Source organism: Lepidochelys olivacea (assembly GCF_965140295.1).
Source record: "Lepidochelys olivacea isolate rLepOli2 genome assembly, chromosome: 2".
Lineage (NCBI taxonomy): Eukaryota > Metazoa > Chordata > Testudines > Cheloniidae > Lepidochelys > Lepidochelys olivacea.
This window is the reverse complement of record NC_140412.1, coordinates 114855795-114927883: the sequence shown is the minus strand read 5'-3', so window position 1 is coordinate 114927883 and position 72089 is coordinate 114855795. Positions and strand designations below refer to the sequence as shown.

At 42.3% G+C, this 72089-nt stretch overlaps 1 protein-coding gene across 1 annotated transcript; it reads left to right on the top strand.

Annotated features, from left to right (window-relative positions):
- Positions 1-29162: 29162 nt before the first annotated feature.
- On the top strand, positions 29163-56729 carry TMEM170B (transmembrane protein 170B). Its single transcript, XM_084618247.1, has 3 exons — positions 29163-29813; positions 45214-45384; positions 52876-56729. Exons 1-3 carry the CDS (start codon positions 29717-29719, stop codon positions 53004-53006), a joined length of 399 nt encoding a protein of 132 aa, XP_084474373.1. The 5' UTR covers positions 29163-29716; the 3' UTR covers positions 53007-56729.
- Positions 56730-72089: the final 15360 nt, after the last annotated feature.

Genomic DNA, 72089 nt, shown 5'->3' with positions numbered 1-72089 from the left:
GTAACAGGTGGCAAGTGCCAATAACCCTGATTTAAAAATGTAATGTTGACTTTAAACATGATTTAATTTACTAGCTTTTATTTATCAAAAGATTAGACAGATATATTCCCTCCTGAATCAACCATAATTTAATTGAAACCTGAGGGGAGACTCAAAACCAAAAAGTTGACACTCTTAATTTCCCACCTGCTTCTGAGTCTCCAGGTATATTTTTCTATCTGATCTTTTACTATGTACTTAGATTAGATTCCTCAGCAGTGGGTCTTCCTTTGGACTGGGTTTTTACTCACACTGAGCAAAGCCTGGCTCTGAGAGCAGCCCCATTGGAGTCAATGAAATAATAGACATCAACAGGACTCCCTGCAGAGTAAGGCATTACTCCATGTGAACAAGGATCGCAGAATCAAGCCCTTCATGTGTGGAACAAGGCCAAGCATATTGCTAATGTTTAACAAACAATAGTGATCTGTCAGTCAAAATTAGGGGGGAAATAATATGAGCAAGGAGTGTTACAGGGCTCAACTCGTGTGAGTAGTTCTTATTCACATGAGTAGTCCCACTAATGCCAGTTCAAATTCTCTTTGACTTCACTGGGACTAAACCAGTAAGTAAACATTGTGTAATCACTTGCATCGGAGCCTGTAGGGTATGGCCTTTAGGGTCAAGGAGAAGCTCATGCTCAAATGCCTAGTACCATCAGACCTATCCAAAAATAAGACTCTCATTGAGCAGTTCAGATCTAAAATACTGATTAATGAGTTAAATTAAGTATATATCTAAAATTTATTTGTCCAACTTTTTTGCTGGTAGAAGTAGGCAATACGTCACTGAAGTCAGTGGATTTGCACCCTTTGACACCAGCAGAAAAATTGATCACGCCTAGTTCAAATACTGGGACTGATTTGCCTCTCATTTGCCCTATAGTTATGCAAGTATAATTCCATTGACTTCAGTGGAGTTGTTCCTGGTTTACTTTATGTGAGGAGACTTGCTCGCATTGTGTACATTTAACTTGAGTAGCTCACAAAAGTTAGTCAATGGGCCTCATTCTCCACTTGCACCCATGTAAACGGAGGGGACTTCAAAGGAGTTACACTGGTGTCAAACTGATGTGAGTGGTGAACTGGGCCCAGCTTTTTTGGCCTGATCCTATCCTCCCTTACACATTGAAATCAATAGAGTTACCCTTGTATCAAAGCAGATAATGATGAGAGTAGAATCAGGCCCTTCAGCTGCTTTCTGAACAGAACAAAAACAGGGGAGGAAGATGGTTGGGGAAGGGGGAGGTGTAAGCAGCACTCTATGGTTAGAGTAGAAAGTGCAGCAGCAGCTGCAGTACATCATAGTGATTGGCTGCTGACAGAGCAAAGAACTGACACTTTCTTAAGATCAAAGACTCAATCACAAGAGAATTTACTCAGGGCCAAGGGGCCACTATCACAGCCTGCTCCAGTTGTGCAGCTTAGAGAAAGTTTTTAAACAGGGGACAGGAGTTCTATAGGGGGCTGGAGGGAGGGCCGGGTCCAGAAGCGAGTTTGGATATTTGAGCATGGACTCCTCTGACCCCAACCAAAGATTTTCATCTCCTGAGACAAAAACTTGAATACTCGGTCTATGTGCTGAGTATTGCCTCATTCTGAGAGGTCACAACCAGTTCTCATCCAACCTCTTTGTTGCAGTTTCTCCCGCTAACAATCCCTGTCCCCACACATCAGCAGCTGCTGTGTTACTGCACATCAGCTCCATGGCTACAAGAATTTGACAGACTCCACTTGTACTGTAAACCCAGTACACTGACAGCCGGTAGTGTGATAGGCAGGCCTTCACCATTACCAGCGGGTTATAGCATCTCTTAGCAACACACCTAGAGCTTGGAATATGGAAGTCCTTAAGATGGTTTCAAATCCTGATTTCTGGGTATTATTGGATTGTGAATCTCAGAGGCATTATGTTGTTTGCTTCCCAAAATGCATTCCAGATGACAGTTCTGGCCTCATATACCATGCTTTTTAATATTGAGGCCCGAGAGTCAAGATCACCTTGAGAGATCCAATTTCTTCATTTCCTCCCCTTCCAAAGAGGCCCCTACCACTCTTCCCCCTTCTCTCTTCATTTTTCTGAAGGGTCCAGTTCTGTGAGGTGCTGAGTGCCCTCAACTTCCATGGGAATTGAGAGCACTCAGCACTGTATAGGAGGTGCATAGCAACTTTCAACATCGGGCCCCCACTCCCCCCAAAAAAGACCTACACTATTATCACCACTCCCAGCCTCATCACATGGGCTGGAAAGTGGGTGTTATATTTGAACATCTCTAGGACCTGTTCACCAGACAGCCATTCAGATAAATAGTGGGAGTTTGGATGTTGGAGTAACGTCAGTGGGCTCTTCATGAGCAGAGCTTTAAACTAGGTCTGATGGGGGCAAGAGACAAAAGCCACAGGTAAGTCCAGAATATGGAGACCTGGGTGAAGGGTCAGAATCTGGGGGGAACATGAGCAATCATAGCAGAGACAAAGGAGAGATGAGGGCATACAGAAGGGAAATATAATGAACATCGCAGATGTCTGTATACTATTTCAAGATGTATGGGGAATAAGCAGAAGAACGAGAAACACTAATGAATAATCACAATTACAAAACGATTGGCATCACAGAGACTTGGAGGGATAAGTCACATGACTGGAATATTGGTTCAGCTTGTTCAGAAGGACTGGCAGGGAAAAAAGGAGGGTGGTGTTGCCTTGTAGATCAATGATATATACACGTGCACTGAAGTCGAGATAGAAGTGGGAGGCAGACCTGTTGAAAGTCTTTGGGTAAGGAGAAAAGGGGTAAAAAGAAGAGTGATGTCATGGTAGGTGTTTATTATAGATGATTTCACCAGGCAAAAGAGGTGGATGAGGCTTTTTTAAAAACAATTAACAAAATCATCTAAAGCACAGGATTTGGTGGTGATGGGGGACTTCAACTACCCACACATCTGTTGGGAAAATAATACAGCAGAGCACAGATTATTCAACAAGTTCTTGGAATGCATTGAAGACAACTTTTTATTATAGAAGGTGGAGAAAGCAACTAGGGGAGAGTCTGTTTTAGATTTGATTCAGACAAACAGGGAGGAACTCATTGCAAATTTGAAGGTGGAAGGCAGCTTGGGTGAAAGTGACCACAGAAAACACATCAATGGCTGAAGTATTAAATGCCCTTTTTGTTTCAGTTTTCATCAAAAAGGTAAGCAACGATCAGACAACTATCATAGTGAACATCAGTGTAAATGATGGCTGAATCGATCCAAGGCTAAAATAGGGAAAGAACAAGTAAAGAGTTACATTAACAAGGTAGATTTCGTCAAATACATCCTAGAATACTTAAGAAACTGGCTGAAGAGATCTCTGAGCCATTAGCCATTATCTTTGAGAACTTATGGAGGATGAGAGAGGTCCCAGAGGACTGGAAAAGGGCAAATATAGCACCTAGCTATAAAAAGTAATTGTAATAACTGGTGTGGTATCACACTTTTATCTGTCTCAAACAAAGTATTGTGTAAGATCATAGTCCAGCATATATCAAGAGGCAGTTAGCATTCTCAGAAAGAGCAAGCTGGTTTTCGGAAAGGGTGCGGATACATAGATCAGTTCTTCACTCTACGAAACATAATAGAACAATGTTTAGAATGACAATAGCAACTCTACATAAACTTCATAGACTTTGAGAAGGCTTTTGATAGCATTCACAGGACCAGTCTATGGCACATTCTGCAGGCATATGGAATCCCCCTCTGTATAATCAACATCATCAAAAGCTTCTATTCCAACTTTACATGCAGTGTTGATCACAGTGAGCTCAGTTTTGAAGTTGGAACAAGAGTACATCGGGGTGTGTCACGTCTGCAATCCTCTTCAACATTGCCACTGACTGTGTAATGCAGCGTACAACAGAAGACATGCCGAGAGGCATTAAATGAACACCTTTCTCACCCCTTGAAGACCTGGACTTCACAGATGATCTCACTCTCCTATCACATACCCAACACCATATATAAGAAAAAACAACTCGACTCAACACATTCACCCAGCAAATTGGACTGAAAATCAACCGCAGTAAGACCTTTAATATTGCCTCACCATCACCTGTACGAATAGAAGATCATGTTCTCACCAATGTAGAAATATTCACATGCTTGGGCAGCACCATCAGCCAGGACGGTGGAACAAGCCAGGACATCTAGAAGAGAATCAGTGAAGCCAGGAACACCTTCAGGAGCGTAAATGCAGTCTGGAAATCATCAAAATACAACACCAAAACCAAACTCAAGATTTATCAGAGCTGCATCCTTTCAACACTACTTTACAGTGCAGAATGCTGGAGAAAGTATGACATGTCCAAACTGTCTTCATTCCATACAACCTGCCTCAGAAAAATCCTCCGTATCTTTTGGCCCAGGACAATCTCAAACCAAGATCTACTGACAGAGGACAGCCAAGAAAATATGAGCACCGTCATTACCAGGATGCGCTGGAGATGGACTGGCCATGTGCTTCAGATGAAAACTGATTCCATCACCAGGGTAGCACTAAGATGGACACCTGAAGGCAAGCAAAAATGAGGCCACCCAAAAACGACGCGGTGAAGAGCTGTGGAAGTGGAGCTGAAAAACCTGGGGCACAGCTGGGGAACCATTGAAAGACTTGCCAGAAACAGACAGGAGTGGAGAAGTTTCGTCATTGCCCTAAATGCCAGAGGCATAATGGGAACATGATGATGATGATGATGATCGACAACCCTGGGAATTATAGACCAATCAGCTTAACCTCAGTACCCACACCAAGCAAATAATGGAGCAAATAATCAATATGTAAGCACCTAGAAGAAAATAAGGTGGAAAATAACAGTCAACATGGATTTGTAAAGAACAAATCATTTCAAACCAACCTAATATCCTTCTTTGACAGGATAACAAGCCTTATGGATAGGAGGAAACATAGATGTGATATATCTCAACTTTAGTAAGGCTTTTGGTACTGTCTCACATGACCTTCTCATAAGCATAGTAGGGAAGTATAGCCTAGATAAACCTGCTATAAGGGGTGGGTGGCTGCACAACTCGTATGAAAGCCATATTTAATAGTTATCAATGGTTCAGTCAAGCTGGAAGGGCATATCAAGTGTGGTCTTGCAGGGATCTGTCCTGGATCCAGTTCTATTCAATATCTTCATAAATGACTTGGATAATGGGACAGAGAGTATACTTGTAAAGTTTGCGGATGATACCAAGCTGGAGAGGATGCAAGAGCTATGGAGGACAGGATTACTGTTCAAAATGATCTTGACAAACTGGAGAAATGGTCTGAAATGAAGAAAATGAAATTCAATAAGGACAAGTGCAAAGTACCACTTAGGAAGGAATAATCATTTGCATGAATACAAAATAGGAAATGACTGCCTACAAACTAAATACAAGTCAACAATGTAATGCTGTTGCAAAAAAAAAGCAAACATAATTCTGGGATGTATTAGCAGGAGTATTGTAAACAAGACACAAGAAGTAATTTTTCCATGCTACTCAGCACTGGCCTGAACTAGAGTATTGTGCCCAAGTCTGGGCACCACACTTCAAGAAAGATGTGAACAAATTGGAGGAAGTCCAAAGGAGAGCAACAAAAGTTATTAAAGGTCTAGAAAACAAGATCCACAAGGAAAGATTAAAAACAAAAAATTAGGTTTGTTTAGCCTGGAGGAGAAACAATTTGGGGGGGGAGGACACATGAAAGTAGTTTTAAAATATGTAAAAGGTTGTTATAAAGAGGAGGGTGATAAATTGTTCTCCTTCTCTACTAAGGACAGGACAAGAAGTAATGGGTTTAAACTGCAGCAAAGGAGATTTAGATTAGACCTTAGGAAAAATTGCCTAACTGTAAGGGCAGTTAGCTACTGGAACAAATTACCTATGGAAGTTGTGGAATCTCCACCACTGGAGGTTTTTAAGAACAGGTTCGACAAACCTGTTGTCAGGGGTGACCTAGAAAATACTTAGTCCAGCCTCAGTGCAGGGATTGGACTAGATAACCTATGGAGGTCTCTTCCAGTCCTACATTTCTATGATTCTAGGATTCATAATGACTGTACTGGTTAAATGGTTGCCTCAGAACATGTCAACTTTCCAACTGCTCTAAAGTATAAATCTCTGGAATAAAATCATCCCCATCGGTAGTTTTGTTTATCGATTAGATAAATGTATAAAGTGTTTTATAGCGTTTGTGATGAAAGGCACTGTATAAGTGGAGGTAGTATAAATGTAGGCACTGTATAAATGAATTAGTAGTAATAGTATTATTTATTTTAATTAGAGTAACACCCTCCATTTGGGCTCTGTGAGGCACAGTGCAGGACAGAAAGCAATCTGACCTCTAATGAATTTACATGCCAGAAATTGGTGTTCTTAGAAAGCAGCAGTCAGCAATGCCTGAAATATCCAGGGGATCAGATGTTACTGGTCTGTGAAGTCAACTGGACCCACCCAGCGAGATTGCTGGCACTATCCCATGAAAAAAGCCCACCACTCTCCCAGCAAGCACATTGTAATTACGTCCACATCAGTACATTGCTAATCATTTTAAAGGCACTGTTTCTTCAACAGCATTTTCTGCTGATTGCTCCTCTATAAATGTGTGGAGAGAAAGTTGCTCAAATATATTTATATCCATGGGCTGTTACTAGCTCACGAAAGCTTATGCTCAAATAAATTTGTTGGTCTCTAAGGTGCCACAAGTCCTCCTTTTCTTTATTCACAGAGGTTCCTGTAAAAGTTCCCTTGATATCTTCAGTCACCAAATTAAAATGCAAAATAAAATGGTTCCTTAGCCAAACTCCAAGCTGGTGTAAGTGGGTGCACCAAAACATATGCTGGTGTGCCTTCAAAATGGAGATTTCCCAATGTATTGGTTGTATGTGTACGGGTCAGGAGAGGAGCCACAAGGAGTCAGTCAGATGAAAAATGGGTTGGAACAGACAAACCGCTGCACTCTGTGGCACCGTCTGAGAAATGGACATCATGGGGCAAATTGGGAGTGCAAGTTGAAGATGCCATCAGGTCACTATATAGCTTTGCAGGGGACAAGTGGAGAATGGGTTGCTGTTAGGCCAATATATTTTTGTCCTGTTGATAATCAGAGAACAGCTAAAATGTAGAGTACAGATACTGTGTTGTCAACAATTTCAATGTTAATTCTCAAAAAGAAAAGGAGGACTTGTGGCACCTTAGAGACTAACAAATTTATTTGAGCATAAGCTTTCATGAGCTACAGCTCAATTCTGTCATAGAACTGTTTACCCAATCTTGCTATGGTTTTGACACCTCCCCCCACCCCGGCAGAGTACGTTTATGTGAGGTTATTGTGAAGCGTGCCAATCATCTTTTTTATATGTTCCTAAATTTGCTAAAGTGAAACTAATGCAAATATACCACCTGGATGTAAGGTAGGCTCCAAGAGTAGCTATACTTGTGTGATAAATGGAGCGTTTTCATTTTTCTTCAAGCAGTTTTCACCCCACACAGAGAATCCACCTGAAGCCTATGTACCATTTATGTGCCATTTCAGCCCTATCCTGAAGCTTACCTAGGACTTAGGTGATGCAGAACCCTGAGGTGGGCTCTCTGCATCAGGTGAATTTCACTCTTCGGGTTTATATTCAGTATTTTATTTAGAAATACAAACAAGGTGATAAACTGACTTTGAACATGACCAGACAAACATCAGTGGGGTCAGTTTTGTATTTTTTGTCTGGCTACGTTCAAAGCAACCAACTCTATTTAAAATACTTTCTTCCATCTATTTAAAAAAGGTGCCCAAAGTAGCCAGATCATTGCCACTTGCGAGCATTCTGTAGAAAGAAAATGGGATCACTAAAACCTCTCTGCCTGATGTTCAGACAGAATCTCCGTGTGCCTGTGTTCTCTTTTGTTGCCTGCACCCATCTGCTGCCCTAGGAAAAACTGATGTAGAAATAAAAATAGACACTTGCAGATTAATGGCCAGATTCTGACACACTTATTCACATTGAGCAGTTCTTTACTTCACAAGCTGTGTCACTGAAACTAATGGGACTTTTTACAAAGTGAGGTATAAAAGGTGGCAAAATCTGGCCCTATATCTTAAACAATATCTCATGTTTCATTTTGCCACACAGGGCATTTAAGCTGCTACTCACCAGAGATCAAACTAAAAACATACCGAGATGCTGATAACTATAACAAACTTGATGCTCACACTGAACAAAGCTTAGGGTGACATCCTGGTAAACTCCATTAAATCAAGCGTTGAAGTAATTTACTGCTTGACTAAAAAGAGCGTAGAGTTCCTAATCATGGAGAGAGATCCTCAGCTGGTGTACATTATCCTCACACCACATGAAGCTCCACTCTACCCATTTACACCAGCTGAGGATCTGTCCCTATATCGCTTTTAAGATCTACCTAATAGTTTGTTCTTACCAGGTTTGGGGACGGTTAACAATACTTTCTCAAGTCATGCACTAATGTCTGGGACAGTAATAGTCAGGGCTGTATATTAAAAAGAAGAATGAAGAGGTCAGAGTTAAAACATTTCTAAATGAAATTCCAATTCAGCATTATAATAATCCTCATCCTCATAAAATACTGCATATGAAAATTGAAAAGCCTCGTAACTTGTAAGACTGGCCTAGATCCAGAAGTCAGGAGATTCTTTCATTAAATGCTACTTAATGTTCACACGGTGTTTGCTACACCGGACATCTGTACAGCAGTGTTAGGTCAACCAAGCTCATGCTGTTATTCTAAGTGAAGGGTGAAAAAATTAAGCTTGACCTGGATTATAAAACATTGACTTTAAAGGTCTGCTGCTTCCTGTAAAGAGAGTGTTTTTGTAATTTTACGAAATCTAATCTCCTGAAGGTGCCCTGCTGGGTTCTGCAGCTGACATCATGTTTGTCTGAGCTTTAACAGATTCAACAGAGCTAGCATGAATTAAAGCAATTTACAACCAACTGTCTTTTTTGGTGTACAGCTGTGGAAAGGACACACAGAGGTGAAGTTCACAGCTCTGTGGTGATTTTGGTTGTGCAAACTTTGTTAGAAATAAAATAAAAGTACAAACGTTTCTTAAACTGAAAAGATAGGTGCTAAACAGAGTGCATTTGCAACAATTATTTTGTTACCTGTGAAATCATACAACTATGTGCCCTAAGAATGGTCCTTTCAGAATAGGGTTGAGATTCATCAGAAGGCAGCGTGGGGAAGCTTGCTTATGGTACGGTATCTGTGCTGATGAACAGATACCTAAACCCCACTCCTCAACTGTCAGTGTGTTGCCTTCACACTTTTAGATTATAAAAAAAAACTCAAACCACACCCTCACAAATTTCCACATGGAGGAGGAATGTGACGGGATATACCAGACCCTCTGAGGCACCCTGCTAGAGGCCTCGTGGCTCTGCCACACCCTGCCCCAAAAAAGGACAGTGGAGAGGGTCCTCCAAGCTGCCTAGATTGACTGTGTGGGACACAGCCAATCAGGGCCAAGTAGCCTAGTATAAGAAAAGCTGCAGGGCCATAAGGAGGTCAGTTCCTTGCTAGAGCTGAAGGAGTGTGGCTGGCTGATGAGGTAGTGTTTCCAGAAGCTAGGGAGAGCAAGAAGGAGCCCTGAGCTGGAGCTGGTTACAGGGACTCCATCAGGGCAAGGCCCTGATGTAAGGGTGAAGATAGCACAGGGCCATGGGGAAGTGGTCCAGGGAATTACAGCAGAAGAGATACCACCAAGTATCGCATCCAGCTCTTTGTTAGTCTCTAACGTGACACAAGTACCTTATCCACTAGCCACCGGGGGAAGTGGCCTGGACAGAGAGCCGCCCCCCCCCCGGGTGGAGAACTGAACTACAGTGGCCCAACTGGAGAGCTGTAGCCAGGAAGCCCCAAGAGAGTGAAGACATTGTCCCTCCTCTGGAGACAATCAGAGAGAGATAGTGTGTGCAGGCGCACATTCGGCCAAGGGGGCCCTCACAAGAGGTGAGTGCACCCTGTTACAGGATATTACCATGATTGCACATGCAAATCAAGCAATTGCACAAGCAAATCAGGTAACTGCACTTACAAATGGATAGGTGCCTAAATTTCCATTTGCACAAATTATCATCTCCTTTGGATACAGAAGGGAAGTTGCACTTGCAAAGGTAGTCATGAACGCTTTTGCTCGTAGACCTAAGGCTTACACTTTTTTTTTTTTAGTATTTATTAAAAAGGAAAAGAATATAAACTATATCTCCATGTTTATCAAGAAATTGTTCCCTCTTAGAAAATTATCTCTTTTCTTATTATCGATACACTGGGATTGGCCCCCACTCCTCCAGTTGGTGAAATTCATGCCTCTTCACAGTGCTGGCACAAGCCTACGCCATACACCCCTAAAATCCCTATTCAGCCCTCAAATCAAGGACTAAATGGGAATTAAGTGGTGCATGGATCTTATGCTAGCACTATGCTCAAGGGTGAATTTCACGCAGTATGAATACATTCAAACTGCAGAATCAGTGCAGGCATATTAATGTGAAAACCATACTCGCGTAAGAGTGAACAGAACTGAAAAGTATGGATAAACATATAGTCAGATCAGAAGTGTCATTAGAAATCTATAGGAACAGCATAATGTAGCCATTAACTTTTGTTGTAACTATCACATAAGAATATTCACATTTCATTAAACTTTCTTTTTTTAAAATATATCTCTTGAAATACTCACAATGTGTTTTTGGGAAAACTTTTGTTCCTGAAGATCTAGGCCCAGATTCACTGAAGCTGTCACAGACAATTGTTTACAAAAGCTCAGTACAGTCCAGGGAAATGGAAATATTCATCCAGGGACAAGGCAGGTAATGTCACTTTGCAGTTATCAAGTTACCAGTGCTAGCTCTTGCTACCACCCCATACATTCCTTTGCAAATTTGAAAGTCCCCTTCCTGTTTGCTCAGTGATGCATGCAGTGGTCTCAGCACATCTTTCCAGATGGCCATGCCTGCTCCATGCACCAGGCGATCCCCCACTTGGAGCAATTCCAAGCTGCTGGACATCAGCATTTGGGGTGAGGAGGCTGTCCAGTCCCAGTTCTGCTCTAGCCATAGGAATTATGATACCTACGGACAGATTTCATAATGCATGATAGAAGAAGGCAATGACTGGGACACACTGCAGTGTAGGATAAAAGTGAAGGAGCTGCAGAATGCCTACCACAAGGTGCAGGAGGCAAACTGCCACTCCAGTGCTGCGTCCACGAGCTGCCGGCTCTACAAAGAGCTGGATGAGATACTTGGTGGCGACCCCACCTCCACTGTGGATACTTCGTTGGCTTGCGTGCCAGTCGAGAGTGGACTGAGCCAGGAGGAGGAAATCTTGGACGAGGATCTGGAGGGGGACCCAGAGGTAGAGGATGACTTGGAGGTCAGAGATGCATGCAGCCAGAAGCTCTTTTCTACCCCAGAGGAGCCTAGCCAGTCACAGCAGTCAGATCTTGGCGAAACACAAACAGGAGAGGAGACCCCTGGTAAGTGGATCTGATTTTGGGAATTGCTGAAGCGAGTTGTTGGGGCCAGGAGGATTGCAGAAAGCAGGCTTGTCTCCCACTGTATGCCTAGTCTGAGCGGCAGAACAGGCTGTTGATAGACTCCCTCAGTTCATGGGAATCTCCCTCAGAGATCTCCAGGCAACTCTTGTGGAGATACTGGGCAATCCACTTCTGCAGGTTCTTCAGCAGAGCTGCTTTGTTTCTTGCCATATTAATGGTAACTTTCCCACGCCACTGTGCTGTCACGGAGTGTGTATGTGGGGGGACCATTACTGCACACAAGTGAGCCACATAGGGGCCAGGGTGGAAGCTGCAGGCTTGGAGAAGACCCTCCCTTGATTCCCTGTTCTCCCTCAGCAGCGAGATATCTTCCATAGTGAACACTGCCTGTGGAAAATGTGGGGACAGGAATGATTATCAGGTACCCCCTACAGTGCTGGCTCTCCCCAAGATCCATGTGTCCAGTGTACAGCAGGGTCCAGGAAGAGTGATTTACCCTGCCCCTGTGGCTACTCACCATTTTGGGGGTCTTGTGGCTCATGTGTGCTAGCCTGGGGTCAGCCAGTTAGTGACAGGTGTGCGAGTACTGGCTGTGTTTTAAAGCTCTGAATCAGTGTTGTAAACAATACTGCTTCTGTAAAATGTTGCATTTAAACTTCACAGAGATGACCATGGGAGCCCAGCCTCCCTCTTTGTTATCGGTGGCAGAATGGCTGCGCAGAATTAGAAAGCGGCCAAGAAGAACTAAGGAGGACTTTCTCCGTGAGGTTATGATGTACTCCGCCACCGAGAAACAGGAATTGAAGGAGTGGCAGGACAGCAAGAAGAGGGACTGAAAGGAGAATGCGGCACACCAGAAAGAAGCCCCGGAGCAGCTTTTAAACATTATGGAGCACCAAGTGGACACGGTCCAGGTGATACTAGCTCTTCATACCGAGCAGCTCCAAGCCCACCCTCCCCTGCAGCCACTGTCACAAAACACTTTCCCATGCGCCCCCTCCCCCACCCCCAACACAATGTTATCAACCTCCTGGCTCCAGTCTCTACCCACAACATTCCAGTCCTCCGTCTTCACAGTCCAGCACTGTGGACTCCCACTACCGACTGCACTTAACACCCATCCCTCTGCAATTTGGCCCTGCTGAAGTATAGCACCCTCTGCACTATACTCCAAAGGAGAAGGTTGGGTATGATCCCTGGACATACACAAAGCTGTAGCTGTCCCGGGACCCCTCCTCCTCTGGAGACCTTCTCTTCCCCCATCCCCCTCCCCCTCCTTGCTGATGCATTTTTTCATTTGACTCTCTCCTCCGATTGTTGTCTTTTAATAAAAGGATTGTGTTTGTTTGAAAGCAATCTTTATTCTATTAAGGCCCCTTCTTGCATCATGTGCACCATTCACCTCCTAGCATCACAAGCACTGCAGTCCCAGGTATAGCAACAAATATTAGTGGCTTTCAGCTTCACATTGCTGCCTCAAGGCATCCCTGATCCTTATGGCCCACGCTGTGCCCCTCTAATAGCCCTGGTCTCTGGCTGTTCAAACTCAGCCTCCAGTCGCTGAGCCTCTGAGGTCCAGCCCTGAGTGAAGCTTTCACCCTTCCCTTCATAAATATGGAGCATACAGAATGCGGCTATAAGCATAGGAATATTGTCATCGGCCTTGTCCAGCTTCCCATACAGGCATCGCCAGCGGGCTTTTAAACAGCCGAATGCATACGCAACAGTCATTCTGCACTTGCTCAGCCTCTTGTTAAAACGTTCCTTGCTGCTGTCAAGTTGCCCCGTGTATGGCTTCATAAGCCACGGCATTAAGGGGTAGGCAGGGTTTCCCAGGATCACAATGGGCATTTCAACTTCCCCTATAGTGATCTTCTGGTCTGGGAAGAAAGTCCCTGCTCTTGCAGCTTCTTGAACAGGCTGGTGTTCTGAAAGATGCATGTGTCATGCACATTTCCGGACCAGCCTGCATCAATGTCTGTGAAACGCCCATGGTGATCCACAAGCACCTGGAAAGCCATTGAGAAATACCCCTGGCGATTAATGTACTCTGTGGCTAGATGGTCTGGTGCCAGAATTGGAATGTGCGTGCCATCTATCGCCCCTCCACAGTTAGGGAAGCCCATCTGTGCAAAGCCATCCGCAATGTCATGCACGTTGCCCAGTGTCACGGTCTTTCGCAGCAGGATGCGATTAATGGCCCTGCACACTTCCATCAACATGACTCCAACGGTCGACTTTCCCACTCTGAACTGGTTAGTGACTGATCGGTAGCAGTCTGGAGTAGCCAGCTTCCACAGTGCAATCGCCACGCGCTTCACCAGCAACAGGGCAGCTCTCATCCTCATGTCCTTGCGCTGCAGGGCTGGGGCGAGCTCATCACACAGTCCCATGAATGTGGCTTTCCTCATGTGAAAGTTCTGCAGCCACTGCTCGTCATCCCAGACGTGTATCATGATGTGATCCCACCACTCAGTGCTTGTTTCCCAAGCCCAAAAGTGGCGTTCCACTGTGGTCAGCACCTCCGTGAATGCCACAAGCAATCTCGTGTTGTAGCTACTTCGCATGGCGAGATCAATGTCGCACTCCTCTTGCCTTTGCAGTTTAAGGAATAACTCTACTGCCACTCAGAGCGAGCAGCAGACTGGTCAGCAGTGCGGGATCCGTTCCTGTAGCCCGAAGAGACAGGGCGTGCAGTACACAAACCGTTGGAAGATGGCACCAAATGTGGATGGAAGCACAGGGATTGCTGAGATGCGAAGCAATGCATCACGGGGCATTGGGACAGGACCCAGGATGCCCCATGACCCCCTCCACCTTCCCACAAGTTTTAGAGGCAAAAGAGAAAGAGATGCCCTGTGGGATAGCTGCCCCGAGTGCACCACTCCAAATGCTGCTGCAAGTGCCGCAAGTGTGAACACGCTATTGCACAGGCAGCTGTCAGTGTGAACACACAACAGCGGTTTCCCCTCAGTGCTCTCTGAGTGGTGCAGGAACTGCCGGTGCTGTAACTTTGCCAGTGTAGATGTGCCCTAATTTAGGTCTTGTCTACGCAAGAAAGTTGCACTGGTGTAAATAAAGATGTGACTTTAAACTGATATCGTAAAAATGGTGAGAAAGAGTGTCTTGATGCAAGAATGGATTCTCTTGGTTTATTCAAAGTTGATTTGGAACAGTTTTAGCTAAAGCAAAATAAGTCTCTTTTTTTTTTATACTGAAATAAGACTATTTGCACGTCCTTTTGCACAGATTTAACTATATTGATTTAGAGATGGATTTAAATTAAACTGCTGCAACTTGCTGATATAGACAAGCCCATAGCAAAGCAGAACAAACACTGTGTTGACAAGCCCTTAAGTGACTATGCTCCTACGTCACACCAGTGCTCTTGAAAACCCCATTCCTTGTCACATTAGTCAGTCGAAAGAGCCTGATAAAATTTTTGGATTCCCTTTCATTAAAGGTAATTAGCCTATCAGATTACAGTACTTATGAGAATCAGTACATTCTCCACCATCACTCTCACATCACTATCTACAGTCAAAAGTAGGTCCCATTTAATCTATAGTTCAAATCAGTAAGTAAACATGCTGGGTAACCAGGCCTTCCAGAAGTATCTACCTCCACAATGTCTACCTAAATCAATTAAGAGGGACAAAAAAGAAAAGATTAGATCATACCTGCAGGAAGAAAGGAAATAAGGAATGGCAGGAATTCAGATGCATGTTAAAACAGATTTTTAAAAATGTCGGGAATTCAAATGGAAACTTACCACTGAGCTCAGTAAAATATGTGAAATATGGTGCCAAAAGGTTTTAGCTCTATCAGTAAATTAAAATCAAGACATGAGTCTTAGAGATTTTAGAATATCATGGGATTTAGGGGGGAAAAATGAAATCAAGAAAGATGAAGAGAAGATGACAACACAATTAGACGAAGTATAAGTCTAAATCTGGTGGAGTAAACAATGTAAAAGCAATTCATCTGAAACTGACTGTAGTTAAGCTGGATGACTACAGGTTATTTATATCAGCATTGCAAACATATTTGGGAAATTAAAAGCATCTGCCCAAGAATAGATGAAATCAGACTGTGACCCAGAGGGAAAAACTCTTCTCCAAGTTACTAGTCTGTTACAAAGAGCTTGTTAGTACAAGCGAGTCTGTGGAAGACAATCTGAATATTAAAGCTTGAACTGTCAAAAAGAGATGTCCTGCAAAATAAATTTTAGATCCATAAACTTAACACAGTTACATATCAAATAAAAGAAAACTATGATGAAATCAGATTGCAAATGTACTGTTCTGCCATTTAGGGTTGGATGCAAAGCCCATTGAAATCTCTTAGGTCTTCTACTGACTTCAGAGTGCTTTGGATCAGGCTCTTAGGCTGTAGTAAGCTGGCAGCAGCATGGGGGTAAAAAGGTCAAGAAATGAAGCAGAAACAGAACAAGCTGGAGAAAGAGCAGAGTAAAATCAAGAGTGTCAGAACTACAGCAATCTGTGGCGTGTGGTCAATTCTCAAGCACGCTGTGGTAGAAGCATTGCAGAGGCTACGTGCTCAACTTATCAACTTCGTGATGTTCAAGTGTCATTTGCTGTAAGCTCAAGAGCAGCAGTCATTGAGCTTCAATGACAGTCAAGCTAGCACAAGGTGTTTGTGAGAGAGCCAAAGGGAATGGAACTAGGGATAATAAAGGGAATCAATAACTAAGGCCTCTATTCAAGAAAGCACTTAAACATCCGTGTTCTAGAAAGCATGTAAGCATGCGCTTAACTTTAAGTACATGCTTAAATTCTATTGACTTCAGTTGGACTTCAATATGTCCTTAAAGTTAAGCACATACTGAATTGTTTTCCTGAACAGGAGTGCTTTCCTGAACGGCAGCCCTAGTTGTTGTTGTAATATATATTTACAAAACAAATGTTCCATTGTCTCGTCCTTATGATGCAAAAAGAACTTTATATATACTTTATACCAGAATGTGTATGTGAAAGATAAAGGGAAAATATTGAATGGAAGGAACAGATTTCACTTCTAAACTTCCAAGGGTTATTTACAGGCATGGATTTTTTAAAAAGGACATTGAGAAATTGAACAATAGGTTGACAGTGACCTTGTTAGCTAATGTGCTAAACATATGAGAAATCCCACTTGGCTATCATTGTGTCAACAGAGATGTATTGTAAGAAAATCAGTCTGGTACCTTTTAAGTATTAAAAATGGTGGAACAATGACCAGCTGTGGGTGTACTGAATGGAAGACCAAAGGTACAGGGGTCTGTCCCCAGTTAATACACAATGTACAGATGCTGGGGGAACAAAGGATGATGGATCATCCATAATTCAGCAGATTATGGATCAGGAAACTGTAAATAAATTTATAGTTGTCCCTCAATTATATATGTTATGGGAAATATTTAGGTGAACTTTTGTATCCAGTTAGAATAAACTAGGGATTAGTGCAGATAAAATTAGTTACCATAAAAATACGAATAGAAATATTATAGAACAGATGGAAAAAAGACTGCTCAGTGGTATCAATAAGGATCAAATAAATACAATTAAAGTAGCACAGATAATAACAACACAAGGGCTATATTAGGATCTGAGCACACAACAGGTGAGGATGGTACAAGGCACCTTCTCTCATTTATGCACCATGCAATAACTGATCAAAATGAGCATCTCTGGTGCTCTCCTGAGTGGTGGTGTGGGTTTGAAATCATATTTTTGATTTGACCTTTTTGCATGGCACAGATATCCACACTAAAATTTACAGCTTTAGTCCCCAATTCAGGAAACCATTTCCATTTAGGACAGCACTGAAGCACATGCTTAAATCCTGCTGAAGTCAAATGGACTTAAGCACATGCTGAAAAAGTTAAGCATGTGCTTGTGTTTTCCTGAATAAGGTTCCAAATGACTCCTCACACATTCAAGCAGATCAGAATGCTGTAGGTAGTTTGCTGCATGCACAGGGCCTGAACCTTCATTCTTTTATGCACTCAACCCTTCTGCTGAAGTCAATGGGCCTTATAGATGGATACTTTGACACTGTAACATAGATTTTTTTAAAAAAATGTATTAAAAGCCTTAAAATTGGAAGGGAAGCACATATTCACAAATATTAGAAATATTTCACCCTCTATAAAGATGAAAGAATGACATTAAAAATAAGAGAACCCTTTTCCCACTTAAATAATGAATTCCAGGAAGCTATTGTCTATAGTTACAGGGGCCCTATTTAAAAGCAGTATCTGTGCACGTGTGTATGGAGATGATTAACAGAGCGCCACCTACTGGCTTGTAAGAAACAGTCCTCTAAGTCTAATATACACCATGTTCCACCTCCTAACACAGTTCTCTAAGCTTAGCAGCCATTTCTGAGTGTTCTTTTGATGTTTTGGTGCAACTTGTGAGGTTGTTATCATGCTGGGAAAAATTCCCCTATATAGCTCATGATATTGCTTCACTTTCTTCCTCTCCTGAATCACTGTCAAGACCTCTTCCTCCATCATCGAGACCGAGAGACTGAAATCACCTTTTCAGCTTTTGGAGAACTGATATTAAAGGGGAAAATATCTTAAAATTACCTGAATCTCAAATCACAACTGACAGAAACCACAAATCCTTTGAGTGCATAAGGTTACTACATTACATATAGTGATAGTCTTACACTGGGCCAGCCACACAAAAGGAATGTAAATCTATTACTGATAGTCAATTTTCTTACAGACATTTATAGGACAGTCACTTGTTAACTATATTTGCATTAGGTTGACTTGTCAGCATGTTGAAAATCAGGCCAGAGGATGACCAAATTCTATCTAGATGCTCAGATTGCCCTAAAGCCCTTCAGTTCAAATAAAGCGGTAGACTGTCTCCAAAAGATCATTCATCTGTTTTGAACCTCAATCTTGGTAACCATGGCTGTAGTAGGAAAGCTCATTAGTAGAGCTGGAGAGGATAAGAACTCTGTTTTGTGAAGGATTTCAAGATTTTGAAATCTGGCTTCTTTTCAAATCAAAACGAAACCTGAACATTTTGAAATCCTCAGTGAAGGAAAATTCTGGGGGGAAAGATCACTTTGGATCAATTGAAACATTTTGTTTAGACAAAATCAAAATATTTTGTTTTGATTTCAACTTTTGTATTTTATATGATAGTATATAATACAATTTTTTTAAAAATTTAAAACTAAAAGTAGTTTTAAAACAAAAAATTAGAATGTTTTCTTCAATAAATGTCAAAATTAAATGTTTCAGCATTGTCAGAAATTTTGGGGGGCTTTTCTCCAAAATAAAAAATTGCCAAAATCAGCAGAATTTTGAGAAGCATTTTGATTACCATGGAATTATATTTTTCCATGGAAAGTGATTCCACTAAAGATTTTCCAATGAAGTCTATTCAATAGTTTTTACTGTAAATTGAAGAAATTATGGAGCCTCTAAACAGCATAGCCTGACATTTCCTAATTGTTTATTGTACAGAAGGTCATTTTTAATATTTTGAGAATGTTACAGAAAAAGCAGATTGAGTCATTTCTCTTATTTTAAGGTGAATTTCACTCTATACATAAAATAATAATAATAACTAGCTCTTTCATAGAGACAAAATGGGTAAGGTACCTTTTATTGGACCAACTCCTGTTGGTGAAAGAGACAAGCTTTTGAGATACTCAGAGGTCTTCAGATTGAAAGCTTGTTTCTTTCCACAACAGAAGTTGGTCCAATAAAATATATTATTTCACCCATCTTATCTCTCTCATAGTCTGGGACCAATGTAACTCTTTTATAGTGACTTGCACCCTTCTAAGAAGGTTATCATTAATCCCATCTGCAAGTAGGGGAACTGAGGCACAGACAATAAAAGGGGGAGTCTGATCTCTTGGAGTAAAAGTCTGCCATCTTGTCAGTGCAGGAATTGTTTGAAGTCATCATCCACATGCATGTGCATATGATGACAGAACTGGGTTATAAATGCATAATTTGTAAACTGAGTGAATTATTTGAAGTGACAAATTTAGTCATTTTATGTAGCCGTTTTTTCTATGCCTGAACTGTCTCCAAAAGATCATCATTCCCTCCCATTAGTTATTTGAAATTTGATAAATGTTTTATATTTCAGCCTATGGATTGCTCATGATCCATTCTGCCGGAATAACCCTTCAGATAATGAGCATTTGAAGTATGAGTTAATCTGATGACACAAAGGTAGAGATTTTTTTTTTTTCCTGCTCCCTGGCTGGATGAGTGTAACTCTTAGAATGAGGTTCCCAGTGCAAATACTTGCAATTACCAATCTAAAGGTTGCTTTCAGTGCACATTCTGCAACATTTGCTGTTCAAGCAAATACTCTGTCCAGTAAAGTGGTTTGCTAGAATATTTGTGGAACGTGAACATAAATGCGAGGAAAACACAGTAAAAGTGAATTTGTTTCAAAAATGTAAATAATATTTTGCAGTATTTTCACTATCCTAATAATGAGCACAATTCATCTCAGTACTCTGGTTTGGTAGTTCTTTGTTTGTTAATGTGCCTCAATTAGCTGATCAAAGTGTCTGTCTTTGCTTAGGGTCCAGTTCTTTTTCTTTTTAACACAGTCTCAACTGAAACCTTGCTTTGCTAGAATAAAGAAAAGGAGTACCTGTGGCACCTTAGAGACTAACCAATTTATTTGAGCATGAGCTTTTGTGAGCTACAGCTCACTTCATCGGATGCATTCAGTGGAAAATACAGTGGGGAGATTTATATACACACAGAACATGAAAAAATGGGTGTTTATCATGCACACTGTAAGGAGAGTGATCACTTAAGATGAGCTATTACCAGCAGGAGAGTGGGGGAGGGCAGAAGAAAACCTTTTGTAGTGATAATCAAGGTGGGCCATTTCTAGCAGTTAACAAGAATGTCTGAGGAACAGTGCGGGGGCGGGGGGGGGGAATAAACAAGGGGAAATAGTTTTACTTTGTGTAATGACTCTACCACTCCCAGTCTCTATTCAAGCCTAAATTAATTGTATCCAATTTGCAAATTAATTCCAATTCAGCAGTCTCTCGTTGGAGTCTGTTTTGAAGTTTTTTTGTTGAAGAATAGCCCCTTTTAGGTCAGAAATCGAGTGACCAGAGAGATTGAAGTGTTCTCCAACTGGTTTATGAATGTTAAAATTGTTGACATTTGATTTGTGTCCATTTATTCTTTTATGTAGAGACTGTCCAGTTTGACCAATGTACATGGCAGAGGGGCATTGCTGGCACATGATGGCATATATCACATTGGTAGATGTGCAGGTGAATGAGCCTCTGATATAGTGTGGCTGATGTGATTAGGCCCTATGATGGTGTCCCCTGAATAGATATGTGGACACAGTTGGCAATGGGCTTTGTTGCAAGGATAGGTTCCTGGGTTAGTGGTTCCGTTGTGTGGTGTGTGGTTGCTGGTGAGTATTTGCTTCAGGTTGGGGGGCTGTCTGTAGGCAAGGACTGGACCGTCTCCCAAGATTTGTGAGAGCGATGGGTCGTCCTTCAGGATAGGTTGTAGATCCTTGATGATGCGTTGGAGAGGTTTTAGTTGGGGGCTGAAGGTGACGGCTAGTGGCGTTCTGTAATTTTTTTGTTGGCCCCTCCACCCCCACGAACATGATACAGTTCTGTGGTGACCTAGAATCCTATTTTTGACATCTCCGACTCAAGGAATATTTCCAACACACCTCTGAACAACATACTAATCCACAGACACCTTCCTACCAACGCTACAAAAAGAAGGATTCTAGGTGGACTCCTCCTGAAGGTCGAAACAACAGACTGGACTTCTACATAGAGTGCTTCTGCCGACGTGCACGGGCTGAAATTGTGGAAAAGCAGCATCACTTGCTCCATAACCTCAGCTGTGCAGAACACAATGCCATCCACAGCCTCAGAAACAACTCTGACATCATAATCAGAAAGGCTGACAAAGGAGGTGCTGTTGTCATCATGAATAGGTTGGAATATGAACAAGAGGCTGCTCGGCAGCTCTCCAACACCACTTTCTACAAGCCATTACCCTCTGATCCCACTGAGGGTTACCAAAAGAAACTACAGCCTTTGCTCAAGAAACTCCCTGAAAAAGCACAAGAACAAATCCGCACAGACACACCCCTGGAACCGCGACCTGGGGTATTCTATCTGCTACCCAAGATCCATAAAAATGGAAATCCTGGGTGCCCCATCATCTCAGGCATTGGCACCCTGACAGCAGGATTGTCTGGCTATGTAGACTCCTTCCTCAGGCCCTACGCTACCAGCACTCCCAACTATCTTCAAGACACCAGTGACTTCCTGAGGAAACTACAATCCATCGGTCATCTTCCTGAAACACCATCCTGGCCACTATGGATGTAGAAGCCCTCTACACCAACATTCCACACAAAGATGGACTACAAACCACCAGGAACACTATCCCCGATAATGTCACGGCAAACCTGGTGGCTGAACTTTGTGACTTTGTCCTCACCCATAACTATTTCACATTTGGGGACAATGTATACCTTCAAATCAGCAGCATTGCTATGGGTACCCACATAGCCCCACAGTATGCCAACATTTTTATGGCTGACTTAGAACAACGCTTCCTCAGCTCTCGTCCCCTAATGCCCCTACTCTACTTGCGCTATATTGATGACATCTTCATCATCTGAAAAAGAAGCCCTTGAGGAATTCCACCATGATTTCAACAACTTCCGTCCCACCATCAACCTCAGTCTGGACCAGTCCACACAAGAGATCCACTTCCTGAACACTACGGTGCTAATAAGCGATGGTAACATAAACACCACCCTATACCGGAAACCTACTGACCGCTATTCCTACCTACATGCCTCCAGCTTTCACCCAGACCACACCACACGATCCAGTGTCTACAGCCAAGCTCTAGGATACAACCGCATTTGCTCCAACCCCTCAGACAGAGACAAATGCCTACAAGATCTCTATCAAGCATTCTTACAACTACAATACCTACCTGCTGAAGTGAAGAAACAGATTGACAGAGCCAGAAAAGTACCCAGAAGTCACCCACTACAGGACAGGCCCAACAAAGAAAATAACAGAACGCCACTAGCCGTCACCTTCAGCCCCCAACTAAAACCTCTCCAACGCATCAACAAGAATCTACAACCTATCCTGAAGGATGACCCATCGCTCTCACAAATCTTGGGAGACAGGCCAGTCCTTGCCTACAGACAGCCCCCCAACCTGAAGCAAATACTCACCAGCAACCACACACCACACAACAGAACCACTAACCCAGGAACCTATCCTTGCAACAAAACCCGTTGCCAACTGTGCCCACATATCTATTCAGGGGACACCATCATAGGGCCTAATCACATCAGCCACACTATCAGAGGCTTGTTCACCTGCACATCTACCAGTGTGATATTTGCCATCATGTGCCAGCAATGCCCCTCTGCCATGTACATTGGTCAAACTGGACAGTCTCTACATAAAAGAATAAATGGACACAAATCAGATGTCAACAATTTTAACATTCATAAACCAGTTGGAGAACACTTCAATCTCTCTGGTCACTCGATTTCTGACCTAAAAGGGGCTATTCTTCAACAAAAAAACTTCAAAACCAGACTCCAACGAGAGACTGCTGAATTGGAATTAATTTGCAAATTGGATACAATTAATTTAGGCTTGAATAGAGACTGGGAGTGGTTGAGTCATTACACAAAGTAAAACTATTTCCCCTTGTTTATTCCCCCTCCCCCCACTGTTCCTCAGATGTTCTTTTTTCAGAGTAACAGCCGTGTTAGTCTGTATTCGCAAAAAGAAAAGGAGTACTTGTGGCACCTTAGAGACTAACCAATTTATTTGAGCATAAGCTTTCGTGAGCTACAGCTCACTTTATCGGATGCATACTGTGGAAAGTGATCCATGGTAGATGACATGGTAGATCCCACTTTCCACAGTATGCATCCGATGAAGTGAGCTGTAGCTCACGAAAGCTTATGCTCAAATAAATTGGTTAGTCTCTAAGGTGCCACAAGTCCTCCTTTTCTTTTTTCAGATGTTCTTGTTAACTGCTGGAAATGGCCCACCTTGATTATCACTACAAAAGGTTTTCTTCCCCCTTCCCCCACTCTCCTGCTGGTAATAGCTCATCTTAAGTGATCACTCTCCTTACAGTGTGTGCATGATAAACACCCATTTTTTCATGTTCTGTGTGTATATAAATCACCTCACTGTATTTTCCACTAAATGCATCTGATGAAGTGAGCTGTAGCTCACGAAAGCTTATGCTCAAATAAATTGGTTAGTCTCTAAAGTGCCACAAGTACTCCTTTTCTTTTTGCGAATACAAACTAACACGGCTGCTAGTCTGAAACCTGTCATTTTGCTAGAATAAGTTCTCTGGACAATTCCTAGCGTCAGCCACCAGAGGGCACTGAACAAACATTCTTCTGCTCATCTCCCCATGTAGCTGAAGATGTTTCTTTTGAGTTTGTACTGCTGGTTTAAGTGACAATGTGTAAGAGGTGGACTTATGTTTCTGAAATAGATGAGAAAGTTCGCCTTTCCTACTGATAACTTTACAGTAATTTTTAGTATTGATTTCTTGGAAAAAGCTTGTTACTAGTACTGTAAACTCAAACAGTAAGCAAGTCCCCTGTCTGTTAAATTACAAATTACATGATGATTTAAGTGTTTTCTTTTTCTATATTCCTTCCACCAGAGAGTTTATTTTCCACATGGATCTTTGAAGCTAAGTTTTGACACCTTCTGCTTGTTCAAACCACAACCCAAGAAGCCTAGAACTTTCCCAACAGCTATAGTTAATTACCACCAAAACAAGGCTGGGGAGGCAATACCTTTTACTGGACCAAATGCCGCTGGTGAAAAAGACAAGCTTTCGAGCTACACAGGTCTCTTCTTCAGCTGCTTGATCCCATTGCAGCAAAACAAGATGGGCATCACTAGGATTCATGAGAGGAAGGATGAAAACCATGGTAGATGCCATAATAGTCAAGTGATGAGGGAGGGGGAACAATGAGGTGGAGGAGAGAAAAGGCTGCACAGATGAGCAGTGTTGACAAGCAAGGCTGCACAGATGAGCCCTACCGGGTGGCATATGACTCTCCATCCTTTTATGTCTAATGCAACCTGACCCCTCTAGTGCCAGGTGCTGGGACAGGGCAGAGCCTTGTGATAATTCCCGGACATGGCCATCACAGGGAGGAGGAGGAGGAGGAGGAGGAGGAAAGTTAATATAGATCCTGTGGGTGTGTTCAAGGCCTTCTTCTGTGGGTTGTTCCTCAACCTTGGGAGCTACTTTGGCACAGTGACTGGATGTCTCTGCTGTTTCACTTCTGAAATAGACAGCACTGAAGACTCTCCCCTGGATCACAGCTTGAAGACCTGGACAGCCTCATTGATGTATTTGACTCTCATTAGGCGACATTCATTACACACTAAAGCTAGTTGAAAATTTTCTGAAAACAATTTTTCCATGGCAAAAATTCCAGTTGAACATAATTAAAAATTTTTGCAGGAACATGTCTATTCTGTCTAAACTTTAGATGGAAACCAGACAGGCTGGCTGCTTGGTGGGCCCCCCAGCTTCCTGGGTGGCCAGCTCCCTTGGGTCCCCAGCTGCCAGGCTTCCTGCTCCCAAGCCAGCAAGGTGGCTTGGGAACCAGCTTGTTGGCCCAGACTTTTTTGAAAAATTCCATTTTGATTCGTCTCAAATGGAATTTTTGAAGATTTCAATTCCACAGAAAGCTTCACATTTCTGACTCTGTTTTGTTCTGATTCAGAATTTTTTTAAATGCAAATTTTTCTGCAGGATGGAAATTCCAGTTCCTCCACAGCTCTATTTCACACCCACAAAGCCAGAGGCTTCTATGCAGGTGACGAGCATGGGGCCTGGAGAGCAAAATCCACCCTCAAGTCCAAAGGCAGGCTATGGACCTGCAGCACAGCATCTAGCAACTACTGCTGAAGCCTGTGGGCTGGAATAGCATCCCCATGGCTAGTAGGGGGCGTAGGACCACTGGAGCCACGTAATTATAGATCCCCTAGCTAATGAGCCTAAGTCCTCTGCTACCTTCTATAGCACACGGGTGCAGATTTGTCTCTATGCTGCTTTTTCTCCACAACCCCACTTTGGAACATAAGTGGTATGAAGGGTCTTTACACAAGTCTTGGACACAAGGTGATAGATCCATAAAAGGGACTTGGGCTCAGTGTTGCAACACCTAACTTTAGACATGCTGCCGCCTAATGGAATCCACAGCTCCAGGTTAGGCATGCTGGCTGACTGTGGACTGCATGGAGAGAATCAGATGCCTGAGAATGGGGATCCCCATTCTCACCTAAACTAGCCAATAGGAAATGCTAAGGAAAGAGGTGTGGCCTAAGTCTGGGCCAGAAGGAGGTACCTATCTCTGCTTGGGATCCACAGCCATGAACCCTCTCATGGAGTTAGACACCGAATCCTTTTCCCAAAAAGGTGGTGGTGGTGGTGGGGGGAGAGAGGTTTATAGTTATTGGAACAGGGATGTGAATTTGGGTTTCCTTCATCACGGGTAAGTACACTAACCACTGGGATATAGTCATTCTAACATGCTTTCTGACCCTGTGAAAATTTAATTATTTATACAAAGTGGAACAGCTTCAACAGGAAAGATTGAGAGAGACATCCCAGAATATTCCATAGCCCAATGGTTAGGGCATTCTCTGGAAGTGTGCGTTCAAATCCCTGCTCCAACTCAGGCAATGGGAGGATTTAAACTGGGTCTCCTACATCTTGGGTGAGTGCTATAACCTTTCCTAGTGAAAGGTGAACTGTCAGGCTGGAGGGAGGTTACTAGTGGAGTTCCTCAGGGATCGGTCTTGGGACCTATTGCATTTAACATTTTTATTAATGACCTTGGCACAAAAAGTAGGAATGTGTTAATAAAATTTTCAGATGACAAAAGTTGGAAGGTATTACCAATAGGGAGGAGGACTGGAATATCATACAAGAAGATCTGGAGGACCTTGAAAACCAGAGTAATAAAAACGAGATGAAACTTAATAGTCCAAAGTGCAAGGTCATGCATTTAGGGGCTAACAAGAACGATTTTTGCTATAAATTGGTGACATATCAGTCGGAAGCGACAGAGGAGGCAAAAGACTTGGATGTATTAGTTGATCACAAGATGACTATGAGCAGCTACTGTGATGCAAAAGTGAAAAAGGCTAATGCAGTCCTAGGATGCATCAGATGAGGTATTTCCATAGAGACGGAAATATTAGTACCATTATACACAGCACTGGTGAGACCTCCTCTGTAATATTATGTGCAGTCCTGGTCTTCCATGCATGGGCAGCGGGTATCATAGCCAAGGGGAGGCTTTGCCTCCCCAAATAGCCTACTGTGGCCCTGCGCCCAGGCCAGTGTACTTGGTGCCTCCTGCAGTGATTGGCGGCCGCCAGGGCGGCTGGTGCTGGGCCGTGCTGCCTGCCCGGCGCTGGCCACCTGAGCACTAGGTCTGGGGGCTACCCTGGGGCTGAGGCCACTGTGGGAGTGCTTTGGGCTCCTGCGGGGAAGGGGGAGGTAAAAGGAGGTGGGGCAGAAGGGGTGGGGCGAGGCCTTGGGCACAAGGGGAGGGGCCGGGGGTTAGCCTCCCCAGGCGGCCGAGTCACCGGCTGCCCATGCTCCCATGTTTGATTAATTTAAACTGGAACAGGTCCAGAGAAGGACTGCTAGGATGATCAGAGGAATGGAAAACCTACCTTATAAGAGGAGACTCAAAGAGCTTGGCTTGTTTAGCCTAACTAAAAGAAGTCTGAGGGGAGATATGATTGCTCTCTATAAATACATCAGAGGGATAAATAATTAAATAACTCCTCCGCCTCCCTGGTAAGTGCCAATGTTGATAGAAGAACAAATGGATATAAACTGGCCATCAACAAGTTTAGGCTTGAAATTAGACAAAGGTTTCTAACCATCGGAGGAGTGAAGTTCTGGAACAGCCTTCCAAGTGGCATACTAGGGCAAAAAATCTAACTGGCTTCAAGACTGAGATTGATAGGTTTATGGAGGCAATGGTATGATGGGACTGCTTACAATGGCATGTAATCAATCTGCAACTGCAAGTAGCAAATACCTCCAACAGCTGTTGATGGGACACTAGATGGGGAGGGCTCCAAGTTACTACAAAGAATACTTTCCCATTTGTCTGGTTGCTGGGACTTGTTTGCCATATTTGGGGTTGGTTCCCCAGGATCAGATCAGCAAAAACCCTGGTGGGTTTTTTTTGTTTTGCCTTCCTCTGCAGCATGAGGCAGGGGTCACTTGCAGGTTTGAACTACTGTAAATGGTGGATTCTCTGTAACTTGAAGACTTTAAATCATGATTTGAGGACTTTAGTAACTCAGCCAGAGGTTAAGGGTCTATTACAAGAGTGAGTGGGTGAGGTTCTGTGTCCTACAATGTGCAGAAGGTCAGAGTAGATGATCATGATGGTCCCTTCTGGCCTTAAAGCCTGAGTCAAAAAGACTCTTCCCCACTCCGCCCCGCAAGCAGCTGGCAGAAGGGGTAGTTTGAGACTATAGGGTAATTATCTGTGGGATTAATGTGGGTAGTGTTAGTGCCACAGAGACATCATAGATGGTGCTATTTTGAGCACTAATTGTTACTACTGTGGACAAGTGCAGGGAGAGCTCATTCTTTTGTGAATTTTATTCTTGTATTACATAGTTTAATGATGGTAAATGCTCTATCAGATAAAGACAGATTCAAAGCTATCAAACTAAATAATAGCAAAAGCTTGTGCTACATTAATAGTCATGCTTTTTACAAACGAGGGTGTGTACACCTTGACTCTTCTGTTGCTGACCAAGTTGCAGCTCCTGTACCAGCATTAGATTACATTTAATTTGTTTTAAAATAGAAGTTTTAACTATCCTCCTGGAATGCTTAGTGCTGTGGAAATCTGAGCTCTGGAGATGAGGGACTTGATCTTATTTAAGTCAATGGGAGTTTTGCTACTGCCTCAGATGTGAGGATGGTTCTGGTTGCCCTAATGCAGGCACTATTCACTAGGGGCAGCAGGCTGCTTGTACCACCATACCAGAACCCCAGTAATGGGACAGGTGTGTGGGCACCACTCTGGCAGCTAAAAGTGCAGGCACTAACACCTGGGGGCAGCACTAAAAAGGCTAGCTCCCCAGGTGTAGGAGTGGTGGCAGGGGTGCTGGAAAAAATGTTAGGGTGCTGAGAGCCTTTGAACCAAACTGTAAACCCTGTAGATGATGGAAACCACCTCAAGCCTGCAGGTGCAGCAGCATGTGCTTGTGGCAACAGGTGGAAGACCTACTGGCTGCAGAAATGGGGTGGGTGGGCACAGGATGGGTACGCGGATGCGATGCCTCCAGGGCTGGGCAAAGGGAGACGCCACACCCCCATTGCAATGAAACCCAATTGCGCTCTCAGCACGCAGGCACCAGCCCGCCACTTCTCGCCTCCCCCAAGAGAGAGCGGGAGAGAGGGAGTGATTCGCGCCTGCGCAGTCAGAAGGTTTCCCTCCGAGCGTCGAGCGCACACGCGCTTACCGTTGCGTCCCTCGCTGACGCCGGCTCGTGCACTGCAGGGGGTGGCGCGAGGGTGGCCGGCGCGCGCAAAGCGGTTCAGAGCCGGGGTGGCGGTTGCTCCGTGTCTGCCTCGCGGGCGCCTCCACCCCCGCCTCAGGTGATGCTGGCGGCTGGGGCGATGATGAGGAAGAGGCTGAGGAGGGAGGTGGGGGCCTCCCGCCCCGCCGACCCCCGCCTCCCGCCCACCGGCTCGGAGCCCCGCCGACCCGTCCCCTGCCCCTGAGGAGGCCCCGGGCCGAGCCGGAGGCGGCGAGCCAGCGGCCCCCTCCACGACCCCTCTCCGTCCTCAATGTCTCCCCCGCCGCGGGGAGGCTGCTGCCGCCTTGGAGTCCAGCGCTCCGGCCCCCTCGCCGCCGCCGCAGCCCCCTCGCCGTCGGCCTGCAGCAGCCGCCTGGGCGCGGAAGGAGCCCGGCCTCCCCGCTGTCGCCGCGACCCGGCCGCCGCCAGCCCCTGGCGGCTGAGGAGCAGCGGAGGAGGCGGGGAGCCCCCCGGGGAAGATGAAGGCGGAAGCGGGAGACAACTCCATGATCAACCTGTCGGTGCAGCAAGTGCTGAGTCTGTGGGCGCACGGCACCGTGCTGCGGAGCCTCACCGGTAACCGGCCCAGCCCCCGCCCCCCCGGGACCCGGCGGCGGGGAGGGGCATGCAGGGTGGCTGTGCACGCTGCTCTCGCCTGAACCCGACCCGTGGGGCGGGGGTGACTCAGGGCAAAGGGCGGGACTCCGAAATGGGATAAGCGCGGGGATCCTGTTAAAGGCAGAGGCCCCGTAAGCGTCGGTGGGGTCCCACATCACTGGCAGAGCAGTAGTGGGGGGCTTCGCTTTTGCCTCCACTTGTGGTAAGCGAGGGCTGACAGTGAGTGGTTTCCTTCATCTCTGGGGGCTGGTCACGGGAAGGGGCCAGGTGTGATGATGAGGGCTGGCAAGCCCACACTGAGCCAGGAAAGGTTGATGAGGGGGCCCATTAAGCCCCTCCACGCTACACTTGGGCTTGCTGTCAGGGGATGAAGGGGCAGTTAAAAAGGAAAGAGGACCGCCCAATATCTCCTATTTCTGCTCCCCAAGGAAAGGGCCTGTGCAGAGACTGCTGACTGCCAGACTCATCTGGAGGAAAGTGAGCCTGGTCCAGTACTGTGGAGGTTTATCTGGGGGACTCTCTTTGCCTTAGCCCAGTACTATCTATGCTAATGAAACTGTTGCAAGGAACCTCGGGGGAGGGATGGCCTCAATAAACTCTGAACTTTCGCATCCTACTACACTCTGCCCACTAGTTTTTCTTTAAAAAAGGAGTACCTGTGGTACCTTTGAGACTAACACATTTTTTTGAGCATAAGCTTACGTGAGCTACAGCTCACTTCATCGGATGCATCTTAGTCTCTAAGGTGCCACAAGTACTCCTTTTCTTTTTGCAGATACAGACTAACACAGCTGCTACTATGAAACCTAGTTTTTCTTTGACACTGAAGAGCACAGTGTCACCTGGATTGCATGGGATGTAGGGCACATCAATTGATTGTTGGTTGTGTTGATAGGCAAAAGTTTTGGAGTGGTGGTGCTCTTATTGGGCAAGTATTTCCTATGTAAGTATGATTGGACTAGGAGGGAGTGCTGAACTAAACGGGGTCTGGATTTCTGCTGTACAACATACTACGTAGCATTGAGAGATTAATATTAGTAATCTGGTTTTGAAATAAGTTGTCTGCTCCTCTCCCCCGTCACCATGTTTTTTCCATTGATGTAGTTGTGGCTTGAGTTGCTAGATACGTGCTTTTCTTTTAAATGTTGAGGTTTTATCATAATAAGCATGCAAGGCTTGAAAAATCCACTTGCTTTTGGCAATACACCATAATGTATTGTAGGAAAATAAGAAAGTTGAATAAAGTGAGGAAGTAGAAAGAAGTCATAATAGAAGCAAGAGACAGACTTAAATTTTTTCAATGCAGCAAATTGAAACATTGACAATAAAACAAAGTATAAAATATATTTCTCTTCTCTCTATAAATCATAGGGGGCATGACTTTGGAGGGAAGGGTAACAGGATTTTCAACTTGACTAGTAGGTTTTTTTCCTTAGAGTACTGGACATAAAGTAAACTTTTCAAGCCTTGGAAGCCTGAATACATGTAGTAGTAGTAATAATAAAAATACACTGAATATATGCAAACATAACTATTGGAAAGTTAACTATGTTTTATTAAAATTTAAATCCTGGATTCCAAGCCGCCTTTAAGGGAAAAGGATGCCAGAGTGTGATAGATGCTTCTGTGGCATATTTCCTCTTAAAGTTTCATCATTAGTCCTAGGGGAGTTTTTCTTACCTGACAAAGTAGATTTCTGTATTAATCATTCAGCATACAAAGGTTGTAGAAGGGTTGCTGTTTATCATGTGGTTTTTTTCCTCCAGTCCTCCTTGAAACCGTGCTTTCCCTCAGTTTGTTGCTGTTGGGCCCAGTGTCCACTTGATGCCCAGTGTGCATCAAGTCTGGAGGGGATTTGGAAGAAAGCTAAATAGCTATACAGCACCACCATAGCATATAGTTTCTAACTTTGAAGACTAGATACTAAACCCCCCCGAGTATATAACCAAATGTAAGTGATGCAGGATCAAGTTGATAGTCTTCCCCAAGTTTGTGTTCGGTTTTACTGTATCCACTTAGTCTTTGTGAATCTGAGTTAATTGCTGAGTAGTAAGTAATGAGGGTCATCATTTATGCTTATATGGAATTTAGTGAAAGGCTGTCTAATTTATTTTTAGAGCTGGCACTCTTTTTACTTTAATGAATAGTAAAAAATTAAAACCTGTATATTCTACCAATTGGTGTCAGTATTGGATCTGGCAGTTTCTAAAGGTGTGTGGAATACACTTAGTACTTAATTTACAATTGCAGTTAAAACATGTTCTGCTTTCTCTGTTGCTGACACCTATTGCTGACAGTGAGTGACTTTCGTAGCATAATATTGCATAGTTTTGAGGAATTTTGTGTTTCACTCTTTATATAAACTGTGACTTGCGTGGATATGCATTTAGGGACTTAAATGTTGTTTTTATTTTATTTTAAATCGTACTCAGCAGCTAATGTTAGTGAGACCTATAAACTGTGATTTTATTGTAAAATAAATAAATTATATATATATATCAAACAAACCTTCCCTCAAAATATTTGACAGAGGTAGAATAAATTGCTTTAGAGTTGGGTACAGTGACTCTCCATACAGAGAGAAAGGTGGATACATGAATGAGTGGTTTGCTTGCTGACCATTACTTCACTTGTTCTCCTGCTGCATTTATGAGAATTTTTTAACTCAACTGAGTGTAAAGCATTTCATTCTACCTTTGACATGTACAGTGTGTAAGAGGAGACTTCTTGGATGGAGTGAGGAAAGACATTTTAAAGGTATCTACAAAGAAATCTCGCCCTAGGAATGCATTCAAGAAGACCCTTACGTATTGACTTCAGGAATCAAACTGGTTTTGTCCTCAGAGGCCTATCTTAGTTAGATGAACAGATTGACCTTGTAATGGTTATGTTTATATAAGATTGCAAAGTTTCTATAAACAAAGTGAAGGTTTGCTGAACAGTTCGACTGAACTTTTAGGCTACATTAAAATGTATTATGTTTAAAGATTACCTCTTTAGTCAAGGAAACTGCAGCATTTATTTCCACTACCCCATGTAACTGTTGTATATCTTTTCTGCATGTTTTCCTGTTGTTGCATATTCCAAGGATTTAAGCTTCATGCACCTGCGTTAGTTTTGTTTTCCCCATCCCTGCACTATACCTCATTCTCTTTCTCTACATCCCTGCTTAGAGAGGGAATTTGAAAAATTCTTGCTGGAGAGTGAGTGATTACACCTTCTAAAGTCAGAGTATGTTATGTTAATCTCAACTTTAGTCTCCACAGTTTACTATGGACATTCTGTTTCCTTTTAAAAATGCATGATTTTTAGAATCATTGAGCACTTTGAATTCTTGACTTTTGAGAGCTGGTGTTACTTGGCTTCGCTGAAAATCAGGCCTAAAGTTTATTAGCCTTGTGCAGAAAATAGAAAACCACCTTCACTTCAAAACCTGTTGGGCACTTCGAAGAGCCCAGCTAACTGAGCAAAAATTTTGCCCTGTCAGTTGTTTAAAATAATAATAATCTAGTATGGCTTATGTTCCAGGCTCCTCTTTTTTTAGACATTATATTGTCTTTGAGGAATTTTTATCTGCCTTAATACAACATTGTGGAGTAACAGTATTATTCTTCTGGCAATAACTTATCCTACAATTATATAAAAAAGAAAGGAAAAAAAGCCACTATGTTAAAATTGCAAAGTGAAGCACTTCTACGAAATGCCAGGCTTCAGTTTGCCTGTGCAACCAGAGTTTGGCCCTCTTGAGCATATGCATTATGATTGAATACTAGTTTTCCTGCAGAAGCCTTGCCTCATTCAGTGAGTGAGTAGTCTTTAATATTCATCTGGTGTATGGCCTTGGGTTTATTTACTGCACCCTATTCAAACCCTGGACTGAATACAAAATTAAGAATTTTATCCTGGGTATTTTCTAATTAGCTGTTGTAGTATCTGAGTGCTTCACAAACATTAATGAATTTATCTGCACAACACACTTGTGTGACTAGGCGGTGGTATATCAATTCTACTAAGGGCATAGAAAGATGAAGGCCAAAATTGTCGAGTATCCACTAATTTTGGGTGCCCAGTTTGAGACACCTAGGACCTGTGTTTCCCCCAGAAAACTTAGCATTTTATAGCCATTTTTATAACATATTATTTGTTCAAAGCACAGTTCCAGTTGACTTCAGTTATAGTTGTGAGTGCTCACACTTGTGCAGATCTGGTCCCAGGTGTCTCATGGGCACCCAGAAAAAGACAAACACAGCTAGAGGCCAACTGAGAACATTTTGGTTTAAGTGACTTCACTGACATCACATAGAATCTCTGTGGCAGTGGCAGGGATAGAATCTAATTCTCTAGGGTGGCTTTCAGCTTCCTTAAGCATAAGACTTTGCTTTCCTCTTCCTGCAACCCCTGCTTTATTCATTCCATACCATCTAACTTCTGCAACAAATGAGGTAGGGATTCTACAGATGACAGCCTCATTCATTACCCAACCCTAAGCTATTTCCAGAGCCCCATCTATGCTGTGCACTGAATGAGGCAGTGGTCTTGTGGAAAAAATTGTATGTGATTGTATAATAAGACTGTCATAATTCATAAGAACAAGGGGATTTCATTAGCAACCTCCTGGTATTTCCTAACTTTTGGGTGTTGGATTTTGCAGCCTTTGCATTTTTCAATGTAGTTCTTTTTTATGTAATGTTTAAATTTTAAAGAGGTTTTTTTTTTTTTTTTTTAATCACAGGGAGCTATATTGAACCCAAATTGAGTCATCAGTGTGGTTTGGATCTTTTCATCCCAAGCACAGACCACTTGAGCTAACAAACTGGTAGCTGTAGCAGGCTGAATAGGTGGATCAGGCACTAGAGAGGGATGAAAGACATTTTGCCAGTGGGTTTCACAAATATTTGCTGACAACAGGAATACTGAGATTTGGGACTCCTGGTTTCAATTCTACGTCTCTGAGAGAAGTGTTCTTTCTAGTGATTATAGACCTTTCCTTGTTCTCCCCCCCCCCCCCCACTTTCCCCCAGCCTGTCTATTTTAAACAAACAAAAACCTGACTGGATTTCAATTGGCAGTATCTTTGTGTTTTTTCCTAAACTTCCATTACTATATTTGATCTTGAACGAATATGACCAACCAGTCAACTACAGGCAAACCAGCCAAATCAAAATTTTTGAACTTGGATACCTAAAACATAGGCAGCTAAATACATCTTCCACCCCCCTGAGATACTGTATACTGAACTTGCTGTGAGCACTCAGCATCTGTGGAAAATCAGACCAGTTACTTAGATGTGTAACTTTAGATGCTCAAGTTTGAAAGTTTTATCCGGAGTCTGTTTTCAAAGCCTTTCAAAACAGCATATTCTTCAAGCTGTTTTAAATCTTGTTAATTTCGAGTCCAAGTAGGATGCCTTTCCTGTTAGTGAGGGACTGCTTGACCTGGCCAAGGCCCTGTGGCAGATACCAGCTGCCATAATGCCTGCTGCAAAACAAACTGAGGAGAGGTAACAGGTACCTCTCACAGGATTTGAGTACTTCTTTGGTCACCCCAATCTGGGCTCCTTAATTGTGTCTGAAGTACAAGAAAAGTCAAAATTGAGTAAGTGTGTCCCCAAGGACAAGAACCACAAAAGGCTTTGATCTTTTGGGGACAAAGTCATACAGTCCGCTTTCTTATAGTTGCGTGTGGCTAACTGTTAAAGCCTTACTGCTCAGTTATGACTTTCTAACACGGGACAGGGTGACTTCCTTTGTCACAAAGCTCCAGCATGACAGCAGAGAGGAAACTTTAAAGACTTAGTTAAGGTAGTCAAATTAGTGGCCAAGACAACCCTACAGGCAGCAATGGATGCCTCAGACACTGCAGCCTGGTCTGTGGCCACTATGGTGACAATGTACCAAGTCTCTTGGCTTCAGGCATAGAATCATAGAATATCAGGGTTGGAGGGGACCTCAGGAGGTCATCTAGTCCAACCCCCTGCTCAAAAGCAGGATCCATACCCAATTAAATCATCCCAGCCAGGGCTTTGTCAAGCCTGACCTTAAAAACTTCTAAGGAAGGAGATTCCACCACCTCCCTAGGCAACGCATTCCAGTGTTTCACCACCCTCCTAGTGAAAAAGTTTTTCCTAATATCCAACCTAAACCTCCCCCACTGCAGCTTGAGACCATTACTCCTTGTCCTGTCCTCTTCCACCACTGAGAATAGTCTAGAACCATCCTTTCTGGAACTACCTCTCAGGTAGTTGAAAGCAGCTATCAAATCCCCCCTCATTTTTCTCTTCTGCAGACTAAACAATCCCAGTTCCCTCAGCCTCTCCTCATAAGTCATGTGTTCCAGACCCCTAATCATTTTTGTTGCCCTTTGCTGGACTCTCTCTAATTTATCCACATCCTTCTTGTAGTGTGGGGCCCAAAACTGGACACAGTACTCCAGATGAGGCCTCACCAATGTCAAATAGAGGGGGATGATCACGTCCCTCGATCTGCTCGCTATGCCCCTACTTATACATCCCAAAATGCCATTGGCCTTCTTGGCAACAAGGGCACACTGCTGGCTCATATCCAGCTTCTCGTCCACTGTCACCCCTAGGTCCTTTTCCGCAGAACTGCTGCCTAGCCATTCGGTCCCTAGTCTGTAGCTGTGCATTGGGTTCTTCCATCCTAAGTGCAGGACCCTGCACTTATCCTTATTGAACCTCATCAGATTTCTTTTGGCCCTTTAGAGAAGCACAGGCCACGATTGAGGACTTGCCCTTTGAGGGCTTAGGCCTGTTCAATGAGTTTAGAGCTCTACCTGTCCGCTCATTCAAGGACTCAGTTCAACCTTTGCTCTTTGTGGATTTACACCCCACCACCATACTGCAAGTCATATTGCCTTCAGCCCTATTCAAGACAATAGGCACTATCTTACCATCCTACGCAACCTAAATAACATACTGAGACGTGACCATGCCAGGAAGATACAGCAGAGGATGCCAGCCTTCCTCAGCAATACACCCCTCCCACAACATGTCAGCCAATTTGATGGTACCATTGGGAGCCACTTTGGATGCAGTCTAGAGAGCATCACCTTTGGAAGTTTCCTCACCTTATTCCACTGCATGTCATCTACAATGACATTTCACGTACGGACGGGAGATCACTGTCATGGCTCCCCCATTCCATTCTTTACCTATACCGACCCTCTTTCTCCAACCATTTTCAAGGACCCTTCCCATAAGAGCTTGTTACATACAGAAGTAGCCTTGTTACTTCATCTAGAAGTCGTAATAGAAGTTCCACCAGAATTGAAGGGAAAAGTCTTCTACTCAAGGTGTTTCTTCATTCTCAAGAAGAGAGGTTTTTTGTCCTATTGTAGATCTGAGGACACTCAGCATATATATATATGCTGATCATCAACAGCCTGCCTCCCAGAGGACAGGTTCCTGTCTCTCTGGTTGAGAAGTGACCCAAGATCAAATCCTATGGTGACAGTTCAAATGAGTCTTGGACTCATAGGTCGTGGTAAAAATTCCACTTGTGGTACCGACCACTATCCTAGAACCATGCTCAGTCCATCAGTGCTATCCGTTAGGGTTCAGAGTAAGCACCTGGCACTCCAGCTAACACTACTTCAACTTTAGAGAGAGAAGAGAGTATTCTTTCTCTTCCTCTGGCTCAGATAGCAGCAGGGAGATGTCACCAACATATTCCCCAAAGTCCTAGGCCATTTTGATCGCTGTCTTTCAGAAAAGGGAGACTAGAGCACATACCTTAGGCCTAGAAGCTTAAAAGGGACATGACTCCATGGTACCTATCCCCTAGCCTCCTAGGGCATACCTATATCAGCACCCTTGGCCCTACTGGGTACCATGGGTCTTACAGCCAGCCAGGAAGTCAGCATCTACAGTTTCAGCCAGAATGAGGTGCCTCTGTCCGTCAAAGTATGGGGAGCATTGCAGGTGGCCCAATCAGCAGTCCTTCCAACTGAATAGTCACAGGAGCAAGACTCTGAAGAAGAGGATCCATAGGCTGAGGAGAACAACATTTTTGCTCCCATCTCTTTTTTGTCACATGATCAGACTTTGGTTCCCACTTTCACTAACATGCAGCCTGATGCAGACCTTTCAAGAGCTGTTCTGTTGCATGGCAGACACAAGAGTCCAGTGGAAGCTTTCTAGGGAAAATCTCATAAATTCCTTGACAAATTGCATATTACTCCGCGAGGACATCTTGTGATGCCAATAAATGAGAACATGCTTGAGCCAGCTGTCGCACTGTCTGGAGTGGCTTATGACCATAAGTGCCTACTTCAGGGCAGACTCTCAAAAAGAGGGCAGTCACCCCAAACTGGTGGTATGCTCTATAATTAGAGTTCACCAAGCCAATGACAAATATGAACTCCTGGATCGTTGTAACAGTCTCACCATGGAGTCATAGACCATTCCCTGGGCCACTCTAGTCTATATTGCCACTCAGGCAAGCTGGACTTAGTGGTAAATGTTCACTTACACCAAAAATCACGAAGTATTCAGGTTGCTTCAAGACCCAAGAGACCAATCACTTGCCCCAGATCGGTGGGTACCCTAGATCTTACACCAGAGACAACACCTATAGCCAATCCTGTAATAAAGTAACTTAAAGATTTATTAACTAGGGCTATGTCTACTCTACCGCGGTAAGTCGACCTACACTACGCAACTCCAGCTACGTGAATAACATAGCTGTAGTCGACGTACCTTAGGTTGAGTTACCACGAGGTCTGCACCGCAGGGTGTCGACGGGAGAAACTCTCCCTACGACTTACCTTATTCTTCTTGTCAGAGGTAGAGTACAGGGATCGACTGGAGAGCTATCTGCTGTCGATTTGCCGGGTCTTCACTAGACCCACTAAATCGATCACCAATGGATTGATCTCAGAACTTGGAGCCTGGCTGCAGTGTAGATGTAGCCTAGGAAAAGGAATGTTATTTACAGCTTAAAGCAAGCAAACTTATACACACAAATAAGTTGCAATCTCAATGCTAAGAATGACAGAGTTGTGGTGATCTGTCAATTCAGAATGTCTTTCAGGGCAGACCCAGGAGTAACCCTTGGGGTCTCCAGCTTCAATTAGTCTTGGCCCTGTGAGAGTTCAAACAACAAGGAGATGGAAAATGTTCCTGTGTCTTTGTTTTATTTCTTTCATTCAGCCTCCAAGTCCATAAGATGAGCTTCCTTGCATGTAGCACTTCCAAGGTGTGATATGGCCATATCACAATCCTTTATATTACGATGTTCCTTGATGGCCTATCTGATTTTGATTGCCCTTGTGGATGCATGAGGTGGGAAACGCTCTTCCCATCTGTGCTCACAAGTTTAGAGTGAACATTTTCAAAGTTACAAAGTAAAACTTCCATATTTTCTTATGTAATACAGACATTATAAATAAGATTAACACATGCAGCAACTTGCCAACATTCTGTAGAGTGTATACATTGTTATAAAACTAATACCTATTTTGAGCAATACTAACACATAAGTGAACTGGTCTGGTCTCCAGCTATCAGTTTGTTAGATCTTAGCTAATGCCTGCAACCTTGGCAAGAGTTGGCACTAGACCTGGTAGCATCACAATAGCCAACTTACTATGTCAGACAACAGCATCTCTGGCACCTACACCTGAGTGCCTAGAGAGGAAACATCTGTTCCTATCGGCAGGGTTTGAACAATTTTACACTCAACCTGTGCCTGGTAATGGCTCATGAAAAGGCAAAACAACAGTGACCATCGAAGACCACACCCATGTCAAGGAACCAAAAAAGCTGGACTTGTTGGGACTAAAAAAACTGCTAATCAGCCATTTTACAAATGATTGCTAATTACCATGTTTTATTAGTAAAATACAATTACTTAAATTGGAATAGTGCTGATAAATTTTTACATAAACTTCCTCTGGAGAGTTAGGGAGAATTGTAATCTCCTGCATCTGAAGGAATGCTGGTGGTATACTCTTTCTTCAAGCTGCACTGGATAAGACACGGCAGCAAAGTCCATAGCTGTCTTGATAGCCACAAGGAGATCTTTGTTATAATCTTCTGGAATACCTAAAAAAGTCCAGGTGGCAATTGAAGGCCTACCCTTTGAGCGATGTTGTATTGTTTAGTCCCAAGACTGGCAAAGCCCTATGCTCCTTAAAAGATTCTAGGGCAACATTGAGGTCTTTGTAAATGTATACATCAGCACTCAGGCGAAGGCAGATTAGGCCTCAGCACTATCAGACAACCAGGCTTCTTGCATCACAGACTGTCTGAAGCGTCCAAAAAGAGTCAGATTGCAGAGGAGAAGGCCATCGGTCTCTTCTTCTTCAGCTGCTTATGCAGCATCATTTTCAAAAAGCAGATTTGACTCCTCAGTTAGGAGCCACATAACTTCTTAAAGAATTCTCTCTTCCCTTCCCCCACCTCCTTCAATTTGAGAACAGTTTTTCATCTCATAACTATGGACTGATGGGTACAGGAGATTGCAGAGGTGGGGTACTCCATTCATTCAATTCCAGACTCTTCACACCCCACTTATCCCTTCCCCATCCATATTCAGAGACCTTTCTAACTAGAGCACACTACAACAAGAAGTAGAATAATTTCTAAGGCTGGTCTACACTACGGTTAGGTCAACGTATGTGTCTGCACTACAATATTGCTCCCACTGCTGTAAATCACCCACTACACCAACTTAACTCTGCCTCCACAAGCAACGTAGTGCTTAGGTCTGCGTTGACCTGACTACGTTGTGTTAGCATAGACACTACGTTGACTGTTCCAGCTGTCAGTGCCCCACACTTCAAGGTAAATCGGTGCAAACAAACGCTCCTGGTGAGGACGCATACCACTGACAGAAGGATCTGGTGTGGACATGCCAAACCAATTTAACTACTGTGGTGGGTGTACATCCACATAACTTAAGTCAACTTAATTTTGTAGTATAGACTTGCCCTAAGTCTTGGAGCAGTTGAAGTCCCTCGAGATTACAGGGGAAACAGGTTTTATTCCCCTTACTTTTGAATACTTAAGAAGAAAGGGGTTTGACATTCAGTTACAGACTTGCAACAGCTGAACATCTTCATCCACAGGTTCATCTTAAGAATGATCACTGTGTTCTCCATAATTCCCTCTGTGCATCCGCAGAATTGGTATTCAGGTCTTGCCCCAAAGACATTTATCAAATGCCTGGTGGTAGTGGCAGCATACCTCAGAAAACAAGTTACCCAAGTTTTTCCTTACCTAGACAGCCTGGCTCATTTGGGAGAGATTTACTCAGCATGTGACTTTTGCCCTTTTCGGGTACTCCAGTGTTTTGCTTCCCTCTGAGTCAGTCAACAAGGAAAAGTTGGTTTTACTTCCTTCCCAAACAATAGAGTTTATAGAGGCATTACTGGACTCCACCACAGCAAAGGCTTATCTGCCTCATCTGAGATTCAACTGCATAGTAAGTCTGGTCAATCAGTTACAAGCCCAACCTCAGACATCAGTAGTTTGCCTCAGCCTCCTAGGGCATGTGGCCTCTCACACTTTCATAACTCTGCGTGCCAGACTTCACCTTCAATGCTTGCAAGAGTGGCTGAAGTCTATATATCCACTCAACAGACATCTAGACATGAGAGTGCAGATCCCACTAACCCCCAAATCCCATCATAAATTTAAATTGGATTAAATTGGTGGACAGATCCTCCAGAAGTATGCAGGGTTTACCCTTATTTCCACTATTGCCATCCAACGCACAGATGACAGACGTTTCCAGTCTAGTATGGGGGAATTCACCTGGACCATCTCCATGCTCAGGCCTTATGGTAACTGTGGTTCTTCGAGATGTTGTCCAGATATATATATTTTATGACCAGTTCTCCTTCCCTGCTACTGCAGAGTCTTTTAACACCTGGATTCTATATTGGCGAAGGAACTGAGAGGTAGTTAGGATTGCCTGGATCTTTATGCTCTTGGGTGGGAGATATGAGGACACACATGGGGTGCATGTATAGACTCAGCAGGCACTGGTACCCAAAAGAATCCAAACCTGAGCACATGGGGTGCACACTTACCAAGAGCAGAACAGTTTCTTCTTCCAAAACAGTGGATGCTATCAACTCTTGCACCTTATTCTGTGGGGTCATTTATATCAGTATTATATTAATACACTATCATGATGGTACACAATCCTGGCTGAGACTGCAGCGCGGATACCATTCAAATAGCTTGTCTCTTCATACTGAAAATTCAAGAGAAAAACCTTCTGGGAATGTTTCTTGATCATCTAGTGCTTAGGCTCTTAATTATAAATCCTCTCACTATCCAATCCTGTTTCTTTTGTAGTTCTTTGACCATGGAATTGGAAAAAGGAAAAGTTGGCAGCCCTTATAACTGAAAATAACTTTCTGATTGTAAAATAATGTAGTAATATCAGGCTAAGACTGCAGCAGCAGTTTTAATGCATAGAAATGGGGATTGACTAATCATTTTCTGAAACAGAGCTGTAGACTTATGTTTTTGGCTATGCTTGCAGATAAACTGTGTTCAGCACTGGTTCAGCTGGTTGCACCATCAGCAATGGGTATATTTTACAATGTAGAAAAGGCTCTAAAAAGGCAACCTTGAATGGATTCAGTTAAAGAGAGAGCACATTTTACAGTGGGTCATAAGCAGGGCCTGTGTACTTCATGGGACACTGGATCCATACTTTGTAGGAAGGTTTCCTGATTCCTGCCATATGTACTGTTCTGTGTTATACTTTAAACATTCACTTGAGACTTTTATTGAAATTAATATAAAGTACTGTGACGGGGCAAGGTCAGATGGCTATAGAAAAGTAGCGGGAGATAGATATATTAGCTCCAGGCTATACAAATCCCTCGTACCAGGATAAGTGAAGTGGCAGCTGCTCCAGGTCAATTAAGACACCTGGGGCCAATTAAGAACTTTCCAGAAGGCAGGGAGAATGCTAGGTTGATTGGGACACCTGAAGCCAATCAGGGGCTGTCTGAAACTAGTTAAAAGCCTCCCAGTTAGTCAGGTAGGTGTGCATGTCAGGAGCTGTGGGAGGAAGTTGCGCTGTTGGAGAGACTGAGTAGTACACACCATATCAGGCACAAGGAAGGAGGCCCGGGGGTAAGGGTGAAGTGGAGCTTAAGGAAATGAGGGCTGCTGTGGGGGAAGTAGCCCAGGGAATTGTACATGTCATGTTTCTAAAAGGTCAGCTACCATAGCTGATACTATTAGGGTCCCTGGGCTGGAGCCCGGAGTAGAGGGTGGGCATGGGCTCCCCCCCACGCCCTTTGCCCCCTGATTAATCACTGAGACTGGGAGACAACAGAGACTGTGCAAGGACGGATAACTTCTCTTCACCTCCCTCGCTGGCTTATGATGAAAATGGCTCAGTAGACTGTGACCCTTGTCTCTAGAGAGAGAAGGGTTACGTGGAGGGTCACAGTGAGCCTCTGAGGCTAGCGAAATCCGCCAGGAAACGTGGGACCCACGGGAGGCAAGGACAGAGGTTTGTCACAGTACACACAGGGAATATGCTACAATTCGTTTTCATGATTAGTACAATCAATTCAATTTTAATTGATTTTTGGTTTGTTTGTTTTTTTTCACTACAATAAGTGTTATCTAGTTCTTTGGCAATCTTTTGACAGTCTCTTAAAAATACTTTATGCTACCCCTAACTTTTCACTGTTTGTTTTTAATGTATAACTACATTTTAGAAGTTGAGGGGAAAGCTAGAGATTTTGGCATGCAAATAAGGGATGGATAAGCACCCATAAAGAGTCAGGAGGAGATTTGTGGGTTTGAGGCACGTAGCACTGGAGTGAATGGGAGCATTCTTAAGTGGCCTTTCTGATTTCTTAGTAGTTCTCTCATTCCCATATACCTTCAATGATCCTTACTGCTCCTTTACTTTCAAAGTAGTAGTAACATTTATCTGACATTTAAAAGGGGGAACCTGTTTGTATTCAAGCACATGTATTACACCATTAAGAACTTCAGTTTTAGTGGTTACCCAGCTGTGACAATATAATGTCGGCATATTTTGAAGAAATAGTAGAAATTACTAGACTGACATTGTTGACTAATTGTAAATAAGCAACTAGAAATATAAAAACCATTTGTAATTTGACTCTTTATAAACATTAGGTTTTTGACTTAGGTACAGTAGAACCTCAGAGATATGAACACCAGAGTTATGGACTTACCGGTCAACCGGACATCCTGTGGAACCAGAAGTCCTCAATCAGGCAGCAGCACAGACTAAAACAAAAAAGCAAATACTATACTGCCTCAGAGCGTTAGCACCCAGGCTCAGGGCTTCAGCCACGGGGTTTGTAGTTGCAGCTGGGGCGGGGGGCTTCTTTCTCTTGGGAGCACCGGGGCTCCGATCCCAGTTTCAGCTTCACAAAGGGTGTTGGGGCTTCAACCCCACAGGGGGCGCTGCGGCTCAGGGATTTAGCTATGAGGGGAGCACCAGTTCCAGTCCCAGCGCTACCTCTGTAGCTAAAGCCCTGAGCCTTGGCACCCCTCTCCCCAGCTGAAGCCGGAAGCGGAACCGTTGGGAGCCCTGAGCCCCAGCACCCCCCGTGGGGCGGAAGCTGGGAATGGAGCTGTGGGGCTGAAGCCCCGAGCCCCAGCACCCCTCACAGGTCTAAAGTGCTGAGCCCTGCTTCTCCCCCAGGGCAGAAGCCACAGCCACCCGGAGCCCTGACACGCCACACCCCCTTTGCAGCTGCCAACCCAAACCCCCTCACCCCCCGCCATATGGCTGAAGTCCGTAAACTTTTGCTTCAGAGCTATGGAACATTTCAAAGTTCGGGCCAACCTCCATTCCTGAGGTTCCAAGGTTCTACTGTAGTAAAAATTCTGCTCCTTTGGGGTGAATTTGTTCGTCAGAACTCTTCATTTAAGTTTTTGATTAGCTAAGGTGCTAGCCTTCATCTTATTTTCCCCATTTAAATCACTAATCTTTGCATCTTTTTAAGCTTCCTTGTTAAATATTTTTGATAAGCTTGTTTGCATGTGATAGTTGAATAGTTCTACAGTAGATACTATATATTAGCGTAAAAGTACAATGAAATTTGGTTTTAGAAACAACTTGAGGGAAACACGTTGCTTCAGAGGTGCTCTTCTGATGAAGGTGGACCCAAATTTTACTTGGAATTTTTGGATATACTTGGGGGTGTTTCTTTAAGATGTTTGGCCTAATAGGTACAGTGTCTTGAGCACATACCGCTATTTTCAGATTGATTTCTTCTGAAGACGGAAATCAATGTTTGTCTTATAAAATACAGTATTTCTAAACGGCTTGCTTTATAATACATCAGAATATTAACTTTTATTTGACTGCTTTCTTTTCAGAGATGTGGTACTGGGTTTTCCTATGGGCTCTCTTCTCCTCTCTCTTTGTCCATGGTGCTGTGGGAGTGTTAATGTTTGTGATGCTGCAGAGGCATAGGCAGGGGAGACTAATCTCTGTCATTGTGGTCAGCATTGGATTTCTGGGTTCTGTATCTGGAGCAATGATAACCAGTAAGTCTATTTTGTTTTTACATATAGTTTTACATCTTATTTTTAAAAGAACGTTATTTCTTAGCTATTCTGATAACTGTTCGTACAAATTTGTTACCTTAATCATGTAGTTTTTCCTATGAGAATGTCAACTTGGTTGCTCCTTCTCCTGTGTGAAGATAAAGGCAGTACAGAACTGTCAGAGGAGCAGAGGACTCTTCAAATCTCTGTGTCCTCATATTTGCAAAACGAGGGGAGACCTCTGTTCTGGAAAGGGTGTAATTCCATTCTTCTTTACTGAGACTGGAAGCAACAGCTCTCCAGTCTCCTGGGGTTCTGTGATAAGTGTTTCTAGTTATTGGAAGGAAATCATGTATTCTTAGACTTTGTCTACGCTGCCACTTGAATGACACAACTTTTGTTGTTCACAGGTGCTTAAAAAGCCCCCTTTTTCCCCCGCGAAAGACACAAGTTTTGTGGCAGCAAGTGGTAGTGTAAACAACACAAACCCCACTCATGGGGAGTGGAAGTATTTTGTTGGCAAAAGTGCTGACAGACAGCATTTACACTGACAGACTTTTAGCGTCACGGTCTTGTCGCTAAAAGCTGTGTAGTGTAGACAAAACCTTAGTCTCACAATGGTTTCCTCTGTATTTGGCTTGCCACAGTGACTCTGCTGGTCTTGTCCTACTACCTGGTGGTTAGGCCACCAATAACCTCAATGTCTTGGATCCCCGCTTTGAACCAACTTATGCTCTGACAGGAAACAATTGTCCTGAAGGAGTTAGACCTCTGAGCAATCAGATGCAGACTAGACAGACGGGCACTTTTCTGACAACGTGGGAAATCCTCTCTTCGAAAGAAAAAACCTCTCCACTCACTCATCGCTCAATCCTTGGACCCAAATGAGGAACTAAGGCCTTGTTTTGTCTATGTGAGAATTGCATGGATATAACTAAAGCAGTTCAGAAATGATTTAGTTAAATTGGAGCAACCCCTTTTAAGTGAACCTCCTATTTTGTTTTGACTGCATTATTCATTTAGCTTAAGCCAATTACTCACCAACTTAAGCTAAATCAAAAAGGTTCTCTAAGCAAAATAAGAGTCTACACAAGGAGGTTGCACCAACTTGACTAAATCTGTTTCTAAACTGATTTAGTTATATGGATGACTTATCATGCAGACAAAGCCTAAGAGTTGGAGTAAAGCCCAAAAAAGCAAAGGGGCAGAAACTTGTATTTCATTCATTAAAACAATGCCCATGTACGGAATTTTCCCACACTAAAGTGAATTGGTTGAACAGAACCACAGTAGACTACAGGAGTAATTTCAACCAAGGAGTCATTAGTACCATCAGTGGGATGAGCTAAGTTAGATCTAGATCTCTTTGCAAACTGGATAAACTGAAGTCTAAAGGTTCTTGTTAAGGTGTAGGGACCATAAAACCTAGGCCATTGACTCCCTACTTCAGCTATAGGCAAAATGTCATCCCTATTCCTTTTTGTCCCATTCCACTCCCTCCAAGGATTGGTCAGGAAATCAGGTGAGAGAACAAGAGTATGTTTCTGGCTTTATCACATTCCCTGGTACTCTGTAACAGCTTCAGCAACAGTTTTGTTCTTAAAAAGAAAAAAAGTACTTGTGGCACCTTAGAGACTAACCAATTTATTTGAGCATAAGCTTTCGTGAGCTACAGCTCACTTCATCGGATGCATACAGTGGAAAATATAGTGGGGAGATTTTATATACACAGAGAACATGAAACAATGGGTATTACCATACAGACTGTAACAAGAGTGATCAGGAGAGGTGAGCTATTACCAGCAGGAGAGTGGGGGGAAGGAGGGGAGAACCTTTTGTTGTGATAATCAAGGTGGGCCATTTCCTGCACTTCACAAGAACAACTGTAAAAGTACAGGTTTCAGAGTAGCAGCCGTGTTAGTCTGTATTCGCAAAAAGAAAAGGAGGACTTGTGGCACCTTAGAGACTAACCAATTTATTAGAGCATAAGCTTTCGTGAGCTACAGCTCACTTCCTCAGATGCATATCGTGGAAACTGCAGCAGGCTTTATATATACACAGAGAATATGAAACAATACCTATTCCCACCCCACTGTCCTGCTGGTAATAGCTTATCTAAAGTGATTTCCAGCACAAATCCAGGTTTTCTCACCCTCCACCCCCCCACACAAATTCACTCTCCTGCTGGTGATAGCCCATCCAAAGTGACAACTCTTTACACAATGTGCATGACAATCAAGCTGGGCTATTTCCTGCATAAATCCAGGTTCTCACATCCCCCCACCCCCATACACACACAAACTCACTCTCCTGCTGGTAATAGCTCATCCAAACTGACCACTCTTCAAGTTAAAATCCAAGTTAAACCAGAACATCTGGGGGGGGGGGGGGAGGAAAAAACAAGAGGAAACAGGCTACCTTGCATAATGACTTAGCCACTCCAAGTCTCTATTTAAGCCTAAATTAATAGTATCCAATTTGCAAATGAATTCCAATTCAGCAGTTTCTCGCTGGAGTCTGGATTTGAAGTTTTTTTGTTTTAAGATAGCGACCTTCATGTCTAAGTCATTATGCAAGGTAGCCTGTTTCCTCTTGTTTTTTCCTCCCCCCCCCCTCCCCAGATGTTCTGGTTTAACTTGGATTTTAACTTGAAGAGTGGTCAGTTTGGATGAGCTATTACCAGCAGGAGAGTGAGTTTGTGTGTGTATGGGGGTGGGGGGATGTGAGAACCTGGATTTATGCAGGAAATAGCCCAGCTTGATTGTCATGCACATTGTGTAAAGAGTTGTCACTTTGGATGGGCTATCACCAGCAGGAGAGTGAATTTGTGTGGGGGGGTGGAGGGTGAGAAAACCTGGATTTGTGCTGGAAATCACTTTAGATAAGCTATTACCAGCAGGACAGTGGGGTGGGAATAGGTATTGTTTCATATTCTCTGTGTATATATAAAGCCTGCTGCAGTTTCCACGATATGCATCTGAGGAAGTGAGCTGTAGCTCACGAAAGCTTATGCTCTAATAAATTGGTTAGTCTCTAAGGTGCCACAAGTCCTCCTTTTCTTTTTGTAAAAGTACAAGCCTTTTAAATAGGGCTGTCAATTAACTGCAGTTAACTCAAGAGATTAACTCAAAACAAATTAACTCAATTAAAAAAAATTAATTGCAATTAATCCAGATTTAATTGCCCTGTTAATAATAGCACTTTAAATTTATCATAAATAGGTTTGGATGTTTTTCTACATTTTCAAATATATTGGTTTCAATTACAACAGAGAATACCAAGTGTACAGTGCTCACTTCGTATTAATTTTAACTACAAATATTTGCACTGAAAAAAGATAAACAAAAGAAATAGTATTTTTCAGTTCACCTCATACAAGTACTGTAGTGCAAACTCTTTATCGTGAAAGTGCAATTTACAAATGTAGAATTTTTTTTTTACATAACTGCACTCAAAAACAAAACAATGTAAAACTTTAGAGCCTACAAGTCCACCCAGTCCTACTTGTTTAGCCAATCGCTAAAGTTTGTTTACACTTACAGCAGATAATGCTGCCCACTTCTTATTTACCATGTCACCTGAAAGTGATAAAAGACATTCACATGGCACTTTTGAAGCTGGCATTGCAAGGAATTTATGTGCCAGATATGCTAAACATTTGCATGCTCCATCATGTTTCGACACTTAGATTGCACTATCTGTTTATCTTTTTTACGGTGCAAATAGTTGTAATAAAAATATTAAAGTGAGCACTCTACACTTTGTATTCTGCATTGTAATTGAAATCAATATATTTGAAAACGTAGAAAAACATCCAAAAATATTTATAAGAAATTTAAATTGGTATTCTGTTGTTGAACAGTGCGATTAAAATTGTGATCAATAGCAATTAATTTTTTAATCGTTTCACAGCCCTACTTTTAAAACATTCTCTTTCCCCAGGATACTCCCTGTCTCAGGCAAGAATGGGGTGTTTCAGGATGACCCTCTAACTTTGCTGTCCAGTAAAAGCAAAAGAATAAAGTCACATAAACTGTACACACTCTGTCCATACACTGGCAGTGATTCCTGATAGATATCTGCCACCCCATTCAGGAAGTTACTAGTTACCATAATTATTCCAAGCCTTTAGGTATCCGTGCCTTAAAGGGTATTTTCATTGCAGTTTACTTCCCAATCCAGAATTGCCTTTTTAGAATGATCTAGATGGCTCTTACTGTGGGTCACACTTACATAAGGTGTTTTTTAATGTACTGCGATAGTTGAAGCTGGAGAGATATGGTACTGGGGTTGGAATTTAAAGACATTATGTTTTTTTTATTGGAACGGATTCACTTCCTTTATGCATAAAAGGAGGAGCAACCCAGTTGTTTGTCTGGGAGTTCTGTCTTGTGGAAAAACTTTATAACAAGTAGGCAAAATTTGTTTTAGTGTAAATAATGCACATTGCCATGTTTTTTGAATGTGCTGTACTCCTCAATCTTTCAGTGCATCATTTCCAAGGGCTGGCTTAGAACACTGCATCACTAGCTGCTAATCAAGATACTAGAGGAGCAAAATAATTTTATTAGCAGGTATTGTCTGTTTTGGCAAGTGGCAGAGAACACTGCTGCTTAACCTGCACAGCAGGCTGTAGTAAACTTGTTAAGATCAGCTATGGCCATGAAATGATTTTTTTCCCCTTCTTAATAGTTTACTGCATTGCAAATTGTGATGTGAATTGAGGTATTCCATCCTTTTCCTGTTTAGTATTGTACTTCAGCTAGGTTAAATTTAAAATAATTATTTCCACGTGACAAGACCAACTTGAGTTTCCATTTTACATTTCACATCTCCTGCCTCTGTTGTGTTTTTGGGAAATGCAGAATAGCTTATTTAAATAAAGAAATTGTAATTTGACAAATGGGAAATCCTGTCCCACTAATTGGCAGGAAGTCCAGAATCTCTGTGCCAGGAGAAGGAATATTTGTTAAATGCACTACAACTAAATGTTGACAGAGCATGCAAGTTGTCTAATGGAATTTAATGTTTGTAGACAAGAAGCTGTAAGATATTGATTAAACAACATTGGACAATGTCATGCATATCTCTTTTCTTCTTGCCACAATGTTCTAGATGCAGGAATTTTTGATACATATATTCCTCAGATGTTGTTTTCTCTCTTTGCTCCCCTACTTATTTGCTGCTTACTTTTCTGTTTATTATGTTGGCAGACTTCAACCAGTGTGTTTTTTGGCTCCATTCCAATTTTCCTGTGTTTATAAAAGGCAAATGCTGGACACACCCTAATTTGAATTTGACAAGAATAGATTAACCTCTCAAACTTTGGTAGTTTGAGAGACTTTTAACAGCAATGACTTTTTTTCATCTAAATATTGCAAGCCTTTCAAGAGCTCTTCAATCTCTGTCCCAACTATTAAGACACTAGAATTTGAGACCATTTTTTAGGAATGCTGTTTGTTAAAACCAAGCAGCTGGATTTCAGTTTGGGGTGCATTCACCAACAGAAATGCTCTCAAATGCAGGAAGAAGGGCTCTGTCTAAAGAATCTGTTTGATTTTGACAGTGAATAGGCAAGAAACATTTAGGAAAGAGTTTGTCCCAGGTGGTTGAAATAATATAAGCGTGGTATTTCTGGTGAGATACTGTAGATGGCAGCACAGAATAGTTTTTCTGAGAATAAAAAAAATCCCTTTTAACCTAACCAACCCCAGTAATACCTACATGGAGTGTATTGTTTTGAACACAGTACTTTGTGATTTGGAATAGCAGCATGCACTATGGTTGGTATGAAAACAAGATTTTCTGGTTTTAGAAGGTGCCAAATTAGATACATAATTAGACATGTTGAGCCTGATATACTTACTGAAAATCAGTTCAAAGTAGTGTTTTTCCTTAAAGTTAATATTCCTTGCTTCTGTTTACTTTGGCACACCATCCCATGATACATTGACCCTACAAAGGGCTCTTTTCATGTTTCAACTAAACCTGTCTTCATTAATGTCAAATAGTGTCCATATGTTCTCCCTACATTCTGGAGCCTGAATAGGCTGTTTCTTTTCCTTGTGATCTTTAAGTACTGAACTGTAATAAAGTGGCATGTACATTTTCCATACTAAATGTGTACCATTCCACCAACCTTTTATTCCTTTAAGAAACTGCTTCTAATGCTGAAATAGGATGTGTTGCCCTCCATATGTTTTCTGAAGGCATGAAAAAGAAGGTGCACTGAAAATGGATTACTGTGATCCAGATCATGCTAGCACATGGGATAGCAAATAGAAAAATTAGTTGCTCTTAACAGAACTGTTGCAGGCTCTTATATTCTTCTACTGACAGACTGCAAAGGTACACTAAGCAGGACTGAGTTTCATTGTAACGGAAACATCTAGCATTATTTTGGAAGGCAAAGATTAAATGTTATACAGCAAAACCTAATGTTCCTGGTTCATAGCTTCATCACTGGTATAGCAGTGCATGTTATTCCCAACTGTTGTTCACTGCTAATAATGTCACTTTTACTCATATTACATCACTGGTGAATAAGACTGCATGATTTTATTCTTTGATCTTGATTTGTGAAATCTCACATACTGCATGTGATATTAGCAAGCTAGTAGCAGTCTGGTTAATTTACAGTATGGTATTCTATTTTTTTAGTGTACCAAGAACCTATCCTGGCCTCTTGGTGCTATACAGACTTTTGATGAAAGCCCCCATGCAGAAGTGCAAGAAAAATTATTTCCTCGCTGTTAAACATTATATAGAACATTATATTGATATTCTTTTTCATATATTCTGCTGAGTGATATTGCAACATTTACTAGTATTATGTTTTTTTATCTACCTCTAATACAACTCTTAAAGATTTTAGCACTGGTAAGTCAGAATGATACTGACTTGCTATGATGAAATTGAGTTTAGTCTCACTAAAAATAGTTTATGGGGAGGGGAACCCAGTTGAAATGTAGAACATTGTTGGGTGATATAAATATTTTACTGTATCTGAGCTTTGCAAAATTCAAATGTTTTTGATGGAGTGAATAAAACTATTATTTTCTTCATTATAAGCATTGTTATAAGGGGATACAAGTAGACTGTATCAGTTGGTAAATTTTCTTGGCAATTTTGCAAGGCTTCTTTACACAAAGATAAATAGTGTGAAAATGTCTGAGGAAACTGCAAAACTTAACAAATTACAAAAATAAATACATAAAATGTATAAGTATTTGTTTGAAAGTTAGGAACATTTGTATATATGTGTGTAATTTCCTAGGTTTTTAAAAACTGCACTTCAGCTGGGAAACTATACTTAATGCCTATCATGACAGTGAGAGAAGTAAAGCAAATTGGTGTTAATAATTCTGCAGTAATAGTTTGATAACAGGTTTGCTAATAGAATATGTTGAGACCTGATATTAATCATCATAAGCCTCCACTTTGACCTTTTGTTCGTGTAATAATTTCACATGTTTTTTCTTGTGATTCTAGGTGCAGCAGTAGCTGGAATTTACAGAGTAGCAGGGAAGAACATGGCTCCTTTGGAAGCACTGGTATTTGGAGTTGGACAGACAGTACTGACATTGATTATCTCATTTTCAAGGATTCTTGCTACACTTTGAGACTTCTGTGAAAACAGTCAGTTGATATAAGGAAACCTGTTGTCTGCAGAGAAGTTTCCTGAAAGTGGCTTCAGTGGCTGGCGGACATGGATTAGTGCAACAGGAAGAATATGGGACCTGAACTTCAAATCTAGAAGTTCAGTCAAGTGGGAAAGGACTGCCCTCTAGTGTCCACACTGTTTTACTACTGCTCTGCACCTTATGTGCCTCAGTCACAGGAAAGGTGCAATTAATGTATGTGAAGTTGTGAGATAAAGCACCTTGAAGAGCTGCCAATCAGGTTAACACTTGATGATGAGATCATTGTTCTTAACAGTGTTGAAATACAGGGACATTTCTGAAGAATCGGTACATGTGCCAAACTTGAAGTTTAATTTTTTAACTATTGATAGTGTGAACATTTGAAATTGTAGTAATAGAGGAGTGCTGTGAATATATTCCACATTAATTCAGGTAAACTAGTAAGGTACTTGCATTTGTTTAACTCAATCCTACTCAATGCTGAGTGTTACCCCATTCAGCGTATGAAGTAACTACTTGTTTTTTTAACTGTACATGAGTATTACTGGGATATAGGACTGCAGCAGCTCTGTTCATAAAATTCATGTGGTTAGCACTATATGTAGGAGGACTTTAGTGAAGCAATTCTGTGAGGTTCACCACCTATAGAAAACAGATTTTAATGGTTTTATTTCTACATACTTGGTATTTTATCAGTCCAAAAATCATCAAGCAGACTGTGAGTAGGGCAAACTAAGTACAATCTATTATGTATATTTACAAATGAAATTTAAATTATTCCTTTACTCATAAATTTTGTTTGAAATGTAGGTATTCATTAACCCTTCTGAAAAAGGTACTTGTGTTTATCTTCAAAGAAAGAAGTTGTTTCCAGTGTGATGTCAGAGAAGTTACTTGTTGCAATTAAATCTTCTTTTTAATGATATTTAAAAACCAGAACCAGTCTTTAATTCTGAAACATCTAATGTTTAAAACATGGTCTAATCCAGGCTTTGAAAGAGAATTAAAAGAACAAGTAAAGAAACAACAAAGAAAAAATTGAAAGGGATTTTAAGAAATATTTTATGTTTGGTACATGATTGTTCCAGTATTCTGCTGAACAAAAATGGTAAATTTAATGTTAAGATCTGGTCTATCAGTATCAAAACTGGAACAATAGTGCGATGCATGAACTTCCTCATTTCTGAACACATTTTATCCTATGTGGAGTTTTCAGATATTTAGCTTTCAGTAGACTTGTGTTCTTTCTACTTTAAAAGGAACAGTGGTAATATGCATGTAAAATGCACATATAAAATGGTTCAAAGTGAATAGAAATTTTAAAATATTACAGGAGTGCAGAATTCAGAAGGGCAAGAAGGTCTGTGTGAGGAAAGAGGGAATCATTCATATCCTGCTTCAGTGGAGTACTTTACAACAGTTGAATAAATGTGTGCATAGAGAGGGAAGGCTTATGCACCAAAGGTGTTGCTGTCATGACGTCCAAGATTATTCCAGGCCTGTTGAAACAGTAGTATTTGCAGCACTATCAAAAGGACACTGTCACAATGGTTACTTAAAAATCACTTTGCTCACTGCTTCAAAATACAATAAATTAAAATCTGATTTTACCATTTTTCCTCCATAAACATTAGTTTATCAGTTATTATTCGTAATTGGTAGGCTGCTGCTATCTGTAGATAATTATTTAAATTTTTCTCAATAACTTAATTTATGAAAAATAATTGATTGCAGATAGTCAAGTCACTGACTTAAAAAAAAAACTTAGTATAAATAAAATAACTGAAGTTATGTTCTTTCTAATTTAATTTGCCTTGGAGAGAGAGATTTTAGGGGAAGGAATTTAAATAATTTTACTGTCCTCTTACTGCTTGTTCTCTTGTTGCTTTTACTAACAGATTTGGTTATCTGATGCAATGGTTTAATCAACAGAAGTACTGGGAGGAGTAATGAATTCTTATGACGTGACAAACTATGGAACCACGTTTTGTCTGGATCTAAAAATTCCTTTCCTAAAACATAGTCTTCGGTAACTTGAATAATTTCAAGACTTCTTAACTTTCACTAGAAAGCTGCATCTTAGATTTCAGATTTTTTTGCACATCTAACTAACTTGCTGTTCTATTCATAACGTTGTTTTATGACAATTTAACGTCTTCAGTCTCACCGTATTAAGCCAATGACTACAAAAGACACCATTACTAAGTTCAGAAGTTTGAATGAAAATTAAAATTTCATTGAATGGTAAACTGTGCTTTTCACCTCAATTGAGGTGCCAGTGAAGTGTTTGCTAATGTGTGCCACCTTATGATATAGGTCAGCATTTTTCAGAGGAGGAAACCTCTGCAATATTAGGACCAGCTGTTGAATGATCTTTAGCTCAAGCATGTATTAGGTTTAAAAAATATATACGTTGCATACAGAATTGTCACTCTCTAAAATATGGTCTGAGTTGCTTAGTTGTCTATGTGTACTATATGGTATTAATGTTTAGCAACAGTAGGCAGTCAATATCCAAGTGGCTCACCAAATGTCAATAGGACAAAACTATCAACTCTGAGGAAGAATTCTTAACTGCTCTCCTTTATGGGGGAGATATGAGGATGACTAGCTTGTCACAAAGTACAGTATTAACTTATTGCCTTTCCACATTAAAATACAGTATTTGAATGAACAAGCAGTTACCAGTGGTGAAAACATCTTCAGTAGCCTTATGCCTTTGAAAGAAATAGATCAGTTTCAGCCCTGAAGTTTTATTCCATTGACTGCTTTTGGGAGTTAGATGGCTGTTACACTCTTGGGCCCTTATTATAAAAAATGGTAATAGTCTAAATGTATACACGTAATAACTGGGAATGGTCTTTTTATAATCCATTTTGTGAAAAATATATTTTAGAATTTACGCATGCTAGTAATTCACACAACATCTCAGAGTAAATTTCTTGGGACAGTGTTATTTCTTTTATTGTAATAGTACTGTGCAGTATTTCAAGACCAAGGCATCTTTTATATGAATGGCCCTAAATGGATACGCTTGATGGTTATTATTCACTACAGTAGTGTAGAAGTGCAATATATCTACACAATTCTGGTCTTTGGAAAAATGGCAGTGTGGTAATTGATGTGAAGAAACTTCAACCACTTGTAACTTTAAGATAGAAGCTCTTTTGGTTTTTCAAGATTTAAATACCAGCTCACTCTAATTATTAGCTATGCATCACTATAAAAAAAGAAGAATTCTGTTTTCAGATAGCTAGAACAGCTGTATTATATGAAGAAAATATTACAGATCTTTTTAATTTTTGGTGATAATCTTCTTATGTTTATTGAACTGATCTCTATGTACCATGGTTAGAATGTAATTCTGGGCATATTCCTCAGTTGTTTACAGCAACAAATGACAGTAGTTAAACCAGTTTTAATGTACGAACACGGGGACCAAAGAGTGATTTATACTTCTGTCTTTATCTGTAATGTTACATAGCAGTATAAATATATTTCTAATGTTCATTGAATTGTGATTGTTTTAATCTAAGGGAAATAATGATTCTTTTAGTTTTGCACTTTGCTATTCATTTGTTCTGTTTTTTTGTTTTTGTATGATCAGTTGATTTTTATTTTAATTACATGTCTTTTTTGTTGTACATAGTACCATCTAGTAAATAGCTTTTTGTATAATAACTGTTTAGAAAATCTGTCCTTATGTTTGTAAACTTCTTTTTCACTTGCATGTGTGTTTTGACATTTCATTCACTGAGCATATTTTAATATGCCTTTAATACATTAAAACGTAATATTGCATCATTAATGTATTAGCTTTATGGCGCTGTACATGGTCATCCAAAGTAGTTCATGTATAATCACACCCTATAGCAAGATGATCAGGAAAAAGACTTGAAGTTTTGCTCTTGAGATGTGGTAGTATTCTGGGTTGTAATTAAGGATGGGTGAATCTCACTTTAGGTAAAATAAATGGACCAAATTGCACCATAACTCAGAAAATGATACACTCACTCTATCGGGTTTTGTTCAATTGCTGTGCTCACTTTGGAAGTGGAAATAAAGAGAACCTGTTATGGTATTTTTGTCATGGCCAAAATTAGGAAGTCAATTGTTACAATGAGGTTTGCAGCCTGAATTTTTCAGACCAAGGTACTTGAGGTAAGGAGAAATCTCAGTGTGCTTATCCAAACTACAGTGGTATTGTGTGTGTGTGATAACTAGTAAGAGTTGTGAGGCACTGGGTGTTTTCTATGCATTAATGATCTAACCAGCCATTAAACCCCAGCTAATCTCTTCGGCCTTTATTGTAGCTGTTAAATACATGTAAATATTTTGTTTAAACTGCTGCATCTTTAGAGTAGTTGTTTTTGTGTCTCCCCTCCCCCCCCCGTTTCTGCATATAGTATCTGTTACCCATGAAACATGTTACTGTGTTTGGCAATCAGTTCTTTTCTAGGGAACACGTGACCTATATTTTAAGAACCTTAAATTCATTTGCTGAGTTGCAATGATTTTTGGAACATTTAAAAGGCCCCTGCAATTCTCCCGTCTCTGATTTTTTTTTCTCCCCCCCCCCCCCCCCCCGAGCAGGACAACTTTTTGTTAATTTTTTTAGCTATTTGATGGTCAAAGGCAGATTAGGCAGGGACAACTTTCATATTCTCTTCCCCTGGCCTCCTATGGCAATGTTTCTCAAATACAGCCACTAGTGGGTTTTCTTGTGGCCACAGCCTTCTGGGCTGTGGATGGGTGGGCGAAGTAGCGCATCCTCCACCTTCCTTTCACTGTTTCTCTTGGATGCACTGCCTTGGTGTTTGGTTGCTGGGGCCTCCACCTGGAGTCAGCTGAGGCACAATGCTGTAGGAGCAGGCAGATGGTGAGTTCTTTTCCTTCCCAGGGGTGGTAGGGCTCAGGCTTTGAGCTTCAGTGCTGTGGTGGTGGGGCAGCAGGCTCTGGCCATGGGGCTTTGGACTCCAGCTCCGGGCTCTGGCTGCACAGTCACAGGCCTGCTCCAGCCACACGGTTTCAGACTCTGTCCCCGGGCCCCATGACTTTTGGCTCTGGCTTCAGGCTCAAGCCCCCCACTGCCTCCCCCAGCCACCCACCCCCATCTTGCCTGGCACCCACTCCCTCCCCAACTCTCCATCCAGGGCTTAATTTGTCCCCAGGCTTGCCAGGGCTGAGTAAGTCTGCTGTGAAAAGTGGTATTTGTATGTTTGTTAATATCACTTTTCACAACAGACTTACTAGCTAGCAATAAATAAATTACAATGATTTGGACATGTATCTATGCATATTTATTTTGTTTTCCTAAAGTTAATTCAATATTTTAGGAAAAGTGAGAGTAGCCACCAGTAAGAATTGTGCCTCCTCCACCGTCATGCCTCTTCCTCCTAATATGGGGGATGATTTCAAACAATTCCAGGACCTACTTAAAAGGGTAGCAAGTTCACTGGACATCTCTCTGGAAGAGGTCCAGGTGATACAGCACAAACTAGTGGACATTTTGAATACATCCTCTTCTTTCAAAATTGCTTTACCTATGAACAATGCAATAATGGAACCTGTCAAGACCATTTGTCAGACCCCTGCAACTGCTCCTCCAACCTGCAAGAAGGCTTGACAAAAAATATTATGTGCCAGTGAAAGGCACAGACTTCCTCTTCTCCCATATGGCACTCAAATCACTGGTGGTTGACGCATTCCATGAATGTGACAGGCAACAGCAGCCCAAGCACACACCTTATGATAAGGACTGGAAAAGGCTTGACCTTTTCAGCCACAGGGTTTACTCTTTGGCTACTCTACATCTCCAGATAGCCAATTATGAGACCTTGCTGGCAAAGTATGATTACAACTACTACTACACAGTTTTCTGAATTTATTGACTTTATTTCCAAAGATAAGAACAATTTTCAGGAGTTTTATCAGGGACAACTCTTCTCTAGAACAGCCCTCCAAGCTGCATTGTTACTATGCCCCTCAGCGTTACAGCCATGCTCCGTATTCACAGCAACACCGGCATATGAGAGTCACAGAGGCCATTGAGAAGATGACAGCCTATTTTTCCAGCAGCAGCGTCGCAGCCATAGACATCCAGGCAACAAATTTGAAGCTTTTGTTGAGGGCCCAAGAGCTCCATGTCTTTCTGTGCTGAAGACGTCTACTCTCTCCTGACCTTTCAGAGATTGCCTAGTTCCATTTTATCCAATCTGGAAAACCATCACATCTGACAGATGGGTGCTAGAAATCATACAAACTGGTTACTCCAGCCCCTTTCTTTTCAAACCCCTTATTCACCATCCCTCCCATCCCTGTTCAGGGACCCCTCTCATGAGCATCTACTGTGTCAAGAGGTAATCCATCTCATACATCTAGGAGCAGTAGAACCTGTTCCAACAAGACACAGAGAGAGGGGATTTTTATTCCCACTATTTTCTCATAAAGAAAAAGTTGGGTGGGTGGAGACCCATACTTGATCTACGGTGACTCAACAAGTTCGTGAAGACACAGCACTTCAAAATGGTCACCCTAGGCACCATAATTCCAGCACTAGAAAGAGTGGATTGGTTCTCGGCCCTCGACCTCCAGGATGCGTATTTTCATATAACAATCCATCCCTCACTTTGGAGGTTTCTCTGATTTACTTTTGGACAGGAACATTTCCAATACAAGGTTCTTCCTTTTGACCTATCCAGTGCCCCTCAAGTTTTTTCAAATGTACTAGCAGTGGTTGCTGCCTACCTCAGCAGAAACGGAATCATGATAATCTCGAACTTGGACGACTGTCTGCTGAAAGCACCAACACGGCAAGCAGTGTTACAAGCCGCCAAACAGATGGTGACCCTCTTCACGAGATTAGGACTCCAAATAAATGCACAAAAGTCCACTCTAATACTAGTGCAAGAGTTGGAGTTCATTGGGGCCCATCTCAGTTCTCCCAAGGCCATAGCCTCTCTACGAAGGCAACGCTTTCTCACTCTAATCAACCTCATATCCACGACATGAAACAGTCCACAGGTATCTGACAGGACTTGCCTGCAACTTCTTGGCCACATGGTTGCCGTGACCTTCGTAATCAGATGCACAAGATTACACATGTTGCCTGCAAGCGTGGCTCCGTTTAAACTATGTCCCACACAGACACAGCATAAACATCGACCTCTTGCTTTCCTTAACAACGTATTTATCATGGACATCTGTAGGGCTGTAACCTGCGCTTCAGCCCATACTTTTACGCAGCATTACTCATTAGAGCAAGAGGCAACATCTGATGCCCCTTTCAGACTCACTGTGCTGTCTTCTGTCATGACTTCAACTCCGAAGCCCCCTTCTTCCACCAGAGGGTACTGCTCCAAAGTCACCTAAAGCAGAGCACCCATAGGCACAGCACTTGAAGAAGAAGAGAAAGTTACTCACCTTGTTGTAGGTTCTTCGAGATGTGTGTCCCTGTAGGTGCTCCACTACCCTCCCTCCTCACCTCTGCTTCAGAGTTTATCACTTAATCTCTGCAGTAGAAAAGGAACTGAGGGGGTGTTGGTCACACAGCGCCAGTTAACTGCCTGAGGTGGTACGAGACGGGGACCGCGCATGTGCGATCCAGCCGGGCACTGCTACCACAAATCTCCGATTACAAGTGCAAGGGCACCCAAAGACCTAAAGTGGAGTACCCATAGAGAGACACATCTCAAAGAACCTACATTCCTGCACAAGGTGAGTAACTTTCTGATCCTGGCAGTCTGGATCCCTGTCAGCTTTGCTCCCTGCTCCAGGCAAGCTCTGCACAGCAGCGAGGAGGAGCAAAAGCTGGAGCCACCACTGGGGGAGGCTGCAGGGAAATTTTGGGGCTGGCTCCCACTTGCCACCCTGACAGTGCGCATGCTGCCCAGGTGCCCTTGCACATGTAGGCCCAGAGGGGGCCAGAGAGTGGAGCGGATACCAAGAGGGCTAAGGACGTTGCTCCCAGGAACTCTGGAATACATCTGGAGGACTTCTGGAACCTGAGTCAAGTCAGGGGCCGCATACACATGGGAAAGCAATAGGATTTGGACACACAGTCGCAGCTTAATATGGGCTCAGACCCTCCAGCCCTGCAGGGTCCTGGAGCCCTAGGTTTGAGCCCTACGTGATTGGGGTGTGGATGCCAGGGGGACTTACGTTGCTTACATGGCCTTATGTTGCTGTGTAGACATACCCCTAGTGGCTCAACATGCAGAGCAGAAGCCTCAGTCCTGCAGCTGCTCAGCCTGTAATTCTGGGGCAGGTTTCAGACCTATCCCCTTCCCCAATCTCTGACTGCAGAGTATTGGGGAGGAGATGCCTGATGAGCAGGAACCTCACTTCACCACACTCAAGTCTTCAGGAACTTGTCAGATGCAAAATAGAGGGGAAGGAGAGAGCACCCCAGAAAATTTCAAATTGGAGGGAAGAGGAATAATTTTGAACTGTTTAAAGGGACTCTTAACTTGAATTGTCTCAAAAATTGATTCATATTTTAAATTCCAGTTTCTGTAGAACAACTTAAATAACGCGTCCTGATTATTTAAAATTTCTTTTATAAGAATTTTTCTTCTCCCCTGTTTATAAAGGTATGTTAAAGGTGAAACTGATTATATGCAGTGCTGTCAAATAGACATTGAGTAAAATATTTTTTCACAAACTTTGAATTACAGTAATCTTATATGTAACTAACAGGCACAGAATTTTCAGACAAACTTTGTTTTCAAGTTACCTTATTTTAAAATTGGGATTATTTGTTTTCACTACTGATATACTTAACAATCTCCATTGTGTCAGCAGTTGAAAGAAACTGACACAAACCCTATTCCCTTCCACATACATTTGTGAAGGTGGAAGTTTCTATGCAGACAAAAATATTAGATCCTTATACTCACAATAAGATTAAGACTTGCTCTCAATTCTTCCATGTAGCTGATATATTGGTAGTATTTCTCCTGGGCACCCCCTTGCCTCTTAACCATTTTTTGTGTAGTCTCTTCTCTTTTTTATGGACTACATTTAAGGAACTAAAAATTAGTTGTTGACGCTCTTGGACAGTAGGTCTATTTCTAGCTTTCAAATTCACCACCTAAAATTAACTTTTGGGATATCCTCACATAGCCTAATTTAACACATCATTCCATTAGTTTAGCAGGGGCATTTCAAATAATGACTTGCTAAGGAAATATTCTGCATTGCAATTGAAAGGAATCAGTTTTATAATCCCCTCTTCACATATCTGACAACCATTTCTTTCTACTGTAGGAGTTGGTTTTGTTGTATGTATACTTGAAACTTGAAGTTATAGTTGTAATTACAGTCCAAAATAATATCTGTAGCTAAACCATCTGATCCATCATATGTTGGAGCTTTGACCAGTCTTCTGATTTTGGACTTGTAGATTCTAGTTTAAAATAAATACAGAAGGTAAGACAAGTGTCCATGAGCTGCTTGAGTATTCTGTTAAATGGAACTGTACATATTTCACTGACATTCCAAAAATAAACAATATTGTGAATTTAAATCCCAAAAGTGATCATTTAAAAAAATGCATCAACTCATCATCCACAGCAAGCAGATCTGCTGAGTAAATTTCACTCTAATATAGTGGCCAGCACAAGGTCAATGCACTGCTGAAATCCCCCTTTATGCCCTCAAAGTACAGCTTAAGTGGGCCTTCGGTGGTACATAGGCCTTGCACTAGCCTCTGTGGATGGGTGTATTTTACCCTGTTTTGTTTACTCGAGTGACAAAGCTCTTGTTACCTTTTCACTCTTGACAGAGGTAGAGACCCAACACAGCTGTGTGAAAACAAGCTAGTTTCTATTCAATCTTGCCTGCCAACAAATTTTTTAAAGTAAATTCCATTTGGTTCCGTGCATTGTAACTGCAGACCTTGGCCTGCAGAATCCTTACTACCTACTTACGGTGGTTCGTGAGCCAGAAAGACCATGGCTTGATTCCAGACTGTAAGAAAGTTGAAGCAGTTAAAGCCATCCTTATGCTTAGTTTACATGAAAGTTTAATATGTAGTGTAATTAAAAGAGATGCAACATCAGACCCCGCAGTGCCATTTTACTTCAAAGTAATTTCCAACTACAGCAGAGCTAAAAGTAATTGATTTTAGAGTAGAAGTATGTGAGGATATCTACAGAAATATTCCTCTTACAAGAAGTTTTTCACCTCAAATGTTCATCTTTCAATTCCATGATCTATTACACTGAAAAAAATCTATCAGAAGTAGGAAAATTTGTTTATATTTGAGATTAAATCACTAAAACTGCATGAATGTTAACTATTCTCTTTATCAGTAATCAAAATGAATCAGCATTTGCTCTTCCAGCTTCTATTATGAGCTGGGGAAACTAATCTATAAGCCAAACTAAATAACTAACATTTTTTTCAATAAACGCTGAAGATTAACTGAATAAGTAATTATTGACTGATCTAAATAAAGCCATTTTTCTCTGAAAGTTAGCCCCTTAGCTTGATACTGGTAATTTAGTTATTGTCTTAAATAATGTCATCTGTTTTCAGAGGAATGTTGGTAAGAATGGTTAGGTTGACAGGTGTTTGTTCTTCCCATTTAAAAACTGTAAACTATATAAGTTGTATATATTGATATAGTAAAAATCAAACTACAAGTTAAAAAATGCTTAACATTTCTCTTGACCTATGGAAGTACATTGATTGTGTACATTTCTGGTAAGCCTCAGAGCAGGGATAGTCAAAAGGCGGACCATAGGCCAAATCCAGAATGCCAGGTGCTTTTGAATGGACCACAAAATATTTTTATTTACTTACTATGATTGTTGTTTTTTTTATTTTCTCTGGAATGTGGACCTTGACTAAGAAATTTGAACTTTTGACAAAAAATAATTGACTACCCCTGCCTTAGAGTTTTAGTTGCAACAATACAGTCTATGAAGGCCGGAACTTTTAAGATTTTTTTAAAAAATATTTAAGAATCCAGTAGAGACTCTTCAAAAGAACCATTAGGGCTAAGCTAGTTCCCACCATATGTGAACATCTTGAATCAGCTGAAAAAAATCAGACATCACTTGGCCCTTATGTAATCAGATAAAAGGGAGAAGAATAGGATTTCTGAGAGGATTAATAAAATTAAAAATCTAGTCTTAATAGTCATTGCAGTAGCAAGCTGATAAAGATCGATTTGGATTGAATTTATTTTGGCTTTTGGTCAACCATGATTTAAATAATAATGTTCAATTATAGGAAACCTAGTAGATGCAGCTTCTCCAGGCATTAGAAAAATGGAGGTGGAGAAAGTGTTATGTGATTCCTAGTCTATAGTATGTTCCTCTTTTAGAAATAAAGGCCAGATTCTCAGATGACACAAACTTACATTAGCTGAAAATTTGCCCTGAGGTTTATTGTAAAGCTTAAAGATAGCAAGAATAGTGAGAGTTGAGAGGTAATTTAATTGAGAAATTATTCATATTACGTTGTGTGAAACAGTATGTTTAAAGTTAGTTATATCTGTATGTACTGCATGTTATATAATAGTTTAGCTCTAATTTAAGATTAAAATACTTCCATGGATGATACCTAACAATCTGTAAATATTGTATACTTTTAAAATTTTTATAAAAGCAACTTTTTTATTTCCGTATTTGTGTATAAACCTTACTACGAACCTACAATAATTTCTTGACTATAAAAGTTTTGCAGTTAATCTTCTGTATTTTAATTGCAGTAATGATCTTAGTATAGCCATACAAATGTTTTTTCTCTGTTTCTCACAGCACATTCACCTCTCATTTTCTTCAAAGGGTAGCAATAAAAGTTGGCATATTACTTTAGATTAAAGCAAATTTTTCTGCACATATTTCCACTCCATTGCTTCAGCTACAAAGCAGTGATGCACAATTGACATTGCCCTGTCTAGTCATAAGATTTCAGGGGGTCTTTATGCAGTTTTCATCTTTGTAACATACTGGAGGAAATCTTTGGTAATGATCTATATACAGTAACTTACAAATTAACCCAGTATGTAGACAGTACTCATTGTACAGATTTATTTGATTAAACATTGGTTAAAAAAAAATACAAATCCCCAAGCCAGTATTTTAATAATGTTCTGTAACCTGTTTCATGCACTTATAAATAAATTGATCTTAAAGCTGTATGTATTGCCATTTTCTTTGTGTAATAGCATGCCTGTACAAAGGTTGACAATCAACAATATAAAGGGATCAAAGCCAAAATAATCACTTAAATTTGATATCAATCTGTGGTGCGTATTCTTCCAGACACTTGATGTTCTGCTACTTCATGTATTTGATTTCTGCTCTGTAGCTGCACAGTAACCTCTGCATGAATTATGTCATCACTACATTTAAATGTTGTTGTGACTGAGTGCAAGTTATGTTCTGATTCAGCTTCTCTAATCAAATGTTCATGAACATGCTTTCTGTACATGGAATTGTCAGTTTCTAAACTCTAATGTTACTGAACAAATTTGCACATCCAAGTACAAATAATTGTGTATTGTTTGCCAATGACTAGCTGGACCCACAGATGGCTGCATGCACATAAACAGTATGACAAGAAATATTTTGTGTACACACACACACACACACACACACATAACTAATATTCTCACAGCAAATAAGTTAATAATAGTATAAGTTGATCACTTAATTTGGTTAATAACATAGCAAAAGCATCCTGACTGGTTGTTAATTTAGGTTATTTAATAATTAAATCACATAGTGTTTAAATATGTGCTGCAAAGAGCTGAAGGAAATAAATTAAAAAAGCCACTTGTGGCTCATGAGCCGCAGCCTGAGTATCACTGCACAATATGAAAGCTGGGTTATTCTTCAAGTGCTCGTCCCTATTTGTGTTCCACTGTGGGTACACATGCCTTATCTGAGACCAGCAAATTCTTCCAAGTAATGTCCATTGGTCCACACCTGCACCCCCACTCTCTTCATTCCACACAGAATATAAGGGTGGGGTGGATCAACCACCTCTCCAGGTTCTCCTTACCCATTGCATTGCCAGAGAAGTCTCCACTGTTCTCCAGAGCGGATCCTTCTCTTCTGTAAATATTCAGGTTATTTGTCAGTTCATGTTTTATAGTTCCCTAGTAAGCGTTAGAATCCCCTGGCTGGGGAACGCACCTTGTCTCCCAGTGCAGGTCTTAGATTATGCCCAGCACACCGGTCTTCAAAAACTGAAACTCCTGCCCCCGCTCATTTTCAGTCAGCAACAGCCACCAGCACTGCCTCTTCCTGCCTCCTTGAAGCTCAGATCTCTGCTAAGTGAAGTATCTGTTGCTCCAGTGGAATGTGGCAGGTGCAAGAACTTCAACTTCAGAAGCACCTTTTGGAGTGTGCAATGAGGTCCCAGTCAGATCCAGACCAGGGAGACTCCTGCTGCACATTGGCTAGAATCCACAAGGAGCATGCCCCCTAGTACTATGTCCAACTTGAGGGCAGAGGAAAGGACCCTTTGGCTAGGCCCCTTCTTGAGAATAAGGGACACACACTCCAAACATAAAAGCAGATTCCCTCCTAGACCCTTTAAAAGGAGAGGTCCTGTCCTGACCTACTTCCAAGTCAGGTGAGCCTTCACGCCCAAGCTACATAGACACATTCAAAAGAATCATAGGAGCAAGGCAGCTTTGGTACCAGCCTCCACATCAACTTCAACATCTACTGTGGTGTCCTCTAGAACACTAGGACATGAAGCATCGGGCACTACCAGTATCGTCAAAAACCAAGAGGTCAGAGACATTCATTCACTAGCAGTACCATCATGGCCTCATAAGGAACCACTGCCTACACCTTTTTTCTGGACCAGAGCCTTCTCTGGTGGAACATTGTGACGATGCAATCTTTGAAGGTGCCAGTGACTTATACCACTCTGGAGTATACTGTTGTCCTCCTGAACCTACATGTTCCCTTGTTTATGGGAGACTGATCCTTACCAGAGAGATACAAATGGTTGTGAGAATCCAGGACTCTGGAAGAAGTATATCCTCCATCCCATTCATTAGCCACAATTTCCTCTCAGTGGAACCAATGGCGCTGCTGCTGGAGCTATATCTGACCTTTTCTCATCTTTGGGAGAGTCGGATATACCAGTGGAACCAGCTTCTCCACCCAGGGAATTCAGCCCAGACAGAATCTCCTGGAACTAGTCTCAGCCACACAGACAGGAGCTTTCTCCTTGGGACCAGTGGTACCCAGTGCCTTGGGGATCACTACAATCTGCCTTTGACCCCTCATACTGGCCTTATTTACTTATATACTGGCAAGAGGACCCTTACACACGTTACCCAGAGTCCATCCATTCCAGCAGGGAGTCTTTCCTCCACAGGATCAGTCTAAATACCCTGACCCAATGCAAGAAGGGGAAGACAAGCCAGATCCCCTGGTGGCACTGGTTCCAACAGGGGTTTTGTCCTTGTCACCCATTTAGGTGGTTGCTTCAGTCTCTCTCTCTCTCTCTCTCTCCCCCTCCCCCCTAATGATCACAAACAGTTTCAAGAGCTGTTCCAGAAAGTGGCAAAAGATCTTAGTCTACTTAGAGGAGGTCCAGGATTCTTAGCATAAGCTCCTAGATATCTTGCTGCCTACAAGCTCCAATTGGGTTGTACTCCTGGTAAATGAGCCATACTAGAACTGGGATCAAAGCCTGGTTGTGGGCATCCAGACATAGTGGTCAGAGCCAGCGTCCACAATCGGGAGCTGAGTGTCAGGCTGGGTCAGGATACCAAGGGGTCAGAAGCAGGAGACAAACTGGAGATCAGAACCACACATCAGAGGTCAGGAGCCAAGCCAGGTCAGTATGTCAGGAAGTCAAGTCAGGGGAGCAGGGGTCACAAGGTACACAGTCCAGAGCAGAGTGGATCCTAGCTGTTAGAACAGCTTCCTGTTTCTGTGGCTTGCTGGCCCTACTTAAGCCAGCAAATCAACGGCTCTGGGACTCGGCCAATGGGTGGAGCCTCAAACAGGTGTTGGGCTTCTTGGGTCAGCAGGCTGACAAGTGGAGGGTTGAATCATGGTTGTTCCTGTGGACCTGGGTTGGAGACCCATGGGTCATGACAACTGACAAGGACTGTATGACACATACCTCTACCTCCAAGCAGGTAGAGGAGCAGTACTTTGTCCCGGCTGAAGGAGCAGAGTTCTTGTTCACCCACCCAAACTCCTTGGTGGTCCAGGCAGCCATGGAAAGATCCAGACAACACCAAAGGGCCACTCACAGATAAGGAGGTCAAGCTTCTCAACCTTATGGAAAAGAAAGTATATTTACATTTACTGGCCTTCAGTGTTGAATCTCAAACTATCAAGGTTTCCTGAATTACTCTGAGTTCCTGGACTTTAGGAACAAGTTGTTTCAGGAGAACAGGGTTCAGTTTCAGGACCTTATGGACGAGGGCAAACTAGAACCTCTTTGCAAACTCCAGTCAATGCAGCTGCTATGGCATCAAGATCATCAAGAGGTGACAGAAATCATGGCTACACTTCATGGTTTCCCAGGGGAGAACACTTATGAGGATTTACCTTTCTTGTCAAATCTTTTCAGTTAGAAGACAAAAGAGTCATTGGACAGATCACTTCAGCTATGTCTTGCTTCCCATTCTGCTACCTCGGGTTATACAGATCATAGAATCATAGAATATCAGGGTTGGAAGGGACCCCAGAAGGTCATCTAGTCCAACCCCCTGCTCAAAGCAGGACCAATTCCCAGTTAAATCATCCCAGCCAGGGCTTTGTCAAGCCTGACCTTAAAAACCTCTAAGGAAGGAGATTCTACCACCTCCCTAGGCAACGCATTCCAGTGTTTCACCACCCTCTTAGTGAAAAAGTTTTTCCTAATATCCAATCTAAACCTCCCCCACTGCAACTTGAGACCATTACTCCTCGTTCTGTCATCTGCTACCATTGAGAACAGTCTAGAGCCATCCTCTTTGGAACCCCCTTTCAGGTAGTTGAAAGCAGCTATCAAATCCCCCCTCCTTCTTCTCTTCTGCAGGCTAAACAATCCCAGCTCCCTCAGCCTCTCCTCATAAGTCATGTGTTCCAGTCCCCTAATCATTTTTGTTGCCCTTCGCTGGACTCTCTCCAATTTATCCACATCCTTCTTGAAGTGTGGGGCCCAAAACTGGACACAGTACTCCAGATGAGGCCTCACCAATGTCGAATAGAGGGGAACGATCACGTCCCTCGATCTGCTCGCTATGCCCCTACTTATACATCCCAAAATGCCATTGGCCTTCTTGGCAACAAGGGCACACCGCTGACTCATATCCAGCTTCTCGTCCACTGTCACCCCTAGGTCCTTTTCCGCAGAACTGCTGCCTAGCCATTCGGTCCCTAGTCTGTAGCTGTGCATTGGGTTCTTCCGTCCTAAGTGCAGGACCCTGCACTTATCCTTATTGAACCTCATCAGATTCCTTTTGGCCCAATCTTCCAATTGGTCTAGGTCCTTCTGTATCCTATCCCTCCCCTCCAGCGTATCTACCACTCCTCCCAGTTAAGTATCATCCGCAAATTTGCTGAGAGTGCAATCCACACCATCCTCCAGATCATTTATGAAGATATTGAATAAAACCGGCCCGAGGACCGACCCTTGGGGCACTCCACTTGATACCGGCTGCCAACTAGACATGGAGCCATTGATCACTACCCGTTGAGCCCGACAATCTAGCCAGCTTTCTACCCACCTTATAGTGCATTCATCCAGCCCATACTTCCTTAACTTGCTGACAAGAATACTATGGGAGACCGTGTCAAAAGCTTTGCTAAAGTCAAGAAACAATACATCCACTGCTTTCCCTTCATCCACAGAACCAGTAATCTCATCATAAAAGGCGATTAGATTAGTCAGGCATGACCTTCCCTTGGTGAATCCATGCTGGCTGTTCCTGATCACTTTCCTCTCATGCAAGTGCTTCAGGATTGATTCTTTGAGGACCTGCTCCATGATTTTTCCAGGGACTGAGGTGAGGCTGACTGGCCTGTAGTTCCCAGGATCTTCCTTCTTCCCTTTTTTAAAGATTGGCACTACATTAGCCTTTTTCCAGTCATCCGGGACTTCCCCGGTTCGCCACGAGTTTTCAAAGCCAGTGGCTCTGCAATCACAGCCGCCAATTCCTTCAGCACTCTCAGATGCAACTCGTCCGGCCCTGTCAAGGTTCCTCCCCCACTCTGAACTCTAGGGTACAGATGTGGGGACCTGCATGAAAAACCTCCTAAGCTTATCTTTACCAGCTTAGGTCAAAACTTCCCCAAGGTACAAAATATTACCCCCGTTATCCTTGGAATGGCCGCTACCACCACCAAACTAATACTGGTTACTGGGGAAGAGCTGTTTGGACGCGTCCTTCCCCCCAAAATACTTCCCAAAACCTTGCACCCCACTTCCTGGACAAGGTTTGGTAAAAAGCCTCACCAATTCGCCTAGGTGACTACAGACCCAGACCCTTGGATCTTAAGAACAATGAACAATCCTCCCAACACTTGCACCCCCCCCTTTCCTGGGAAATGTTGGATAAAAAGCCTCACCAATTTGCATAGGTGACCACAAACCCAAACCCTTGGATCTGAGAACAATGAAAAAGCATTCAGTGTTTTACAAGAAGACTTTTAATAAAAAATAGAAGTAAATAGAAATAAAGAAATCCCCCCTGTAAAATCAGGATGGTATATATCTTACAGGGTAATTAGATTCAAAAACATAGAGAACCCCTCTAGGCAAAACCTTAAGTTACAAAAAAGATACACAGACAGAAATAGTTATTCTATTCAGCACAATTCTTTTCTCAGCCATTTAAAGAAATCATAATCTAACACATACCTAGCTAGATTACTTACTAAAAGTTCTAAGACTCCATTCCTGTTCTGTCCCCGGCCAAGACGACTACAGACAGACAGACCCTTTGTTCCTCTCCCTCCTCCCAGCTTTTGAAAGTATCTTGTCTCCTCATTGGTCATTTTGGTCAGGTGCCAGCGAGGTTACCTTTAGCTTCTTAACCCTTTACAGGTGAGAGGAGCTTTCCCCTGGCCAGGAGGGATTTCAAAGAGGTTTACCCTTCCCTTTATATTTATGACACGCCCCCCAAATCTCAGCTAGGGTGAAACACTGGCTGGGATTTCTTCCTGGAGCTCTAGGAAAACAGAGTTAATAAGACACATGCATCTCTAAGTATACTACCAAGTACATAAAGACTAACAATATTTTCCACATCTCAAGGACGATTTTAACCAGTTGATTCTGGGAAACTTTCACGGGAGAGTGCATCAGCCACTTTGTTAGAAGCTCCTGAGATGTGTTGGATGTCGAAATCAAAATCTTGGAGAGCTAAACTCCACCGAAGAAGTTTTTTGTTAGTTTCTTTGACGGTGTGAAGCCACTTTAGTGCAGCATGGTCGGTTTGCAGGTGGAAACGCCGTCCCCAAACATATGGGCGTAGCTTTTCCAGAGCGTAGACAATGGCATAACATTCTTTTTCAGTGACTGACCAGTTGCTTTCCCTCTCAGACAGTTTTTTGCTGAGAAACACTACAGGGTGGAATTCTTGATCAGGTCCTTTCTGCATTAAAACTGCTCCCACACCACGCTCGGATGCATCTGTGGTTACTAGGAACGGTTTGTCAAAGTCTGGGGCCCTTAGTACAGGGTCAGACATGAGTGTCGCTTTAAGCTTGTTAAAGGCCTTCTGACACTTTCCGGTCCACTGAACAGCATTTGGCTGTTTCTTTTTGGTTAGGTCTGTCAGTGGGGCAGCGATTTGGCTGTAGTGCGGTACAAATCGTCTGTAATAACCGGCCAAGCCTAAGAAGGATTGAACCTGTTTCTTTGACTTTGGGACAGGCCACTTTTGGATAGCATCCACTTTGGCCTGTAGGGGGCTGATAGTTCCTTGACCCACCTGGTGTCCAAGGTAAGTCACTCTGTTTAGGCCTATTTGACACTTCTTAGCCTTAACAGTTAGTCCTGCCTCCCTTATGCGCTCAAGGACTTTTTGTAGATGTTCCAGGTGGTCTGCCCAGGAATCCGAAAATATGGCCACATCGTCAA

What these genes read in the sequence shown, in the direction of transcription:
- TMEM170B (XM_084618247.1), top strand. Translation starts at nt 29,717, where the DNA reads ATGAAGGCGGAAGCGGGAGACAACTCCATGATCAACCTGTCGGTGCAG. An exon ending in CGTGCTGCGGAGCCTCACCG is followed by an intron (nt 29,814 to 45,213) that starts GTAACCGGCCCA and finishes CTTTCTTTTCAG; the next exon opens with AGATGTGGTACTGGGTTTTC. An exon ending in ATCTGGAGCAATGATAACCA is followed by an intron (nt 45,385 to 52,875) that starts GTAAGTCTATTT and finishes TTGTGATTCTAG; the next exon opens with GTGCAGCAGTAGCTGGAATT.